At 49.3% G+C, this 69,926-nt stretch overlaps 2 protein-coding genes and 1 long non-coding RNA gene across 5 annotated transcripts in view; 1 reads left to right on the top strand and 2 right to left on the bottom strand.

Annotated features, from left to right (window-relative positions):
• Bahd1 (bromo adjacent homology domain containing 1) overlaps positions 1-21,030 on the bottom strand; it is a 22,704-nt gene extending 1,674 nt beyond the window's left edge. Inside the window, exons 1-7 of one of the 3 annotated variants that reach the window (XM_028767128.1) lie at positions 20,888-21,030; positions 5,560-6,981; positions 3,370-3,752; positions 2,417-2,576; positions 1,929-2,005; positions 1,098-1,198; positions 1-476 (exon numbers count right to left, since the gene is read on the bottom strand). The exon at positions 1-476 is cut by the window's left edge and continues 1,674 nt beyond it. In XM_028767128.1, the coding sequence (XP_028622961.1) occupies positions 287-476; positions 1,098-1,198; positions 1,929-2,005; positions 2,417-2,576; positions 3,370-3,752; positions 5,560-6,967 (2,319 nt within the window). In that variant the 5' untranslated portion in view covers positions 6,968-6,981; positions 20,888-21,030 and the 3' untranslated portion in view covers positions 1-286. The remainder of the gene's footprint in view (positions 477-1,097; positions 1,199-1,928; positions 2,006-2,416; positions 2,577-3,369; positions 3,753-5,559; positions 6,982-20,887) is intronic. The other 2 variants (XM_028767130.1, XM_028767129.1) reach the window with 2 other exon arrangements.
• Positions 21,031-41,937: 20,907 nt separating this feature from the next.
• Positions 41,938-63,044, bottom strand: Ivd (isovaleryl-CoA dehydrogenase). The gene is made up of 12 exons (XM_028766937.1): positions 62,885-63,044; positions 55,828-55,917; positions 55,578-55,629; positions 51,711-51,880; positions 50,332-50,425; positions 50,013-50,149; positions 48,423-48,519; positions 46,770-46,863; positions 46,172-46,253; positions 45,570-45,674; positions 45,391-45,463; positions 41,938-42,858 (listed from the first exon to the last, which is right to left on the bottom strand). The coding sequence occupies exons 1-12, from the start codon at positions 63,029-63,031 to the stop codon at positions 42,725-42,727; spliced, it is 1,275 nt and encodes a 424-aa protein (XP_028622770.1). The 5' UTR covers positions 63,032-63,044; the 3' UTR covers positions 41,938-42,724.
• A 280-nt stretch (positions 63,045-63,324) lies between these two features.
• LOC114620760 lies at positions 63,325-66,151 on the top strand. The gene is made up of 3 exons (XR_003711352.1): positions 63,325-63,411; positions 65,748-65,880; positions 66,083-66,151. It is a non-coding gene; the product is annotated as an uncharacterized LOC114620760 (long non-coding RNA).
• The last annotated feature ends 3,775 nt before the right edge of the window (positions 66,152-69,926 follow it).

Genomic DNA, 69,926 nt, shown 5'->3' with positions numbered 1-69,926 from the left:
CAGGTGTGGCCCAACCTCAGGGAAGACTGAATCTTCGGGAGTCTCCACCCTGGGGTGCACAGATGGGCACCCCAGGCCAAGTTGAGGGTTTAGATACCTTGCTCATATCCTGGCCTCCCTTTCTCCCAAGGGGCCCAGAATCCATAGGGCCCCTGCCCTCCCTCCCCCCAAAGAGAACCACAGGCCAGCAACCCATGATCCCTTAACCAAGTGCTGTGCTTCAAACAGTGGCCCCTGCCCCAGGCCCCATTCTCCCGAAGGCAGCCCCACTGTGAGCATGAAGAGGCTACTGGGGGTTCTTGAGGATGCGGCCATGGCGGAAGTCATAGACATGGCGGCAAAGGAACACCAGCTCAGGGTCCGTGTCCTCCGGCACTGTGCGGTGTGGTGGGGTGGAGTAGTCTGCGGATGGGGGCACCAGTGCTGTCTTCCGGCTGGGAAGGCCCTCGCCCCGGCGCTTGGCCATGGCACAGAATCTGCAGTGACACATCATAACTGCCTTTAGCACAGTCTCTTTGTCAGGAAAACCAATTCCTTCCCCACCCTAACCCAGCGTGGGAACTAAGAGGTGATGTGCTTCTACTCTCATCCCAAGGCTGTGTGCACTCTGCCATTCCAGTTGACTTCAGCCCCTGGACACATAGACCTTCCAGGGCTTTCTCTCTTAAATACTTCCTATTTTCCTAGATTTCTCTCAGAACAGTAGTGGACCACAACTTGATCATGAAGGCTGGGTTAAATTGTGTTCTCTAATTACCTCAGTAGGGGATAGTTCTGCTAATTAAAAAAAAAAAAAAAAAAAAAATCCTAGCCAGGTGTTGGTGACACACGCCTTTTATCTTAGCACTCCGAAGGCAGAGGTAGAAGGATAGCTCTGAGTTCAAAGCCAACCTCATCTATAGAGTAAGTTTCAGGACAGCCAGGACTACGTGTCTCAAGCAAACTAAACCACAACAATTTAAAGGTTTTAGAGAAGAACACCCTAAGACTCTGGGCCTAGAGCATAGTTATTTCCTTGAAACTCCATCCAGTTCCCCCAAATCACCCTAGCTGAGTCTGAGGGAACAGGCCAGGTATTGGTGCAGGGTACTACCTACCTGCAGTACTCAGCAAAGGTTAGCACATAGCACTTCTCTTCAATGCAGGCCACACTGTTCTGGTCCTGATGTCTTGATGCAAAAACTTCATTCTGCAAAGGCTCAAGGAGAGACAGGAGCAGCTTAGTCGGTTATGGGAGCTAGAGAGAGGCACCTAACTCTAGGAACGTGCTGGCCTTAGCCACCTTCAGCAAGCGAGGGAGTCAGTGTAGTCTAACTCTTGACCCGACTACCAACCCCATCCCTAAGAGGAAAAGAGACCGGTCCCTATCTCCTCCATGAAATGAAAGGTCCCACTGATGGGACAGTGTGCTGGGGTATGCCTTTAATCCTAGCAGTTGTATCTCTGTGAGTTCAAGGCCAACTTGGTCTACCCACACATATCAAGTTTCAGACTAGCCAGAGCTATATGATGGGACCCTGTCTCAAAAACAAAAAGCAAAGCAAAACAAACAAACAAAAGAAAGAAAAAAAGAAAAAGAAAAAAGTCCTTGCAAAAGGGAAGGAAATAAAAGGTGTGCTTGGCCTACCCTTGGCCTAGAGGCCCTCAGTCCAGAGGTTCTGTGTGCTGCAGATACTAAAGTGGCTTAGTAGGCAGTGTTAGCTCACCATCCCATAGTTAGAATTGAACTGCTCACTCTTCATTTTCAAAGAGAGTTGAAAACCATTGGCCCTCAATGGTCATAATTCCCATTTGGAACATAAGTTGGGACAGGGTTTGGGAGAGGATAAACCCCAGGGGACTTGGCTGTGTCCTAGCTGCCCCCTCCCTATGCTGTGTTTTAATGCTACCACCTCTTGCTCTGGCCCCTCCCATGCCAGGCAGCTCACCTCATGCATGCTGGGGCTGCGGCCTCCCTGTAAGTGCTCAGGCCTGTAATACCACAGGAGGCTCATCATCAGTTCTCCTAGGGGGACAACAGAAGAGGTCATGGCTGGAGCTGGCAACCCTGCTGGCCACCTGCCCTAGAGGTCTGTCCAACCCCAGCTACTGGCCCAATCCTGCAGGCTCCGGCCACCTGTGTCCTCTGAGCAAGGCCAAGCATTCAGCAGCCTGGAATGCTGTTAGACATGGAGACACGGGAGGAAGGCTCTGACGGGTGAGGTATGGGGCAAGTGCTCAGGCTCTGGTGGCTAACAGAGTGAGTGCACAGTGTCAACTCAAGTCACAAGGTTGCTACAGCCTCCGCAGGAGACAGACCCCAGATGAGGGGTAGGCAGACTCTGCCAAGAACGATGGTCTTGTGCCAGGCCAAACTGTAGGCAGGGGCCAACTGAGGGCAGCTGTTCCTTTGGTTCCCAGTCTGAGGAACATGTACCTGACTCAGGGTTCTCCCAGAGGGCAGAGATCTTGGCCACATAAGGTGTAGATGTCTTTCTTGGGCCTGACTTGAGGAGGACAGTGTCTCGGACTCGGATGGTCTCTCCATGCCGCTCGACTGCCTGGTAACTCTTTCGGATGGCAGGTTCCGGCTCATCCTGGGCAACAAACCAATGACACAAATAAGTTTTCAAAGTTTTCAGAGCCACAATCAGAGCGAGAATGGAGGGAAGCAGGAATCAATATCCACTCTCCTTCATCAAGGCAGTCAACACACTAAGCATAGCTGCAGGCTGGGTCCTCCTCTCCAAGCCTGGCTTTTGGGGAGAGGATTGAGGCTGGGGAATACCTATGATTGGAAAAAAGTGACTCTGGCGGGGAAGTGGCTGGCTCTCTAAGCATCTGCACTATTGGCACAGTCTGAATCTGAACCTTTAAATAATCATTTTAAGTAGCAAAGCCTTGGTCAAGTTATCTAAGCCTGTTTCCTTCTCTCTGCAGAGACCGTGGAGGAGCCTACTACATATGGTGGTGTGAGGATCACAGAGCCCACAGCATGCAGAGCGCTCAGCTTCGATCAAACGTCAATTTCAGAAGTGCTCAATCCATTTGGGTTGATACTGCTTCCACCGCCCAGTGTTCTATCACTTAACTTTCTGTGCCCACCCAAACTCTTCCTACACATTCTCTCCAGAAGACCCCCATTTTAGTGTAGGGTGGAAGGTAGATTGAATAGGGGTAAGAAGCTGAAGACTTAGGTCATTGAGAATAAGTGATAAACAGTAACCACCAGGACATGTGATCCAGAACTTGGGGAGGGGGCAGAGGGGGGTGCTGGGAACAACAACACGATTGGTTCCTGAAGTGAACCGAGTAGCCAGACCCATCTTATTACATGTCCTGTGCCCTATGGCCCCCACCTGTTCCCATCAGCTAAGAGCTAACACTCACCAGGACATACACTGCCTTCTCACAGGCAGCACCTACAGGTACCCAGCCATTAGTGCGGCGGCGCCGGCGGCGGCGAGGACGTGGGCGCTGGGCACGAGGCTGCTTGGGGTGGCTGGGCCTGCGGGCAGCCTTGCTTCTCACAGTGTGCCGGCAGCTGGAGCCTGTGCGTAGACCTGACTTGGAGCCGCTCGGAGGCTTGGCACTCTGAGGGCACGCCCGGGCTACTGTCTGGGGCTCCGAGATGGGTGTTTGAAGATGGGGGATAGGCTCTGCTGCAGGTGGCACACTGGGTACAGGGCATCCCAGGAGGGGGTGAGCAGGTGAGGCTGGGTGGCCAGCTTCTGGGAGAGGAAATTCCAATTGGCCGAGCGACCTGCAGCCTTCTAGAAAAAGGAGAGTGAGTTAAGGCAGGTAGGATCAATGGTGACCCCTTGAGGATCTGCTTCCGGGTCTCAAGACTCACTTAGTTCTAAGGTGCAATTCAAGGGCCAGAGAGGTGGCAGATGGGACAGGGTCCTTTCTTCACCTTGGAAACTGGGCTGCAAACATTTATGTGTCCCCTTCTAACTGGACGGAGTGACAGCAAAAGCATTAGCTTTGACTTAAGCTTCTCTAGGGTTTTCACAGGACTGAGAAGCAGGGGGCTCTGGAGTCAGACAGACTGGAATATGAGTCCCACACCTACCACTTACCAGCCATGTGACCTCAGGAAGTCACTCTGGCCCCTCTGAGAAATGTTAAGTAGTGCTTTCAAGTATGACACAGAATTTCCTGACTGTTTTCCTTATTTACATATTAACTCATTTCACCTTACAACATCCCTGAGGTAGGTACTATTACTACCACTTTACAATGAAGGAAACAGAGCAGTCACTGGCTCATCCAATGGTCATGGGGATGGGGGGGGGGGGCACTTCAATCCAGGTAGTTTGGCTAGTCTGCATAATTACACACTTTGTGACCTGTGTGTCAAGCACTGAGAAGGGTTCTTGGCACACAGTGCTTACTGGTGGTCTTACTTATCAGGGTGAGGGTCTAAGAGGAAAAGCCAAGAACCAGCCTGCTCTTGTTTCTTACGACTCCAATTCATGCTAGAACCTGACATAACCAGTCTGGCCAGAGCCAAGTGGTCTATAAAGCTGTTTTATAGACCCCTACATGAAGGGGTGTGGGGAGAGGAAGGAAGAGCGTAGAGAAGGCCCAACCCTCACCACTCACACAGGGCAGACCTGCTGGTCAGGATGGCTTTAGTCACCTCATTTCTACCCAGAAGCTGGGGAAAGCAGCCTGGAGAGACAGGTGTGGACAGCCTTTCCAGTCCAGTGCTGTTTGTGCTGGGCACAAGCCATCCCAGTGTCTGAGTCCACTGTGACCACAGCGGAGAACGCTGCTAGTATGCCCACCTACCCTGGCTATAAACAATTATTCACACATGCCATGCTTGTGCACCTTGTCTTTTTCAAAGCCTGTACACTAAAGCAAAACTCCCACTACTCCTAGCATAATGTCCTGAGCCCATAACCTTCCTATGAATGCTAAACTCAGCCAGCATGTAGATAGTCTCCTGGAACATGAAGAATGGCAGCTCTCCGAGGGAAGAGGGAGAGTCCAGGACAGAAGAAGGCACATGGAAATGGCTTGGTAAGACCCTAGTTTGATTCTTTCTCCCCCAGGATTGAGAAATAAATCCCATGCATACATATTAAGTCAACATTCCGATCGTGGCTAAGCCCAGGCCTTTTTCTATTTTTGTTAGAGACAGGGTCTCTTTCTGTAACCCTAGCTGGCCTTGAAGCATGACTCAGCCTTCAGTGTAGCTGAGCTTATAGACTTGTACCTCAGGGCTTACAGAAGGCCCTAACTCCTGTACCTAAGAGTCTAAGGGGAATCCAATGTGGGAGGAAAGACCTTGTCCAGTTCTATGGCAATGTTAATTACTTCCAAGCTGTAAAATCTCACTGACAGTCTAAGCAAAGCATGCCCTAAGAGCTAACCATGGGACACTTTCCTGGGACTGTTCCTAGGCTGACAACATTGCCTAAATGAGTAGAGACCTCCCTTCTCAAAGTTCCCAGCCTCCCAGGTAGTACATAGTCCCAACAGAGCCCTTGTCCAGAGCTACATCCCAGCCTCCTGGGATGCCATGTCTCAAACCCCGGCTAGCACACCACGTGTCCCCACAAAGCTTACCTGCGGTAAAAGGCATTTTGTAGGGGCAGCCACCACAGGTAGTGCCAATGTGTGTGAGAGACAGAGGCAACACTCCACAGACACTGTAGCCATTCGCTCCAGTGTCCTCACCGGAGCAGTAGCGAGATACACTCCAAGGAGGGTGCTGGAAAGGGGCAGTGGAGGGCACTGAGCTTGGGGCCATGAGCAGCCCCTCATTGGGGGCTGCCACCGGAGACAGCTTGCCTTCTGGGAGCATGGGGCAAGGGGAGTAACCCCCACATTGCAGCCCATCTTGGCCACAGTACAGGTAGAAGCTGCCCAGTGCAGTGAGCTCAGGCCCTCCACATGGACCACTATAGTCGGCTGGGTTGCCTGGCATCGGCAGCGGAGACAGCTGAGGTGCAGGGAAGGAGGGCTGATGTAGTTCCTGCTTGGGGGCAGGTGACTCCTCGCCTGGACGACCAGGCTCTGGCTTCAGGGCTGCCTGCCCACCCATCAGCAGAGGCAGGTTGGGGCGCAAGGGGTTCTCCAAAGCCTTGCCTGGGGCCTGGTGAGATGGCTGGATGGGTGGCCCACAAGGAGGAGCAGATGGCCAACGCTCATCAGGCTGCTCTTGCCAGTTGGGGGGCCCTGTAGCCTCCCCAGAGCCAGCCCCTTGCCGAGCCTTGGGACAGTTCTTGCCATTGACTTTTGGCCGCAGGGTCTTGGGTGCCAGGGGCTCAGTGGAGCGCCCATCTGCTTCTGCTTGGGCACGGGAAGGTCGAAGAGGTAGCTCCCGCTCCTGGCTGAGTTTTAAGAAGGCAGCAGCGTTTAGGCTAGCCAGTCTCTTGGGAGCTGGGTCTCCATCTCGACGGGCACCTTCATCTGGGGCTAGCTCTGGGGACAGGTCCCTACTTCCTTCTCCAAGATCTCCCAGCCGAGGTCGCTTCTTAGAGAAAGACCAGGACCCTGTGGCCCGGTCCCGGCTACGGTGAGGGTCCACACCTCTGCTTCGGCGGGCACCTGCCAGGCTGCTGGTGTCCTCCCTCTCCAGCAGCAGATTATTAAGGGCCTCTGCATTCAGGGAGGCAAGGCGCCGCTTGCGGGGCTGCATAAGACCAGCATCCTCACTGGATGGGGTTGGACTAGGGGCCTTGGGCAGGTCGGGGGGCAGCTCATCGGCCTCATCTGCACTCCGTGGACCAGCCACATTCTCCAGGCGAGTCAGCAGCACTTTGCAGGCTTTGGGCTTCTCTGGGACCAGTGAACGTTTGCGCAATGGGTAGTTCTTGCGGCGTCCTGTAAGGTGCCCAGGGCTTGCAGGCATGCCTGGCTCCACGTCTTCAGCCCCCTGCTCCATATTGCTGTCTTCCATCTGCAGGGGCTCCCCTCGGCCTGTAGGGCCGGAACTCAGCATAGGAAGGGACTTCCTCCGAGTGTGTGTCATGGAATCCCTCCAAGCTGCAGGACAGAAGGAAGGCAATGAGAAGACCTGGTCACTGCCCCCTTTTCCTCCACTGCAGCCCACCTACCCTCACCCTAAGCGACTCTGGCTCACTCCTGCTCTTGTCCTCCAGCTCGTAATTTCCTAGGACCAGCCTTCCAGATGCACGCAGTCAGACTCTCAGTAGCTGTCCAAGGACTGGCTCCCCTTCTCTCCTTCTAGCACTGAGTTGCCATGAATGAAGTCTGGCGAGTCTGAGGAGTGCTTCGGATAACAGCACCAAAGCACAGGAGGAGCGAAAGCAACAATCACACCTCTTCTTTTCTCCTCACTAGACACTCGAGAAGAGGGGCTCTGAGAACTCAGCCAGAATGGGACTAGGTGGTAGGAGAAGGTCAGGAACATGACCGAAGCACTACCGACTCCTCCCTCAAACCTGGGCTTCCGAGACTGGCCACAGGAGGAAAAAGAGATGGGCAGAGGTGTTGAGTCGGAGAGCCTGCCTGCTGGGCAGGGGAAGGGCAAATTCATTCTATCATGATACTTTACAGGACACATTAAGCAAGAGGGCCATAACTGAATCTTTCCAGAAAAGCCCTAATAAGAAAGATGAGGCCTTAGTGTGCCCTAGGAAGCAGCCCCCAATAACTTGGTTCAGATTCTAGGGAAAGGCAGCTCAGAGAACCACTATCGGTAAAGGATAATAGGCTATGGTTAAAGCTAGTAAGGAGACAAAGCAGTGGTCCTTCTAAGTTCTGTCCTGTCCCTCAATTTTCCTTGTTAGCCAAGGTGTTAGGTAGTGGGCAGAAAGGGTGAGGGAGACTGCCTCAGGAAGCCTGAGGATACCCGTGACAGGCATGATCCCCTATCTTCGGCTTCGTAGATGTCCCCTGTACACATGTGGGGCAGCCTGATCCTATGTTCTAAGTGACAATGGCCAGACAGAGCTGTCTGAGCTGTGCACTGCACACTTGTACATGAAGACAATGCACAACTGCAGGGGTGAGGGAGGGTGGCCAGACTATAGAGCCTTTCACTTCCAATCTAGTCTCCAAAGCATAAAGGCTGCCAAGCGAGGTGCCAGACAGTGCACGCTCCTCCTCAGGCACCTCAGGAGCCTTCCCCATCACCCGCAGGCCAAGCTTTTCAGCTTAAGTTTCCCCACCGTTGTTATTCATTCTGGGAGAAGTCCTTGATCGGCTGAGACAGCCCCGAGGAAACCCAAGCACGAGGATTTCCAGGCTTTGCCAAGTTTCCCCAGTTAGTTCTGTGGTCTTAGGCTAGTGGTGGGGCTCACTGGGTGCCTTCTCTGTACAGACACACTGCACTAGCATAACAAGGATGTTGAGAAAACTCAGCTGACAGGGCAATGTAGACAACCCTCAAGGAGAAAGGACTGGGATACCTACAAAAGGGAAGACACAATGGCCATTCATGGGGACCTGCCACTGTCCAAACCCAGGCCCCAGGCACATCGGAGTCACAGGAAGCAAATCCATCCATTCCTACATGGCAGGACTCTGTGAAGTTCTCTTTTCTGCTTTGAATCAGTGACCACTGTCCTGGCCGCTCAGCAAACTCAGCAGCATGCCCCTTTCACTTTCAAAAGCACCCAAGTGCAGACAACCCACAGACCCTTTTCTCCAGCCAGGGTGCCCTGTGTGATCAGCCAAGAGCAAGCACCACCACCCACCACAGCCATATCTGTATTTCCGGCCAAAACTAAGTCCTACTTCCCCATCCCCAAGAAGCTTAGAGATGAAGGATGAGTGATCAGACAATACAGCTAAACATGGGCTGAAGCCCCTCAACAGGCCGCAAGTTGCCAGAGCAGCTAGGCCTGGGAATGGCTGGGGGCCAAGGGTGAGGTCACCTGGTCCTGTGGCCTTTGAACACATGGATCCCAAGTACAGAGCGAAGGGGGTGGGAAAGGGCGCAGGACTGAGCAGCAGGGCTAGAGGAAGGGCTGTGGGCGGGGAGGAGACTGGCTGCCTGCTGCACGCTGGTTACACGGGTGAGCTGACTGTCCTTGGATGTCTTTCCCTCTTAGCACCCTAAAGGTTCCAAGCAGAGTGGTGGGAAGAAAGGGCAGTGGCCACTTTCAGGAGACTTCCCTAGACTGTGTGTTCCCCGTCGAGATGGCTTCGCTTTTAACCTCCCATTCAGTACTCAGGGAGCCTCTGCTCCCCCTTTGCCCCCCAGGGCTGGACATCAGGGAGCAAGCCCTGTTTCCAAGCCAAGCACAGGAGCCTCCTGCTAGCCTCCTCTGCATCTGCCAAACCTCCTGTCACTGGCTAAAGACTGCCAGGGCCATCAAAGCACATTGTGCAATAACCTCCAGCTTTCATGTGGTGCCTCAGTGGCTGTCTTGAGGAAAGGCTAGGGTCTCTGCAGCCAGCTCCTGCTGCACTTGGATATGGGAGAGCCTGTGAGTCATGCTCTGAAGCACCTGTGAGAACCTCAGCAGCAGCTTTTCCCTGGGGTGGGGCTGGGTGGAGGGGCTTGTAGCTTGGGGGAGGGGGGGAGAAGGCTCCAACCTGAGGGAAGGAAATCCTAGGCAGGCAGTAGGCCTGGCCCCCATTCCAGGAGAGACGTCCTGGAGGCCCTCTCATTTACACTAATTCAACCAGAAACTTTCTATTGCTGATAAGTGGTGAGGATGGGGGTATTTTGGCACTGTTCTTCTGCTCTCTGGAACAGCCTACTCCTGCATATCCATGCTGGCCCCTTGAGAGCCAGGCCGGAGAAGGAAGCCCCAGGGCAATTACCTTTTACTGAGCTGGTATCAAGCAAGCTCCCACTGGGGAAAACCAGTCTGACTGTCATCAGCTCTGAACAGCTGCCCTGAAGGACAGTGGCTGGCCAGAGGGCTTCTAGGTCAAAGACCCCACAAGTTGAATCCAAAATACCCATGAGCATACACCAAAGCTGGCAAACCAGAGATTTCCACTCTAGGTACATCAAAGGCTCCACACGGGGGTGGGGGTGTGGGGGGGATCTGAAGTGTAAGGGTGAGTGAGTGGGACTTCAGTGTGACTCAGATCTGCCTGGGGCTAGCAGAAGCCATCCCCCCTAGAAGCAGAAAATAGAGGTAGTGCACATGCAAAGTGCTACGTGTCCAGCTGAAGGCTCCAGCAAGAAAGGTCATAATATGAATTACTCCCATAAACTAAATCTGCCCCTGGGTAAGAAGAGATCCTTAGAACTGACTCTCGTTCCTCTTACTACAGTGCCCCAAGTCTCAGTCTTAGGGCCAGAGCTGCTCTACCCCTAAAAAGGAGTAACTTTTGTCAGAAACACTGGCTTTCTTGAATCTTCTTACTGGAAAAAAAGAGTAGTAACTGAGTTTCCTTCCATGCACACATGTGATGGCACTGGGGAAAACAGACACCTCTGTTGGACTACTATGGTAAAGCCAGGCAAAGGTACTATACTGCTCGAAACTCTGGTGAAAAACAGACCTAAGTGCCTACGGAAGGTAGACCTGACTCTGAGACTGGGATGCAGCTCCATGGTAGAAGGCTTGTCTAATCACGTATGAGGTCCTGGGTTCTACTTTCAACTTTTGCGGGGGGGGGGGGGGGGGGTTTGACCAAAAAGCTGGTTCTGTCCCGAATGCATACCTCACCTAAATCTATCTGAACTGGAGGAGGTTCCTTGTCTGAAATGGACGTACCAAATTAAACCTTACTTCCTAGTGTTGACAAGAATGGCAAGACACTGTGTGAGAACAGAAGTTTTCCTCTCCCTCCCAGACAAAGGAGAAGAGGCAGCAATTATTAGTTCTCTATAGCAGGAGCCAAGAGCAGCCTGGATTGAGCGCCCGAGCATCCAGCCTGCACTCTCACTCTGCTCTGTTACTATTCTGCCAAGGACACTCAAATGTCCACCCCGAGGAAAGATGGGGCAAACACAGGATGAGGTCAGAGAAGGTCAGAGGGCAGGTGTTCTGCCTATAGTATCTGACTGTGGATCCACTGAAGGTACCCCTAAAACCCTGCTAAGCATCACCTGCTAAGAGAGCAGTGGCTCTGGCTGCCAGCCCTGCCAATCTGGCCTCACTTGCTCCAGGTACTCAGGTCACGATGCAACTGAGCTTAACTACAGAAACACATAGGCAGGAAGGACAGCACAGTGAACAACCAAAGGGAACAGGTCCCACCCATCTGGGCACTGGCATGCTTTTGAATGTTCTTAGGTCTGGCATCCATCTGAGGAGTCACACCTGCCATCCAGAGGCATCAATACCGTCCAGGTCCTGTAAGAGCACACCTGCTCCTCGCAGGTCACAGTGTGGCCTTTGGGACTCCAGAGACACAGAGTGAATACCACAGCAAAGGTTCATGCCCACTCCCTGTAGGCAGGATCTGGTTATGCCAGCTCAGCTCAACCTCAAAGCCAGGTCTGACTTTTATCAATTCTGATGACCCCAGCATGAGAACCCATAGGCCAAAGCCAGCCAGCCCCCTTCCAGTAACTGTAAAGGCACACAGATCTACTGTGGAGTGGGGAGGTGAGGGGCACTACAGACTCCCATGTCTGTTAGAGATCAAAGCTTTGGGCAGTAACAACAGAAATGGTAAGCTCTTGATGGTCAGAAACTGCCAACGCCTCAGTGCTGAGGCAAAGGCCCAACAGGCAGGGAGGAGTTGAAGAAGGGAGAAAAGACAGCAAGCACCTTTCCTATCTACAGATCCCTAAACAAGGAGAGTGGGCAAAGAGCATTATGCTTTAATAATGTCTGTGTCCTGCTCCACGAAACTGACAAACTAGAAGGTAACCACATGTAATACCAACTAGTCTTCAGGGGCTTTTTTAAAACATTTTTTTTTTTGGTGTGTGCATATATGTATGAGTGCATATGCCAATAGAACATGTGGGGGTCAGAGAACACCTTGTGGGGGAGTTAGTGCTCTCCTTTTGCTATGAGGGTTCTGAACATTGAACTTAAGACTTATCAAGCCTGGCAGCAAATGCCTTCACCCACTGAGCCACACTGTTGGCTCTAGGGGATTTGTTTAAAGATCCAAGCCTCTACCTTAGCCACTTTACCCTCCCCGAGCTCTTCCTGGTGCTCCTGTGAGCACTTAGAGCACCCACTGCTCATACCCAAGCACCTCTTACAACCTTTGCCACGACTGCCTGCCCCACACTGCAGAGCTGAGACCTGACCAAGACTGGAAAGGTGTCTGAATTCCATGCCCTGCTCGGTTTACTTTTCAAAGCAATACTTTGGTTTTAGGAGTAAGAACATGTATCAAGTATACACCAGGCACTTAATACAAGCCCATTCTCTTTTTTAAAAGTTACCTTTTGTGTACTGAGTGTTTTGACTGCATATGTGTATCATCTGTGTTTCTGGTACCCACCAAAGTCAGAACAGGGCGTCAGATCCTCTGAGATGGGAGTTACAAACAGCTGTGAGTCACAATGTGGGTGGTGGGAATCAAACCTGGGTCTGAGCCACCTCTCCAGCCCTAGCCCATCCCCCCACCCCACCCCCAATAAGTATCAGGCTAAGGGATGAGAATAAAAGTGCAAGAGACAGAAACTGGAGCGTCAAAACGCAGGAGGAGCTGGGGGAAGGGAGGGCCAGCAGGAGAAGGCTGTGATGGGGAGCCCCGGAGCTGGCTGAGAGATTTGCAGAGGGCACTTCTGATTCATCAACTGAGGGCCTAAGACACACCAGGTGTGGTGTAAGAACAAAAGCCCAGCAGGGAAGGCAGTGCTAGCCATCCCCCAAGTACCAGGATGCAAGAAGACAACAGGCAGAATAAACTTTCCCTAGATTCTGTCTGGTGGGGGTTCCACAAGGATTCCAACTTGGGGGTGCAGGATCTCCAGACCAGGCTCCCTCAAACCCCACTACTCTAGAGCTACACTGCCCAGGCTGGGTTAACAGAAGCACACTCATGCTTGGGGCACAGGCTCCCTCAAACCCCACTCCTATATGCCATGCTGCCCAGACTGGGTTAGCAGAAGCACACTCATGCTTAGGGCACAGCCCACTGCTCTAAGCAGCTGTCTAGTGACAGGAATAGGACAGCGCTTCCCATATCTCAATAATGGACTTATAGCAACTAAGGAGAAAACCTTGTATTACTGATTCAGCATTCCTTAGTAAGAGTCCACAGCTTACCAACCTGTTCTTCGAGCCTGTTCAGGAGTGGGAAAGAATGAGTACTGGTTCTGAACAGAAGTGACCCACCAAGTCAGGAGGAGAGGTCCGTCCAGACCTTCCCAACAAGGAACCTCCTGAACAAGGGCACCACAAAACAAGTCCCAAGGCCAAGCCTTCCAAACATTCCATCAAGGGAGGGAGTCACAAGGCAGGCTGCAATGCTACCTCAACAGGTTGCAAGCCTGGGGGAGGGTTAGGTAGGATCTGACTTCCCCACTACTAAATTCCAGCCACAAGGCTTACCTGGCTGCTGGCTCACTGGCTTGACTCACAAAGGTTGAAAACCCCTTATTCAAAATGCTTGGCTGGGTTAAGTATTTTAGATTTCTGGGTGTTTTTTCCCAGTCCATTTTGGAAAACACACATACATATACTTTACCAGGTACACATCTGAAATCCAAAAATAAAAAAAAGGTATGCTTCCAAACAAACAGCTTTTGAAGCAATCCAAGGACTTCACATGCCTACATTAGGGATCCCTCTGGCCTTCAACTTTCCCCCTCATTCCTGAGAGAGTCCACTGAGCCTATTCAAATTCTCATTCATAAATTAATTTGTATTTACTCAACTCTTTCATGACTATCCCTTTTTTCCTCTCCCAATTTGTCCTAGCTATCTCAAGGAAAAGACTCTCCTTTTTACTTCCCACCAACCACCAACCATTAATGATTAAGCGTACACACATTTATGACAAAGAATACCCGAGATAGTCTGGGGATAAAGCTTGCCCAATGCTGACAGTAAAGGGTTTGATCACCAGCACTGTATAAAACCAGGCAGGATGATGCACAGCTTTATCCCAGCATTCTCGAGGTGGAAGCAGGAAGATCAGAAGTTCAAAGTCATCCTCGGCTACACAGTAAATGTGAGGCCTGCCTGGGTTACATGAGAGACCCTGTCTCTCAAAACAAAATAAGCAATAAATCCAGAAACAGGAAGGTGGAATCAGCAGCAAAGAGCCAGAGCAAAGACTCTCTCCAAGATTTCTAAGGGGGCAGAGAACTTGATTCACCAGAGCCTCTTACTCTATCAGGAATGCTATTTTGTATTCTGGGTACCCAGTGCCACCTAGCACATCACTGGATCTATCCTCACAACAGGTCTGGGAAAAAGCTGTTACTGTCACATCTTCAGCAGATAGAAACAGATACAAAAAGTTCACTAAAAAAGAAGAGTAGGAGGAGGATGTATGAACAGGTTGGGGGAGGGCTGTGCAGGTAAAGGCACATACTGCTGCCAAGGTTGATGATCTGAGTACACAGACACCCAGACACACAGACAGACACACAGACAGACACACACACACAGTCCATTCTCCCACCTCACCTTCTAGTACTATTATAAATCCAGGAGCATCTCAGAGCCCATACTTTTTTGATATAGGATGGCTGCTGGGTCACAGCAGAATATAAAAGTTTTTCTTGGATTTTCAGCTTAAAGGACTGTTCATACAGACAGATTTACCCATCTGTAATCCTAGCACTCAAGGTGAAGCAGAAGGATGGAGAGTTCCAGGTAGACTGGGCTATACAAGATCCTGTCTCAATACAAACAATAGAAAAGTTGGCTCAAGATTCCAAAGAAACTCATAAGCATTTTTGAAACAAACCCATTTTATTACCTAGAAAGTGGTGAGTGTTCCAGAGATCGAATTTTACAGTAAATCCAGAAAAAGAGCTTTTCCCAGCACTGATGCCAGTCTATAGGCCTGAAGGAAATCCCTTTCCCCTGGCTTAGACTGCAGTGGAGACTGAGGGTGGCCTATGGTGGTGTAGACACCCACCTTATAGAGACAGAATAGCTGCTCCTGGCTTCCTTTCTTCAGAGCAGACAATCTCTAGTACTTTGGATTTTCTCTAAAGATCATTTCCTTTCCATATGATTCTTTTGCCTACATTCAGTGGAAACTATTGAGTACCTATAGGTGCAAAGTAAGGGACATCAGGTCTGGGAAGCCCCCAACTGACCCTGATGGCAACGGTACTGCGGTTCTGTGCTTCTCGAAGACTTTTCAGGATTTCAGGGCATCAAGTGGCAGGCACCCAGATAATAACTATCCTAAGAATACATTTCTAAACCACCTGGCCACACAGAAAGATGATAAACAAATTGTGTTATCCCCAAACATTCTGAACAAGTGACTACATTTGAAGGGCCATTCCTCTCTCCTACAGCAGGAAATGGAAAAAGTTGTATTGGTAGAGGCAGAAACTAGATATGTTCCTATTCTCCAGGCTAGGGAATCGACATATCTGTCCTTCCCAAATCTCACAGAGAAGGAACAAAGGCAAGAGAAAATAATTAGACCCAAGTAAGTCCTTAGCTAGTACCAATATCATTAACTTATTGAAAGCCACCTGTCTTTTCATTCAAGTAACTTACTTATGGCTGGGTGGTGGTGGCGCACGCCTTTAATCCCAGCACTTGGGAGGCAGAGGCAGGCGGATTTCTGAGTTCAAGAGTTTGAGGCCAGCCTGGTCTACAGAGTGAGTTCCAGGACAGCCACAGAGAAACCCTGTCTCGAAAAACCAAAAAAAAAATAAAAAAAAAAATAATAAAAAAATAACTTAGTTATGGTACTTTGGAAGTTACCAACTCATAAAGCCAGACTTAGAGACAAACTCTCATTCTTCCCTGGCAGATCAAGTCTGAAGAGGACCCTCCACACTGAGTCACACAAATAACCATTCTTGCTGGTATTACCCGCTGTGCAAAGAGAAATGTAGTAACACTACCCCAGGACAGTGACTACACTCTGGGTCCTGTTCTCCAAACCCAGTGGCCTTTCACCCCCAGCTTTCTAACTTAGATGCCTGGGATAGATACCCATACCCGTACAGGGACCCCAGGACTTGGCAGCCCTGAGCAGCATGTTTGAAGTCCATTGCTTCTTCTACCTCTTTTAGCCATCTTATACCTCATTAGCAGCAAAACCAGGAGAGGGGCTGGAGAAACATAGAGGAGTTGACATGCAACCAGGCCACTTTATTCTAGTGATGTGCCTCCCATACAAGATAGGCAGGCTCTCATCATCTAAGAGCTCCCAGGCCTAACATGGAAGATTTAAGCAGCCCAAGGGGTCAGGAGCTGCAGAATTTCAGATCACTAGGTGTCAGGAAGGAGCCTTTGCTACTAATTTTCATAAGCTCTGGACTGCACATGGTATTTCTCGTCTTTTGAGTGCTAACAGACACAGTGTTGGCCCATCAAGACGAGGCTAACAAGCCCGCAAAGCTAGAGAACACTGAGGCTGCATCAGAACCAAAGTCCCTCCAAAGTCACAAAGGCACAAAGGAAACAAGCCTTGCCAGACAAGTTAGCAAACTCCCATAAATACTTGGGCTGGGGTAGTGGTGGTTATGTGAAATGCTTCCCCATTGAGAGATGCTGCTTTATTTACATTCTTCACAACCCATTCATAAAAAGGAGGCCCTTTAATGTTGGGACTGTTCATATAATGCTCCATAAACTCGGCAGCTTTGGCTGGCAGCGTTAGTTCAACACAGGCTACTTTCAGCTCTGGGGATTTTTTACCCCCTTTGGATTTTTCCTCCTCCTTAATGACTCACCTTGCGACAGGGCACTAAGGCCAGATGTTGCCTGAGAAAGGCCAAGAGGAACAAAAGTAGATAAAATGAAATCATCTTAGATGCTGCGATGGGGAGGTGGGGAGAAAGGAAAATAATCAGCCAATTTTCACTGAACTCCAATTTCAGGTAGATATGCTAGGTTGAATTTCTTTCAGGTCTACTGAAATTTCCTTCTTGACTGCTACCCAATTCATGCCTCTAAACACTGAAGCGTAAGGAGGCACTTCCTCTATCTCTACACAAGAGAGAAGAGCTCTTTCTGGATTGTAATTTGCATCATAGATGAATAAATTAAAAGGTTGTTTCCTCTTCTGATGGTTCTAGAGCTGCTGGCTCCAAGAGGGGCAATTTGCTCAAGGTGAAGAAACTCAGGCAATGTCCCTGAAGAGGGAAAAGACTGTGTTTCAGGATGCACGCTACTGACAGTGCAGGCAGAGGAGAGTGCTCAGGAGAGGCTTTCTGAGGTGGTTTTTCTGTTACAGTAAGAGAGAAGTAGGATTTTTTTTCTTAATTGAAGGGGGAGAGGTCTACATTGCCATGGCAACTGTAAGGGTGGCCTTCCTGATTGGAAGGTAAATGCTGGTTCATTAATCATCAAACTGGGGCACAATTGAAAGGTTTGGGGGAAAGAGGATGGGTGCAGGAGGTATGTCTCTTCACCACCTCACACCAAACCAGTCATCAGTCTTTTTTCCTATGTCCCCCATGGTCTAGGCTTGATCGTCAATACACCAACTTCTAAGACAGTTGAGAATGATGGCATTTCTTCCCCGAAAGCTCCACCTTGGGACAGACATAGCCCCTAAAGTCAGTAAAAACACTTATAAAAGGAACCCTACAGATCCCATCCACAGGACTGACCCAGGTTTAGTTTTCTTCTCTGTTCGCTGAATCATGTTTTCTCCCTCATTGACACCCAGATGAGAAGAAGTAAAGCATATGGATTCATGTAATATGGACAAGTAAATTGCAAACACACAGCAAAGCTGGGTACAGAAAAAGAATGGTCCAGTGGGGACAGGAGGAGAACAGGATCACAGCCCCTTTCCAACTCATGTCTGCGTGGTGTTATGTGAACCATCTATAGGGCTGACTCTTCAGCAGCAGATGGATCAGGAACAGCAGTTAACATGCCCATGGCCAGAGCCTCACAAACATGCCCTATCTATACACCTTTCACAGAAAAGGTCAGATCTCCAAGGACTGAATCCATACTGAGCATTCCTAGAAGAGCCAAAGGCTCCCCTCCATCCCCACTGAATTCCACATCATACAACACTGAGAGGAAGATTAGACTACACACAGACACACACGTTTAACTCATTACTCCAATCCATAAGAACCTACCAATCCACATTTGAGAAGGTACCATGTTAGATAATCCATTTTCACAAGCTCACTGGCCAGAATGATGGCAAGACGATGGATGAGTGGGAGAGTAAGAAGGGCAGGAGCTGAGAGCAAAGGGCACAAAAGTGCTCAGCAGGAGAGCAAAGAGCCTTAGGGACACACTGTCTGGGGTCAGACTGCAGGAAAAAGAAGCCAGCAGAACGTAGTGAGTAAGAAACTGACTTGTAGAAGGAGTGCTTTGGGAGAAAGATCTGGTAGCTGTGTACAGACTAGATTAGAAGAGCCAGAGGAGGCAGGAGGAAAATGACATGGGAACATAGCAACAGAAAGGGAGGGAAGAGGGAGACACCAAAAAGAACAAACTAACACCAGCAATGGTAGTGCACACCAGGAGGTAGGTTTTCAAGTCCCAGGCTAGCCTCGGTTCTAGAGTGATAAGAGATACAGGAGAGAAACAAGGGAGGACAGGGACAGAAAGAAATGGAGAGTGAAGACATATCTCATGAATGGCTCAACTCCCCAGGGTCAGCTGTCCCAAACACTGATCTGACAGACAAGCATCTCCTGCCAGGTTAAACCCCTGCCACAGAGGGAAATGTTATTTTGGCAATTCCCACCTTCCAGCAGCCAAACCAGGTCACCCTTCTGACTGCCACCAAAAGAAATCACATACAGGGGAGCCCCAGCAAAAGAAGAGATTCTCCAGCCTTCTCTGGATTTTAGACATACAATTAAACTCTCTGAAACAAACTTCAGTCTCTTCTGTGAAGTAATAACCCCCCCTTTCCCTACAAGCCTCAACTCCACCCAAGCTGTGGTCCAGACTCTTCCGGGGAGAGAGATGGGGTGCTAAGAATGAACTCCACACCCTGCTGTTCCTGCTCCTCTGGCAGACAGCAGCTTTCTCAAGGTGGGCTTAGAGCCAAACAGCCGAGTACTGCTCTTGACCAGTCCCACTGGTGTGCCACTCCAACCCAGATTTTTCTCAGCGAAAGGCCATGTTCTCAGCTGTTATCAGCCTGAGTCTCCTCTCTTCCTGTTCCCAACCTAATCACATGAGGAGGGGCACGGGAGCTGAGTGAATTTTCTCAACCGGGTAAACAGCATACAGCCTAGAGCTGCTCACCGCTGGGGTTAGCAGTACACTGGGAGCTTAAACCAGAGATTCCAAAGTGTCCGAGGACAGTGGTGTCTCCGAGACATGTGGTCCCTATGACGCTCTTTCCTTTTTGGTAGAAAATTATGGAGGTGTAGAAGATGGGGAGAAATGTGTCAGGTGGTACAAAAGAAAGCTGGAAACCTTAGTTTATGTCATCATCAAATTTCTGCCTCGATTTTATGGACTCAGCTCATCATGTCCCTATGTGGGTACCTTCTTGCCCAAGGAAAACTGCTGCAGCAATAGTGAAGGCATCGCCAAGCACAGTGGGTGTGTATGTGTTGGGGGGTGGGGTCCCTTAGTCCCAATCCAAGTAGCCGTCTGTGCTCTTAAAACTGCCGACAATGGGCCACTAGGAGACATCCCAGGTGGAGTTAAACCTCTACCGATAGGCAGACTTGCTGAAAGCCTCTCACTGCTAGCAGGCTCCGCTCGCCTCTGTGAGTCCACCAGTCCATTTGCCACCGGCCAGGGCACTCGGTGCGCACACCCCCCAACCCTGCCCCTCCGCCTTGGCTAAGTCGACCCCACTCTTCCCGGAGCTGCGAGGATATCTGCGGCTACAGCCCAGAGCCAGTGCCGCAGCTCCTCCCGGTGGACGCCCCGGCCCCCGCAGTCCCCAGGGCAGAGTCCGGCCCCGTGCCCGCCCCTTGGGGTGGGTGCCCCGGACTCGCTCCCCTCCCCGATACCACTACCTGCGCCCGCTCGGGCGCCGCCTTTGTCCGGCTCTTCACCGCCGAGCGGGCCCCTTGGGCCCGACCTGACCCGGCCCCCGGCCCCAGAGGAGAGGCGGCGGGACTGGCAGGGCACAACCAGGCCGGGCCTGGAGCACCGGGTCCTGCTGTCACTTGGAGGCGGTCTGACAACTTCGATTGCCCCCGCCCCACCTCGGACTCGGCCGCCGCCCCGCACGGTCCCCACAGGGCCTCCCGCGGCCCACACTCGCTGTTCGAACCGGTCCCCTTCCGTCTTCGGCGCCTCCCTTCCTTCAGCCCGACCCGATCGGGTCCACACTACCCCTTGCCCTGATGCGGCCCCCATCCCCACCCCCCCTCCGGCAATTGTCGGTCAGCTCCCAACCCCGGAGGGCGCCCCCCACCCCGAGAGGGCGCTCCCGCGGCGACGCCCCCAGCCGCGGCCCCTAGCCTCGGGGACCACGATGGGGGAGGGGGCTTGGCGGGGGCCTTGCCGCCCGCGCACTCGGAGGCGAGCCGGCTCCGCCGCGGCGAGGAAGCACCCCGCGTCCTCCCGCCCTCCGTAGCCCGGGACGCCCGCGCCGCCGCCGCCCGGCCAAGCTGCCACCCTGCGGCCGCCACCCACCCCGCCCCCGGCCTGCGAGGCGGGCGCCCCCCGGGGGCTGTCACCTCGAGGCGCGCAGTGCTCCCCGATGGCGGGACCGCAGCGCCGGACCCGGGGGAGGGAGGAGGCGCGCGCGGGCGGGCAAGCAGCCGCACCTGCTTCTTGTCGTCCGTCCGTCCCTTCCCGGGGCCGGCGGGGGCGGCGGCGCGGCGCGCTCGGCGGGGCGCGCTGACGGGCGGCCGGTCCTCTCCCTTTTGCTAGTCCGCCTACCTAGCTCGCTCGCTCGCTCGCTCTCGCTCGTTCGCCCTCCCCTTCCCCCTCCTGGATCCCGGCTCCTAGCTCACCGGGACGAACGGCGCGGACGGCGCGGCTTTGGGCGCCCGCAGGCCCTGGCCGGGCTGGAATCCGGCGGCTGGAACCCCCCGGGGGCGCTCAATTCCCGGGCTCCACGCTGCTGCGTCAGCGCCTCCTCCTGGGGGCCGGGGCCGGGCGGGCGGAGCGGGGGCCGCGGTCGGGCGGGGCCGTCGGGGGGGGGGGGCGGGCGCGCCTGGCCGGGGCGGGCAGACGACTAGGGCCGGACGGGCGGGGCAGGCGGCCGGACGGGCGAGCAGCGGGGGCCGGGCTCCGGGATCCGCTACGCCGCTCGCGGTTCCCCCACAAACTCCCCGAGAGCGGAGCCTCCGCCGCCCTCCTTCCTGCTTCCTCGTCCCCAGCCAATCAGCGGCGCGCCCCTCGGCAAGCTCCGCCAATCAGCCGCCCCGCCCTGCGCTGGCCCCGCCAGCCAATCCGGCCCTCGGCTCCCCCTCCCGGTCTCCGACCAATCAGAATCGTGGGTCGGTCGTCCCGACGCAGGGGGCAGCACGAGGCGGCCGGGGGAGGCGGTGCGGGGAGTGGTGGGGCCTGGGGGGAGGGGTACGGTGCCAAGGGTGGTGGCGGGGGATGAATTTCTTTGCCGGCTTCTTGTATTTTCTCCTGGTCTTTGGAGACTGAGCCAGTATCCCATGGTGACCTGACCCTGAAGCCCCAGCACCTCACTGCAGACCCCCACCCTGAAAAATCTTAGCGCGCCCCCGCCCTGACCATCACCCTTCTACATCCCTCTTCCCTCGTAACCTCTCCAGCACCCGCTACAGTAAACTGAGGGCCGAGAGGACACCCCACCCTCCTCAGGCTGCTGCCCCCATGGCAAAGCTTCGGGAAGACCAACCGAAAAATTCAAGCAAGAACAACACCCCCTTTCCTCCTGAAAGGGCCCCAGACTCGCGCGAAAGGGCCCCGACTGCTGAGAAGCCCCTCCCGCCCTTGCCTCATCTTTCCGACTTCCCTGCTTGCCACGTCTCCTTTCCTTCCTAGCAAGGTCGGTCCTGACTCGGTAACCCCTCACCCGCATCTCTTTTTCCTCTTTTTGCCCTTCACCTACCGCCCCCCACCCCAGATCCCAATTCGCCCTCTTTCAGAAGCCAAGTGTGGAACCCTCATCCATTTCTAGCTGACAGCAGAGCCTGGTCTGTGAGTCCTTGACACCCACACACCCTCTTCCACCACCGCGGGGAACATCAGAGCTCTCTGGGGGAGAGGGAAAGGGGCGGGCAGCCCAACAAGCGCGGCTGGACACACTCCTTCGCGTCCCCAAGCCAGGGTAGAACCAGTGCAGACACTTACCTAGCTTCCCCATAGTCACCTTATGCTGTGGCTCTGTCTCTCACACCCACAGACGTGCTTTTCCAAGCCTGAGCACGCTCTCGGGGTCAGCTGGGTGGGTGGGCACAGCAGGCTGAGGTCATACGAAGGGGTGGGAAGTCCCTGGGAGGTGCGGGAAGGGGCTGTGTCCTGGACACCTTGTAGCGCCAGAGCCAGCCCAGGACTTCACTTCAAGGAGCCGTAATGTGCACACAGTAGGTTCTTGAGAAATACCGAGTCCACCCCTGAACAAAGCCTCATTCCCAATTCAGGCGGGGGAGGGGCGCTTTGGGAGGTAAAGGAGCAGGAGCAGAAAGGGTAGTGTCAAGTCACCCGAGCCTGGGAGCAGCCGGGGAGGGGCTGGGCCCTGGAACGCCTAGGGCAGAGAAGCGCCCAGAGTGCTGAGGAAGCCTGGTTAGTAAGCAGGAAAAACCGAGCCTTGGAGAGTGGCTTAGGGGCGCCTCCTGCACTCTATGCAGTTCCCCACCTTTCCTAGACCGTGCTACTGACGCACTGACCCGGGCAGCTTTTAAGGTAACTAGGGCTGCCAGCCTCTGTGGCTGGGCAATAGCCTTCCCTCGGGGAGGCGGGGGTGGTGGTGGTGGTGGTGAGAGAGATAGAGAGACAGAGACAGAGAGAGAGAGAGAGAGACAGGGGGTGGAATGGGACAAGTCATTTGCCTCCAGAACTGTCCCGGGGTCTCCCAGACTACCTAGCTAGTCTACAGGACGTGGTTTACCAAGGCCGTGCTAAAATCGTGGCTCACCAACTTCTCAAGGGACCAAATTCTCTTAGTACCTCTGTCCTTCTACTTTCCATCCTTAGGGCAGGCAAAATCCCAAACATCAGAAAGTAGGACACTGAAGGACTTCTCCCTTCACTGAGCCTCCAAAGGCAAAGGTACTCTGCGGTGCTCCCCAACACACACAGGCCAGCTATACTTTGCATCTCACAAAATTAGCTCCTCTCCTCAGCCAAGCCCATTACCGTGCCTCACAGTGGACCCCAGTCCATATCAAATTGGGAGTAGAGGGTACTTCTGGCCCCTTAAGTGAATAAGGTAGGGGAGCAGACACTCTGGTGATGGGGGGCGGGAGGAGGGTGAGAATGTGAGGATCAAGAAAAAAACAACTGGTCACAGGGAAAGAAACTCAAGTGGCAGCCCACCTTTAGCCTGGGAACTGATAGAGCAAGATTGCTGGGATGGGCTTCTCCCTGGCACCTTCAGGTAAAACCCCTGTGGTCCTGCTACCAGACGAAGTTGACTTATTTGGGACTCAGGTGGAAGGGAAGAGAGAATCCTGATGGTGGAGGACCCAGGAACTACTTAGATTGCCCAGCCTGCTCAATAGCCAAAGGAACTCTGTCCTCAGAGCTTCCCCTGTGGGTGGCTGGCTCATTTGCCCCAGAAGGCTCTGGCTTATAGCTGGGGGTGGGGTCTGGAGGGAGGAGTACAGGCTTTCTAAAGGCACTCGATGTTCCTCCTTTAGCAGCCCAGTGATCTCCTGGGTCCCCCCTCTCTTGCTTTTTAATGCTGGTCCACAAGCCACCCAAGAGGAGGCCAGGGTTTTAGACAGGCTGCTTGTACCCCAAAGGGAGTTTTTGGCCTCCTGTCCTCTTTCACTCCATTTTCAGGAACCCCTGCATCTGGACCATCCTCCTTCCCAATCCAGACACTTTCCTGTTGTAGAAATATTTAATCTCAATTCGGAGTCTCTACCCCGCCTTTGACCATTAAATTCCGGGATAAAAGACCCCCCTTCCCCCACCGTCTCTCTCTCTCTCTCTCTCTCTCTCTCTCTCTCTCTCTCTCTCTCTCTCTCACACACACACACACACACACACACACACAACCTTTATCTTTATAATAAGGCTTAATCAGCACATCTGGAAAAGGCTCCCATAGTGTCTTCCTCAGTGCATGCAGCTCCCATCCCACTCCACCAGAACAGCTGTGCCAGTGCCTGGGGGCTGTCACCTTTCCTCTCTCTCGCCAAAAAAGGGTTTGTCACTTGATCTAGAAATGGATGGGTTTATCAGGTCTCCACGACTATCCCCTTCAGCAGAAGCTTGCTCTCTTTACCTAGGCACCTCCAGTAAGGGTTAGCTCCCTCAGAGCAGGAGAGCCGAGAAAAGGAGATAGATGCCAGGAGGAGAACATCCAGGGCCAGAGAGAACATGCTGCACACCCTTCCCCCACCACGTACAACCAGACTGACAGCAGGGACAGACTCGCTGCTCTGTCATCCCCAGTTCAGCCGAGAGGCACCTCCTCCCACTGCTGCAGCAGCCCCAGCCTGCCCTGAGATCCAGCCACTGGCACGGGGCAGGGCACCCAAGCCTGCAACACAGCATCTGTGAAGGTGGCACCAACCACTTTCACCTGCCTCGATGTCATGCCCAGGTGTCTCCTTTCTGGGTGTAAACAGGCAGACCTCCCCTGTCTCACATCAGACCGTCCAAATTCCAGGTCCCAGAACACTGAGTAGCCTGGCCCCTAAGCCCCACTGGACGAGATGAAGGAATGAATGGCTCTCTTCTGGAGGGACTCCTTGTCATAGATTAAATTCATCGCCAATACTTGCCCCCTCCCCCATCAAAGGAAGCCCCCGGGGTGGGGAAATAAAGTTAGACTTTTATAGTCCTTTTGCTGGGACCTTGCTCACTCTTAAAGGGATCAGAACACCCCCCTCCTTAAAGGGACCTCCGGAAATTATTTGCCCCCAGGCAAAGCCAAGTGTAGAAGTCTGTTTTTTTTTGTTTTTTTTTTTAACCTACTGTGGCCTCTTTCCCTAGGGATGGGAAGGTCAGAAGTGCTTTCTTTGTAACTAAGCCGAAAGGATTGGGCTCCCTCCTGCCACCAAGGAGCCACTTGATGAGTACCCATCAAAGAGGAGGATCGGCTCTCTTCCCTAAAAGCCACAGGATGGGTCTGAGGGATCAGGGTGATGTAGGGGTCTGTGTGGAACCAGTCTTCACACAAGCCGCCAGCGCTTAGACTTTGGGGATCGCATTCCATGATGCTATGTCCCAACCCCCCATCTGTCCAGCGCTACCCTCCACTTTGCTAGCCCAGGGAAGTCTTTGCAGGCTGCCCCTCCCAGCGAAGCCGTTTCTGTATTCTCCTTCCCTTTGACACAAGACTTCGCCTCGTTGGGTCCCTTGTCCTTCCCCTTAAGAAGCATTCTCTACCCCACACGCGAGTTGCCTCCCTGCAGTGCCAACAACTGCTGCTTATACCTATTTCAGGCTCCTTCCTGCCCTAGTCGGCGTCCCTGGGGTCCGCCTGCACCCCCACCCGTCAAAAGGCTGGGGGATGGGCACACCTCCGCTCCCTAGAGCACAGCAAAGCAGCATCTTCTCTCCGCTGCTTACTAGGCACATAGGTTCATTCAGGCCTTAGGACTAGAAGGTTGGGGGGGGGGCATAAATGGCGGAGAGGGGCCCGAGGGCGCTTCAGCCGGAGAGGAATAGTCACAAGTCGCACTCACTAAAGCCACCTCGTCTGTATTCTCCCTTCGCCGGTGGAGGGTCGACACTGCTGGGAGAAGACTTTCCTGTCGCTTGGGAACCCGCCAAGGCCGCCCACCCTTGCCACTCTCAGGAGGAGACTCCCCCCAAGGGCTGGAGCAGTGAGCCCCCTCCCCCTCCCCCGTAGCCGCAGCAGCCTCCGGCTAAGGTCAGGCTCCACCTCCTTTCTCCGGATGGAGAGCGCAGAGGGTTGTTTGTTGTTGGGGTGTGTGAGGGAGAAGGTTCGAGATCACCTGGCTGGGTGGGCACACCTTTGGGAGTCGGAGCTGAGCCGGGTGGGCTGGGTTAGGCTGGAGCCTGCCCTAGAGGGCGAAGTACTAACCTCCCCCGCCCCCCGGCCCCCATCCCAAGGTTCGGGCTCGGCTGCCCCGGCTGCCGCAGCTTGGGTTCTGCAGCCATCCACGTCCCCCATCCCCCTCTGCGCTCCATCCCTTAGGGAGTGATCTGAATGTCCCAAGGCAGAGGCCAGTAGGAGAGTGACTTCCTACTTTCAAGATGCTTCCAGTCCGGCACCCGGATGGGTTGTGGGTAGAGGGAGGAGGAGACTGAAAACTAACTTTCTGAGAACGTCGTGTAATGGCTGCTGGGGAGGGGCAGGTGCCAGGGTCTGTTCCCGGGTGTAGGGTTGGGAAAGGTGCGGGTGTTCTGACAAGAGTCCACGACGCGAGCTTACTTTGCAGAGGAGTCGGCATTTTTTTTTTTTAAAGGCCGACCTTCAGGAATTGGAAAGATGAGTACACCCTTTTAGTATAGACAGGGAACTGTGAGACCGGCTGAGAGTAGGACCCGAGGCTGGAGAGCCATTGGGGCTACTCGAGTTTTCTAAGACGCGTCACGTCCTGTCCCAAAGTTGTTGGGGGCACTCTAGATCATTTAAGGAAAAGAAAATCCTGTCCTGAAATCCAAAATGCAAACTGATCGAACCACATGATCCCTTCCTGCAGGGCTAGTCGGGTTGCCCTTCGATTTCCTGATAGTTTAACTTTGGGGTCTCACCTTCTCTCCCAGGTAAGAATTGGGTGGAAATGGTTCCTTCTAGGGTACAGTGCCCTTAATGATGCTGCACCTCTTACAGCTCTTACTACTGCTCACCATTTCCGGGGAAAGTCGAGGAAGGCAAAAGCTGTTATTCTCGCCACCAAGGCAGCCAGCCTTGCCAGCCCCCAACCCTTGTTTACTGGAGCAACTACTGAAAAAGATGCCAACGTGGAGACAGAAAGTGCTTCCTCCTACCCTGCTCCTTTTGAGATTAGAACTCTCAGCCTATAAAAAATGTAGAGACCAGCATGGTGACAACTATAAGCCCCTAATCCCATCCCTTGGTAGGCAAAGGCAGGTGAATCTCATCAAAGCCACCCTGGTTTACATAGTTCCAGACTAAGCTGGGATGGGGTTAGGGGATAGGGGATACTTAGTGGGACCCTGTATTGGATGGGGGGTTCGTATGTAAATGGAGAATAGTGAAGAATTAGTTTCTCATTCTTACCACAATCCCACTTGGGATGTAGTTTCTGTGGATGACTCACAGATGAGGAAACCCATGATTAAAGCAGTAAGTGCCTATTCCTAGTTACAGAAAGGAACTTACATGTCTCTTGACCTCATAAGTCAGCGCTCAGCATCTACCTGGAGGTCCCCAGCCCACAGCACTGCCACCTTCCAACTTGAAGGGCATGTAGGGCCTTGCTTTGGGGATCTCCTACCCACCCCCAGCTGGCTTCATCTCATTCTGGAATTTAACCATGTGACAGTATGTTGGTATCAAGGAAGCCCCATGCTATACCACTGCCTTTTCCCTATAGATTTTAACCTGCAAACAACTTCTCTGGGCACAGGTCATACCTACTCATCTGTTCATTTGATGAGAATAGATCTCACTAGATAGCCCAGGCAGGCTTCAAACTTTCTTTATAGTTGAGGCTATGCTCAGATTCACCTTTCTGCTGCCCCTGGCTCCAGAACTCTCAGGTTGCACACTGCTGGTGCCATGTTACTCCGCTTCAGTTTACTCACCTTCCATTCTGGAGCTCTAGAATTCCTGCCTCTGGAATTGCTATCTCAGAGTCAATCCTGACTTTCTGGAAAGATCTTCTAAAGCTCAGAGTTCCAGGAAGTCTACACAGCTCCTTGCCTCTGCCTTCCAGGCCATCTTTTGCTTTATCTGGGTCTCTATGATGAGTCTTAGGAACACCTGAAGGGCAGGTCTATGGCCTCTACATCCTCTTTTGTGATTTCTTGTGGGTCCAGTGCAGTTCTGGCTCCAGGGAAACATGGCCATTCATACCCCTTAGCTTTTGCCCCTGGATACAGTCCTCAAATCCACTTAGGGTAAATTAGTCTTCAAGAACAACCCAACAAACAAGTATTGCTGGTTTTCACAGGACTTTCAGAAAAGACTAAAATTAGAAGCCAATGCTGATTTTTTTTTTTTGAGATTTAAAGTAAGCTCCAATTTCTCTTTAAAAATCAAAAGATTTGCTACTGTGGGCTCACATTCTATTTGCAGTGGTAGGAAGTAGTAAGTGCCTCTTTATGGGGTAGGCATGCTCTAGTTTGCCCACAGTCCCTGTTTTCCTACTTGGGATACTTTTGAGATGTCTTAACCCCTGCAGGTTTCAGGTTTATGATTCATGGCTGTGGAACATCTACCTCCTTTGGACCTTCTCCCTTCTGCGCCTTGGCACCCATCTCTAGAAGCACCTTCACTGTTGCCCCAGGAGCAGAAGTTTACTAAGCATACTCTGTCCAATACCCACACATCAGGCTGCTGATGAAAAGGGAAACGAAATAGAATTTGTGGGTTCCTCCAGGTGGTTGATTACTCCTAAGAACATGGCATAATATCTAGGAAATTGTAGGTGCCAAGTTGTCATCTGTAGAAGGAACAGTAAATGATTGGCAAGGAGCGTCTGCACGGGAGAGAGAAGACCATTCCAAGAAGAGTGAAAAGCCTGTGTGAACTATATGCCGCTGCTTGCAGCCTCTATCTTCTTGGGTCAGCGCTTCACTCTCAGCACACACCTTGTCTGTTCAGATATCACAATAAGTGTGTTAAATGAGACTTTTTTTTTTTTTCCGAAGTGCCTTCACAGAGGCTGTGGAATAAAACAAACAAACAAAAAACAGGGTGCATACCCTGTGACCTGTGGTCCCTGGAGAGAGGGAGGCAATCCGGTCTGGAATGGACGTTCTCTTGAGAGCCTCCAAAAGCAGTGGCATTGCAGGAGGCAATGAACAAGCATTCAGTGAGCTTCTTTATCTAACCCTCGGCAATCCTGATGGGTAACTGTTATGCTCAAATTTACAAATGAGCAAGAAAACAGAAATTTAAACAGTCTGAGTAATGGCTGAGACCACATGGGTTTGGGGTGGTTCTAAAACAGTTGATTTTGTTGTTACCGTTTGTTTGTTTTTGATATGTCATTTAACATGAAGGGTAAGCTGAGGTCAAATCCTTTATAGAGCTAAGACCTTTATTCATGCCTGTATTTCACAATGTAGTCATTAAGAATACAGGCGCTGAAGACAGAGTTCCTAGTAGATGTCCTAGCTCTTTGTCTTCTTAAGACATTTAAGTGTTTTGAACAGTGGCTGACCCTAGCCAAGCGCCCCCAAAGCATTAGCAATTGTGAATCTGTTTATCCTGTCCTCATCCAGCCATGCCTACAGCCTCCTCTGCTTCCGCCGAGTCCAGACCTACATCCTCTGTCTCTACCTTATCTGGATCTCCAGCTACATGGTACTTGTGGCTGTCCTCTGTCCATCCAGATGCAACATGGCCCCTTTTGGACTCCGTCAGGCTGAGTGGCTTCCTTTGCTGAGTCTCCATGGCTTCTCTATGGCTTCCTTCCTCCACCATCCGACACCAAGACTGGGTTCATGGCCTCAGATACTGTCCCCTGCATTTGGGGGATTCTAAATGTCAACCCTAATCTCATTCCTCAGAGGAGGTGATTCTTCCTCTAGGTTTTCCCACCAATCTCTCCAGTCTTCCAAAGCCCAGAGCAGAGGGAGAATCACTCAGGGGTCTTTTGCCATTCTCTCTTGCCTTCGATGGGCTTTGCAGTAAGAGCCAGGATCAGTTCCTGCCAGTAGAGAAGAGCCTGGGCCACAAATACTGTGCTAACCAATGGACCACTTGTGCTCAACACTGGCTGGGCACTCTGCTCCCAGCCTATCACTTTTTCCTAAATGAGTTTGCCCAACAGTTCCCCATTCTTTTATTTTCCAAAGGTCTATTAGCAACTTACTTGAATTTTACATGTGAAGTTGCCGTGAGCAACCTTCCTTTCACTATGAGATTGGGACAAAATGTTGCAAGTGGTTTGCCCTATTTCTTTATCAAAAGAATATTCCTTTGGCAAAACCTCATCAAAAGTACTCTCTCCCCACCCTCTGCACTCACTTTGACACTGAAACAACAATGGGGCTTTGAGGAGCTCTGATACACTAATCCAACTTCCTACTGCAGGACCACTTCGCTCCTGCAGTTACAAAGGAAAACCAAGGACTCTCTTGGGCACTTCCCTCTTCCTCATTAGACATTGCCCGTCTGTCCACTAGGACTCTGATCATCATAGCTTATCATCCATCTCTATGAATCAACCTCTCCTTCCTTCCAGCCCCAGTGACACAAAGCCCTGACCTCTGACTGCTCTCCCCAAGCCAGATCGATCTCAGTTAGTGGGATCTTCCCAAAGCACACCACCTTGCCTCCATGGCCTGCCTAAACCCTTCTGTGTTTCACACTCACCCTATGATCCAAATCTGGAGTTTCCTTTGTGGCTCACCAGCTGGGGGCTCTCCAGTCTTATCCCTGGGCTCAGTCTCAGTCCTAAACCTGTGATGCTTGTTGTGGTTCCTCAGGGCCACGGGTCTTCTACCAGGTATTCATGTCTGCTCCCCTGGGTTACAGGGCACCTGTGCATGATGCCTGTCAGTAGACAGTTAGTTACTCCGTGGCTAACTGAGCCTGACCCCAAAGCTGCACTGTCTGGTCTGACAGTGCTTGTCCAGGTAAGTGTAGCTCTGGATTTCCTTATCAACACAGAAGCTAGCTGGTACAGCCACGTGGTATCAGACTCTACCAGCTATCCTAGGCTTGCTCCTCCTGACCTGATCAATAACTTCGATCATTTTCTAGAGTGATAGCAATGTTATTATGGCTTCTGAATTGCCTTTTGTATTTTTATCTCAAGATTGGCACATAGTTTTTGCTTATAAAATTAACTGAGTGCATCCACTCAACAACTGGATTACAAAGTCTGACACAGTAAAGGCAGTCTTGTTGAGCCTGAACACCCAAAAGTTACAGTTTGGGATTGAGGGTATAGTTCAATGATAAAGCGTGTGTGTAGCTGTTCAAAGCCCTGGATTCCATCCTCAGAACCAAAAAAGAGTTATGATTCTGGCTCTGCTTCTCCCAAGAAGGTAGGTGCTGTGAACAGAACCTACTTTTTTAGCAACTACTAAAAGACTAAAAAGGGAGAATTTAGTTCAAGGCGAAGCCTTGAGCACTCCCTCATGTACCCTCTCTTTTCCTCCGCTCTCCAAGGCTGCCCTTGATGTTGTGGCTCAGTCTGATTTCATTTAGATAAGCTGGCTGGAGGGCCTTGGGTAGAGAGACGCTCCTGCCCAGGTCTGCAGCAACCACCACATCTATTACGCAAGTATTTATTGCAAAGGTGGGCATGCCTGGAATTCTAGTGCTCTGAGGCAGGAGAATCAAGAGTTCTAGGTTGGTCTATGCTGTATAGAGAGACTTCGAATCAAAATTAAATACATTAAATAGATCATGGGTTTTTTTTTTTTGTTTTTTTGTTTTTGGTTTTCCGAGACAGGGTTTCTCTGTGTAGCCCTGGCTGTCCTGGAACTCACTCTGTAAACCAGGCTAGCCTCGAACTCTCAAACTCAGAAATCCGCCTGCCTCTGCCTCCCAAGTGCTGGGATTAAAGGCATGCGCCACCACCGCCTGGCTAGATCATGTTTTTAATTACATGTAAGCATATGTGTCTGTGCACATGAGTCCATGTGCTTGTGGGACCAGAGAACTCATATACTCTGTAGCTGGTGGTAGGTAGCTGTGAAGCTAACTGACCTTGGTGCTAAGAATCCAATCCTGGCTACTCTGCAAGAACGGTAAGCACTCTTAACCAATGAAGTTTTTTGGTTTGGTTTGGTTTGGTTTGGTTTGGTTTGGTTTGGTTTGGTTTTGTCAAGGCAGGGTTTCATTGTATAATAGCCCTGGCTATCCTGGAACTGACTTTGTAGATCAGGGTGGCCTTGAACTCACAGAGATCTGTCTATCTCTGCCTCCTGTGTGCTGATATTAAAGGTGTGATCCATCAGAATAGGCAGGCACTCTCTTTATACTGTCTTTCATTCTCAGCCCAATAACTTCAATTTAAAAAAATAGATTGCACCCTGGTGCTGGTTGTGCATGCCTTTAATCCCAGCACTTGGGAGGCAGAAGTCTCTGAGTTTGAGTCCAGCCTGGTCTACAGAGTGAGTTTCAGGACAGCCAAAGCTACACAGAGAAACTCTGAATTGGAAAAACAAACAAACAAACAAACAAACATAAAACAATGGATTGTGTGGGCAACTTCGTTAAGCCAGGAATAGGTGCTGGAGAGGTGATATCAAGCACACAGGTAGGGTTGGAGTAGTGTTCATGCCAAGTCAGGAAGTACAATATTAAAATGGATGGAGGGGTTGGTGATATGATTCAGTGAGAGTTTGAGCAGTGGTCTGGGCTCAGTTCTTATCATAGCAATCCTAAAGCATAGGGGCATATGGCTGCAATGCCAGCACTCAGGAAGCTGAGGCTGGAAAATCGCCATGAGTTTCATGCTAGGCTGGGCTACAGAGCAGGCCAGCTACAGTTACATAGCAAGATCTTGTAACAACAACAAAACTGGTAAAGGTGAATGAAATAAGAAATTACCTTTAGGGCTGGAGAGATGGCTCAGTGGTTAAGAGCACTGACTGCTCTGCCAGAGGTCCTGAGTTCAGTTCCCAGCAACCACATGATGGCTCACAACCATCTGTAATGTGATTCGATGCACTCTTCTAGTGTGTGTCTGAAGACACCTGCAGTGTACTCATATAAATAAAGAAATAAATAAATCTTTAAAAAAAGGAAATAAGCGCCGGGCAGTGGTGGTGCACACCTTTAATCCCAGCACTTGGGAGGCAGAGGCAGACGGATTTCTGAGTTCGAGGCCAGCCTGGTCTACAGAGTGAGTTCCAGGACAGCCAGGACTACACAGAGAAACCCTGTCTCGAAAAACCAAAAAAAAAAAAAAAAAAAAAAAAAAAAGGAAATAATCTTTAAAAATTTATTATTATTTTTATTTAAATATCTCTCTTGCCCTGCCTTTTAAACTCTGTCTGCTTTATAACTAATACCTATCTTTGCCCCTGGCAACTCCTACACACAGTGGCAACGGGGCAAATGGTGGTTGATCTTAAACTGAGCGGTGGATTGGTGGAGGTCAGGCAGGTCACTTAAGTGGACCAAGGGCAGAGCACCTGGGAGAAGAGACAAGAAAATGCCTTCCCGAGCAGGGTGGTGGGAAGACGCAGCAGGCATAGGAGACCTGGGCACATTCTTTGAGGTGCAGAGCGATGGTGTCCCTATGGACAGCACAGAGATGAACTTAATGTCTGCTCTGCATGCCAGTGGGCTCCTCAGAGGACAACTGAAAAGGAGGCGTAGGAGTAGGATGGCCAGTGGAGTGCTGAGGGGTTACAGTGGAGTTTCTTAGCTTGGGGGGGAAGGGATAAAGTGGAAGAAGATTGTGAAAACTAAGAAGTACCCTCCAATGAGGGAGCTACAGTTGGGATTCATAGAGTAACTGCTCTGATGGCTCAGGCAGATGCCCCTGGCAGGGCAGAGACTGTTCCCTGGGGAGACCTAACACCCTCGTCCACAGAAAGCAGTCTTGTCACTTCTTGGTGACAGTCCTCACATTCTACAGAACATCTAGAACTCTTGCCTCATACCCATGGCCTCTCCCTAGACTCAGGAGTCCAGAAGACGTGTGCTGCGCCTGTGAGTGACTAGGTATCAAGAGCAGAAAGCCACGGCGAATGGGACGCAGACATGTGTGTACCTTGGGCATCCAGGCTGCATGACAGGCCTCAGTTGCTTTCCAGTTAGGGCTTCTCCTTTTTCCTCTCTGGGGCCAGGCAAACCCAAGAGAAAGGAGGGTACTGGGTGCTATGGAGCCCCTAAAAACCAGACTGTTTTTCATCCTTCTCCAGCCTCAATGGACCATAGTCTAAGTTCTGTCCAAAGGCGCTGGAGAGGGGATTTGGGGAGGGAGAGGGTGCTGAGGCAGGCAAGGATTTGCTGAGTCTTACTATCTAAGTGACAATTCTTTAGCCTGAACTAGCCAGCTCAGGGCCTTGCAAACAGTCAGGATCGGGGAGTAGACCTTGGCAACCCTAAAAACTAGAGTTATATAAAACTGACTTATGTCTTGTCTCAGGGAGCAACCTTGCAATGCCCCCAACCTCTACCCTTCCACTCGTGGCCAGGAAGCTGCAGGCTGACTCTGGAGTGTAGTGTCCTCTCTGTTCTGGCTTCTTGCCCGCTCAGATTCTTCCATTTTAAAATTCCTTTCACTCCTCTCCCTCCCCTTTCTCACTTATTTTCTCTTATTTCATTTTATTTTTTGCAGAGCCAGGGATCAACTGAACCCAGGGCCTCAAGCAGGTGAGGCAGGCATTTTATCACTGAATTACACTCCCAGCCCAGAACCTCATAGCAAATTTCATTAAACTTTTCTTCGACAACTAACAGAACCCATTGAATACCTGATCCTGTTTAGGCTGCCAGCATCAGCCACAACCCAAGTAGGACTGAGAGAATTTGCTACTCCATTCCTGTAAATAGAACAAGCCCTTGAGGGTGGGGGAAGGTGCCCAGGCTGTTCTGAAACACTGCACTTTGCAGAGGCTGCCCCTGGGGAGCTCAGGCAGATGCATAAGGTGGCTTGCCAGGCAGGCTGGGCAGGCGCATTCCCCCCCCCCCCCCCCCCGCTTATCTCCCACTGGCAGCTGCGTGTTCACGCTCGTTGCTTCTGCTCCTGCAGCGTGTCTGACAGACTCTCCGTGTGTGTAGCGGTATGCATGTCCATGTGCGTGCTCACCCATGTCTGCTCCAGACAGGCACAAGGTGTGCTTGGATGGATCTGTGTTGTGCCCTTCTCTGTCAACAGGAGTGTAGAGACCAGGTCCTCTGCAGTCCTGCATGTCACTATACTTGCAGCCTGAGGAGGGAGCATGCTCCTTCCTGAGCCTGGAATAGCTTTCTTCTTTTCAAGAAAATCCCCGCTACTCATCAAGCCCTTCTCTCTCCCAGGATAAGCTGAGGGCTGACTGGCAGAGTACATGGAAACATCACTGTCCTTCCAAGGTTGGTCTGGGGTGACTGTCATTATCTCTATATCCGTAGCCCAGGGCGTGGCTCTTAGTAGCCTGTCCAGAAAGCTTTGCTGAATGCATGGGTTACAGACTTGACCAGGGATGGAGCAATGCACGTTCATAAGTACATAGAGTCGGCCATGGTCTGGCATGCTTGTCACCTCCCATGAGTCATTTCCCATGGTGGTGTTCTAAGAAAATTATAGACATACCACTATTTTCCTTTAAATTTTTAAATTACATCTTCATTCTGTACTTGTGCTGTATAGTTTGTGGGCGCGCATGCTCTACTGTGTGTATGTGGAGGTCGGTGGAAAACTTTCAGGTGTTGACGTCCTCTACCATGTGGGTCTCAGGGATTGAACTTAGGTTGTTGGGAAAGGCGGACACCAGTTGGGCCATCTCACCAGACCCCAGACCACTACTGTGGAGAAAAAGCTCTGAATTCCCTTTTCAGGTTGGTGATTTGCATACCCTACAACAAAGAAATTCCATCCCTGAGGATGTACCTAGAGGACCCGAGGAGGAACATCCGGCAGCAATCGAAAACCAGAAATACCCAAATGCCCATGGGGTAGACTGGACATTCAATTGCACAATTTCCACATGAGGGAGCACTAGACAAGGAAAAGTTGAACAGGTTATAGTTCTGCTCATTAGTCTGGAAGGAAAACCAGCAGTGCAATACAGTGATGAACCATGGAAGCAATGCTCACATGCATACACACAAGCACACGTGTGTATACACACACACACACACACACACACACACACACACACTCTTTGAGTTCAGTTATAAAAAGTTAAAAACCTAGCATGTTGGATAGAATGTTGTGTAGACATATACAGACAGATAAGAAGCCACCTTAAAAAAAAAAAAAAAAAGTACACCCATGGGAGGCTCAAGCAAGAGCCCAGCCTGAGCCTGGAGTTCAAGGACAACCCAAGCAACATAGTGAGACTGTCTCAAAAGCAACAAATAAGCAAACAAAACTATAATTATTGGGAGCTGGTGGTGTAGCTTGGTGGCAGAACCCTTGCCTAGTATGATCTAGGCCCTGGATTTACCATAAAATAAATTAATAAAATAATAAAATAAAATAGACAGGGACTTCAAATGAGCCATTTGGACTCATTTACAAAACAAAGTAAAACAAAACAAAAATCATGGTCTTGTTATGTAGCCCAGGCTGGCCTGGAACTGGCAGTCCTGCTTCAGCCTTGCAAATGATGGGACCGCAGGTTTAATCCATGACACCTGTTTCTGTCTCTTATTTTTGACACTGCGTATATGTGCTTTCTTATGTACACATTTCACTGTGGGAAGAAAGAGCAGTGTGTGGTCCTCCTCTGCCCTCCTTTTCTCTCTACCCCCCATTCTGTCTCCAGCCGGCAGAGGAGGGGCCAAGGTTCCTTATAAGAGCTTCTTTCTTTATTTCTGAGTGGGTCAGAGGAATATGGGGATGAGGGCCTCCCTCTGCAGCTGGGGCCTGGCTACTCCAGGGAGGGAAGGGATGGGGAGAGCAGGGTCAGGCGAAGCCGGCTGCCTCGGCTGTTTGTGCCAACTCTGGATTAGGCCAGGGCTCCGGCCCACCTGTTGTTTCCCTCATCCTGTATGAACGTAGTGTCTGAGTACCTACTGCAAGCACTGGGTGCTGCTGAACATTCAGAGAACTGGGAGGGTTTTGTTGTTGTTGTAGTTTTCTTTGGTGTTTTGTTTTGTTTGTTCTATCTCTCCACAATGCCCTGGCTGGCCCCAAACACAAAATCCTCCTGCCTCTACCTCCTGAGTGCTGGGACTATGGACACATGCCATCAATGAGGTCTGGCAGGAGATGATTTTTGACCTCTAAAATCTAACAGTATTACTAAGGTGACCATAGCACAAGTAACTTATGCTATCAGTAAAATACAGGCCAGGCATCACATGACTGCCCACCAGAAACCGCTGGGGATGCTCCCACACAGACAAGTATAATCACCGATCTAGTCCTCAAGTTTACAGCCTATAAAGGCAGAGAAGCGGATACTTCAAATAATAAAACTCACTGTACAGGGGGAGGGGGGCTGCCTCCTGCTGAGTGCTCTGGTTAATCTAACAGCAACCAAGATCCAAGAAATACTTGAGAGAAATGAGGCTAGCCCGCCTCTCTGAGAGTGGGCATGTGTACTCTAGAACTGTCGGAACAGTTCTAGAATTCTAGACCAGCAAAAGCTGTAGTCTGGAACGTTCCCTTAGCAGAGGAAGCAGGTGGCAGGCATGAAGAGGAGAGTCCCCACCTTGTGCTTGAAAGTGTTGAAGTGGATGCGCATGCGCCAAGGCAGGAGGAAGGTCAGTGGGGTCTGGGTGAAGTAAGGAGAGAGGAGTAAAGACAGACTGGAGAACTCTTCTGAAAGGGCCCTGCGGTGAGGCTTTAGGAATGGGAAAGAGCACAGTGCAGGGCTGGAAGGAGTTCCTGGATGAAGAAACCAGCTGGGCCAAAGGCCCAGGCTAGAATAAGTCAAGGGGGACTTCTCAGGACCACGTTGCTGCTGAGCTCAGCAATGGAGAGGTGAGTTGCAGAAAGTGTCACGATGGATCCAAATGGTGTGCTTTTGCAAATCCTTAGGTCCTCCCCCTCCCCCAAGACAAGGTCTCAACAGCCTTGTGTGACCTGGAAGTTTTTAAGCTGGCCTCTGAACTCACAGCCCGCCTTGCTTCCCAAGAGCTGAGATTAAAGGTGTGCAGCACCGTGCTTCCTTTTTAACACTGGGTCTAGTGTGTTGTTCAGGTAGCCTCAGGTTCCTGAGCTAAGTGATCCTCCTGCTTCTGTCCCCAAAGCATCCGGGACAAAAGTGCTCTATTGAGACTTTTAGGTCTTTATTTTGGGGAATTTTCCAGACAGTTTAATTTATGTAGTCCAGGCTTGCCTTGAACTGGATATGTAGCCAGTTCAGGCTGGCCGCAAACTCACAGTAATCCTTTACTTCAAGCTCCTGAGTGCTTGGGAACACAAGATGCCCACTATGCCCAGTGTAACCTTTGACCTTAAATGTGTTGGGATGCATGGAAGGCTCTAGAGGAGGCTCCATTGTTCTTTCTGGCTCAGGGTGGCTCAGGGTTCAGGGACGTGGCCTGAAGAAGGGAGGCCAGTTGGATTGTTGTGGAGAAGTTGAATTCCAGAATGGCTCCTGGTTAGAGGAAATAGGTGAAGCACAGCAGGGGAGAGCCGCCCCCTCCCTCTTGCATAGTGTGGCTCTGAGCTCCTGCACTGTGGGGTGGAATATAGTCAGAAGCAGAGGCTGGTATGTACCCCTGTATACCCCCTAACCCCCAATTTATCCAGGGGCTTGTCTAAATGCCTGTTGCTGGACAGGACTCACATGGATAGTGAAAAAATATGAGCATGTAACAAGACTGTCATAAATGACAGTTATGCACATTAAAGCACTATCCTTAGGAGGAGCTACAATTCAGTCAGTCAGTCAATCAGTCAGTCAATCAATCAATAGAGCACTTAGAAGCATGAATAGCCAAAAAGAAACTCCTTACAGATTCAAAAGTGGTTTTGTCCTAGGGGAATGGTACAGGAGGAAGGAGGGGACAGGCTTTTCTTTTCAATAAACTTTCAAAAACTTTTATTGTTTTGGAGGTTGGGGAGATGGCTGCCAGGTTAGGGGTACTTGCTCATTGAGAGACCCTTAACTGGGTTTCCTGCTACCCACTCACACACAGTTCCAGGGAATCCAGCTCCTCTTCTGGTCTCTGCGGGTATTAGGCACACAAGCAGAACACATACACACACGCAGGCATGGGAACGTGTGTGTGTGTGTGTGTGTGTGTGTGTGTGTGTGTGTGTGTGTGTATAGGAAGTGTTAAGTGTGGCCAGGTCTTGCTCTTTATAGGAATCTAGTGACAAATACCTGGGTCCCCTGGAGAGTGACACTGGGCTAAGGCAGTGACACAGGGGTTTTTTTGCTGTTGTTTTATTTTGGTTTTGGTTTTGGCTGGTTGGTTGGGTTGGGTTGGATTGGTTTGGTTTGGTTTGGTTTGGGGGATGACCCTGACCCTGCTCTACCCATCCCTTCACTCCCTGGAGTAGCCAGGCCCCAGCTGCAGAGGGAGGCCCTCATCCCCAAATACTCATACACATAAAATAAGTTTTAGAAAAAAATTAAATTACAGTTTTTTTTTTTTAAAAAACTGTGACCATAATTTAAAATTAATAACAACACTCATCTTTGCTGTTTATGGTCTCGCTGTTTTTGTTCGGCCTTCTTGTATGAGATGGTGGTGATAGAGGACAGTGCTCTTTCAATGTTCTCATTTAGTAAAATACAAATTCACTGGGAAATTTCAGTCTTGGAAACCGCGAATCCAAAGCACGCCCCCAGACCGGGAAAGTGGAGCGTCCAGAAAGTCCGCGCGCCTACGACTCCGCGGATGACCGGTAGGGGTCAGGCGAGCTCCACGCAGCGCCGACTGAGGGCGTCCCGGGAGTCCTCTCGGCGATCCGCTGCCCGCAGAGCTTTTAGGCAGGAGTCGAAAACAGAACACTTTAAGATCTGCTGTAAGCAGATAACCGGTTGATAGCCATCCGGGTTCGAGGGTTTCAGCTTCCATCAGTGCACACAGTGTGTAAGGAGCTCCTTCCAATCTGCGTGCTGTTGCTTTACTCGGGTTCCAGCCCCACCCAGCCTCACCAGCGTCAGTGTATGGCTGGCTCACCCGTCGTTCCTAGCTAGGTTTGAGCAACTCACCTTGCAGGGATATGCATGGGGTCCTTAAGCAATTTTGCCTCGAGCACTTAATTGGTTGCAAAGGTCAGGGAAGGAGTGGGTGTGTGAAGTGAAGCAATATTACAAACGTTAGGGACTACCACTGAGATATGCGGCAAAGATTCAGGTCCCTTAGGAGAAACTTCCTCCAGGCCCAAGTTGGATTGTGAGCGGGGGTGGGGGAATGGGGGTGGGGTGGGGGGCAAAACCAAATCAAACCAAACCAAACCAATCCAACCCAACCCAACCAACCAGCCAAAACCAAAACCAAAACCAAAACCAAAACCAAAACCAAAACCAAAACCAAACAACAGCAAAAAAACCCCTGTGTCACTGCCTTAGCCCAGTGTCACTCTCCAGGGGACCCAGGTATTTGTCATTAGATTCCTATAAAGAGCAAGACCTGGCCACACTTAACACTTCCTATTAGTGGACCGCCCCTATACACACACACACACACACACACACACACACATTCCCATCCACTTTTCAGACATAGTTTTTTAAAACATTTGTGTGCGTCACATAAAAAAATCAGGAAAACAATCACATTCTTCCTTTTTATGGCTATAGTTGGATCCACACAGATTGGGTAATTATAGAAAATTAGCTCTTGGTTCCAGAAGCTGACTATCAAAAGCATGGCACTCCCATCTCCAGCAGGCACACTAGTTTAAGATTCCCTTTTATAAAGCCACTAAAGTCATGAGAGTCTTACTACCCAAACCACACTACAAATGGCTGGGCTTAAGGTTTTTAACAGGTGAACTTCTGGGGCATGCACTCAAGTTGGTAGGGCACCTATGGGCATGGCTGGGTGACATGTTGCATTCTGTTAACTTATGGATGTCAGAGGACAACTCTCCATCCACAAGGGTTCAGGTTGTCTGGCTTGGTGACAATATTGCAGGCTTGCAGGTCCCCTGCCTCATTCAAGGGATCTTCCCCAGTTGATCACCATATCTACTGCATTCATGAATAGAGCAGTACCCAGACCGGGAAAGTTAAGGGGCAACCTCAAGCTCTGGAATTTCCTCTTCCGATGGGTCTGGATTGGGGTTGGTAAGGTGCTAACTCCACCTGTCTCAGACTTCAGCACCCAGCCTGGGCTAAGCAATGTTGGTCTGGGAGCCAGGAAAACAGTTTATATTTTTGGGAACTCAGATGAGTGTGGTAATCCACTGCCAGGGCTATCTATGGTGGCCTGGCCCGTGGTTGGGACATTTTTGCTGTTAGCTCATTTGGATCCTAGCTTCAATTCTGACCCTGAAAAAGTCAAGTATTAAAAAACAAAACAAAAAAACCCTGAAGAATTTGGGCTGGGCATGGTGGCTGCATATTCCTTTAATCTCAGAACTCAGGAGGCAGAGACAGAAGGATCTTTTGAGTCCAAGGCCAGCCTGGGCTATATAGTGAGACAAATGAAACAAAACTCAGAGATGTGCCTTTTGGCACATCAGGAAGCAGAGGCAGGAGGATTCTGAGTTACAGGTTAGACCCTGAATCAAAAACCAAAACCAAAGCAAAAAAAAAAAAACCTCCCCCAAACCCAAAAAACTCTCAAGGAGGGCCTCCAGAAACGTAAGACTCTCCTCCTGTCTTCCCCCCACTTGATCCCCCCCTTCTTTTAAGAAAAAGCCCAGGGTGGTGCATGTGGCTCCTGCCTGTGATCCCAGCACTCAGGAGAGGGGCAGATCTACTGTTCAGAGTCTTAGTTCAAAGCTGGTCTTGGCTACAGGGAGACTAAAATAAAACCATGGAGAAGTTGGTAGGAATAAGGAGCTGGCTCAGTGGTACAGGGTTTGCCTAGCACAGCCTAGGTACAATTTCGAATACAAGAAAAAGAAAAGTCACTGGGAGATTCGGGTCTGAGACTTCCCATTCTGGCCTCCTGTCTCATTCCCAAAGGGCAGACTGGAGGGCAGGACTCTCAAGGACACTCTCAGGACGCAGACAGGGCCATGGCAAGTGACTTGCTTCTCCTCCAGAACACTGCTTTTGGCACAGAAGGGTTTACTTTGCAGTATGTTTAATACAAAATGGCAACAGACTTTGTGCAGTTGTAACAAAATTAGCCACAAGGTGTCTAGAGAAATATACAGAGGCAGAAAGGTTGGAGATGAGCCAGGCAACCCAGGCTGGGCCACAGGGTCTGTGCCTGCTGCTCAGTCAGCTGCAGAAGGTCACACGAGCAGACCCAGTGCTAGCCTGTGACAGAGTGATGGAGACAGACTCAGGTACACCAGGAAGCCAATCTTCTATGTTGTCTTGGCTAGACTGTGGACTCTGCAGTTCATGGGTCTGCCACATAGGCATTCTGGAGCTGTCTAGCTCTTGGGAAAACAGCTAAGAAGAACATGGGTTTTGTCTTTTCCTCAAGAAAAGAGATCACAAATATCTGACAACTGAAAGAGGCAATGCCTCTGTTATGCTTGAACGGAAAGGGCTCCCTGCCAGAGGCTTGCCCAAGAAAAGGAGTTGGGTACCTGTCATATGCTACCCCAGAAGGTGAGGCTAGGACATTCAGAAGTAGAGAGTGATGGCACAGATACTGTCACCCTCCCTACAAACCCCAGAAAAGCCAAAGTCCCATTAGCAGTCAGTTTAGGCTTTCCTGATGGACTGGCTGCCATGGCTGGAGAATCCAACTCCACACAGGGCAGAGGGCCGGCATGAGGACAGCTGAGTGGCAGAGCTTCCTTAGACAGGTCAGAGGGCTGCCATGTCTCTGCTTCCGAAGAAAGGCCTCTTGGTGCTGGGACCAGGGGTGCTGGGCTTCGGGGCTAGCGGAAGTCGGCATTGAACGCTCTGCCGATGATCAACCGCCTCACCTCACTGGTCCCTGCTCCAATCTCGTACAGTTTGGCATCTCGAAGAAAGCGGCCCATGGGGAAGTCATTGATGTAGCCATTTCCACCTGTGAGGCAGATGTGGGGGGAGAGGACAGCACTGAAGGCAGGGAGTGAATGAGGACTCAAACAGAACCTCCAGGACCACCCAGGATTCCCATATAACTTACGTGCAGTCTTGAGACGCCCTCTCCTCTCTCCCTCCCAGTCTCTCTCTGCCAGGGACTGAGCATGGACCTCACACACTAGGCAAATGCTCTACCACTTAGTCATAATCCCAGCTCATATTTTTAATATCTCTAGGTTACTTTTACATCTAATGCAACACAAGTACCATTTAAATGGTTGTTAGGTTAGAATGTTTAGGGAATCGGGACAAGGGGTCTATGTGCAGTTCAGGTACAGTAATTCTTTTACATTTACGTGTGTGCATGCACATGTGCCCTGGCACACATGTAGAGGTCAGAGGACAATGTGTGTGACATGTGTCAGTCTTCTCTTTTCACCATGTGGGTCCTGAGGACCAAACTCAGCTGCCAGGTTTGGTAGCCAGCTCCTCAACCCAAGGATCCATCTCGCTGGTCCGTCGATTCAGTGCTGGCAAAATCCCAAGCTACTGATGTAATTTTCTTTTCTGAACATTTCCTTCCTTCCTCCCTCCCTCCTTCCCTCCCTCCCTCCTTCCTTCTTTCCTTCTTTCTTTCCTTCCTTCCTTCCTCCCTCCCTCCCTCCCTCCTTCCTTCTTTCCTTCCTTCCTTCCTCCTTTCCTTCCTTCTTCCCTCCCTCCTTCCCTTCCCCCTTCCCTCCCTTCCTTCTGTTTACTTTTTGAGACAGGGCCTGTCATATCCTAGGTTGGCCTATAGCTCACAATATAGCCAAAGATGACCTGAACATCTGACCCTCTAACTTGCTGAGTTCTGGGATTAACTTGTAATCTGGTTAATACAGAGCTGGGTGTGGGCTTTTTGGGTACTCAGGGACACCACACTGAGCTACTGTCCAGGTTGGCCAAGAAGTTACTATGTATCCCAGGCTGGTCTCGAGCTTACTGCAATCCTCCTGCTTCAGTTTTCCAAGTGCTGGGATATAGGTATGCACTACCATGCCTAGCCTTTTCTATATCTTTGGTCTGATTGAACTAATATATACCCCAGGATATACAGGCTGTGTCAGAGGTCTTGATCTAAACAAAAGCAAAGGTTTTAAGGGAACTTTGTTGGGATCAGGCAGGCATGGTAGGGCTGGTCTAGAAAGATTTCCAGACGCCGAGGATCCAGACAAAGAAAGGGTACTATCCGGGGCTGGGGCTGGGAAGTGTCTACCTAGCACACCCCAAGTTCTGGATGCAATCCCCTGGATTCAAAGCATTGTTCTATAAGCAGGCGATAGAGCATGCCTACAGTCCTAGTTCTCAGGGGTGGAGGCAGAGGATCGCAAGTTCTAAGTCATCCTCAGCTACTCCACACCCTCACATATGTGAGACTCTGCTTTAAAAATAAATGCAGGGGGAAAAAAAGACCAGGGAGTGGTGGCCCATACCTTTAATCCCAGCACTCCGGGAGACAGAGGCAGTCAAATTTCTGTGAGTTCAAGGCCAGCCAGGTCTACAGAGTGAGTTCCTTAGGACAGCCAGGGCTACACAGAGAGCCCTGTGCAACACTCCCTGCCCTCTCAATTGCAGACTCAGTGGCTGACATCAGCAAGAGAGGTGAGATTCAAACCTATGCCTGTACCTTTCACCACCAACAATGAACATGGCTGCCACCTGAGGGTTCTCTTTCCTGGTGACCTTATACCAGGCAAGGAAGATAAGGACCGCTTGTAGCCCCTGCCCCTTTTTTTTGAGATAGAGTTTCTCTGTGTAGCCCTGGAACTCACTTTGTAGACCAGGCTGGCCTCAAACTCAGAGATGCATCTGCCTCTGCCTCCCTAGTGCTAGGATTAAAGGCATGCAAAGGTATGAGTCACTATTGCCTGGCTATTTTTGTCTTTTTTTTTTTTTTCCTGTTTGTTTGTTTTCGAGACAGGGTTTCTTTCTCTGTGTAGCCCTGGCTGTCCTGGAACTTGGTAGACCAGGCTGGCCTCGAACTCAGAAATCCGCCTGCCTCTGCCTCCCAAGTGCTGGGATTAAAGGCGTGCACTACCACCGCCCGGCTATTTTTGTCTTTCAAATATATATATATATATATATATATATATATATATATATATATATAGATTTTTCATATATGGATATATGGCTGTTTTGCCAGCATGTTTATCTGTGCACCACATGTATGCCTGGTGCTCTCAGAGGACACGAGAGGGTGTTGGTTCCTATAGAACTTCAGTGACAGATGGTTGTGAGCTGCCGGGTGGGTGCTGGGAATAGAACCTGGGTCCTCTAGAAGAGCAACCAGTGTTCTTAACCACTGAGCTGTGTCTCCAGGCCCCACCCTAACTCCCCTTTAACATCCATTTATTTACTGACTGCCATTACAAAAACATCTTTCTTTTTCACTGTGGGCAATTGAGCCTAAAGGTGGTAGTGTGGGTGTGGCAGGCTTAAGCAGAGTGAGGAGTAGAGAGGGACCCCAGAAGTGGAGTTGGGGGCCACTCACCTAAACACTGAATGCCGTCCAGGGCTACCTGTGTGGCACACTCGGCTGCATACAGAATCACACCGGCACAGTCCTGTGGAAGGAAGCTCTCCTCAGCAGGGTCCTGACAAGCACCCAGATGCCCATCCCAGTAGATAACCCACTGCCCCATCTCTTCTTCCTGCAGAGTCTGCCCTCACCTTGGCAGTGATGTGGCCCTCATCGCAGGCCTTGGCAACATTGTAGACATACTGTCGACAAGCCATGAGGCGGGTGTACATGTCAGCCATCTTCCCCTGCATCAGCTGGGCACAAAAGGAGCCAAAGGGTCAGCATGCTGGGACACTCTAATTACCAAAAGCAGGTGGATGGCAAGGACAACCTGACAGCCAGGGATGAGGAGCCAGGTTACAAAGAAGAGGTGAGACCTGCTTAGGAAAATGGAGATGGAAACAGCTCTAGATGAGACCAAAGAGCTGCCTCTTGTGGCTAGCTTCGAGCAGCCTCTTCAAGCCGATTAGAGAGACAGCTCCTGCTCTCCTAAACCCCAGTACTCTGCATGCTTTACCTTCCAGCCTTGCAGTGTCTGGTTCATTCATCTCCAATAGGAACGGGCAGAACACTGTGATGACCCTCCCTCCAAAGCCAGGCTGAATGGGAAAGTAGCTGTGTTCTCTGAGCACAGGCTCACTTTGTAAGAGGAGGACAACAATCATCCTCCAGTGCTTGGCAACCTCCTCATCCCAACAGAAAACCTGCTTAATCCAGCAGAAGAAGACATTTCAGCAACTATTTCACTTACCTGGAATTGGCCAATCTTCTGGCCAAAGGCTTCCCTCACATGCAAATAGGGAATGGTGTGGTCCAGGACAGCCTGCATGATCCTGTCAGAGAGGAGGAAGCCCATGGAGTGGGCTTGTCAAGTGGGGCTTGGGGAGAAGTATGTCAGAGGATCAGGCCTGAGGGTCGAGGTAGGAGGGTAAGCAACTGAAATCCCAGAGAAGAGGTAAAGGAACCTGAGAAACACCTTGCTTGGCCACAGCACACCTGCTCAGCTCCCAAGTACCTTTCTCTGAGATCAAGAAGGTGTGGCGGGCAGCAGGCAGCTGTCAGAGTCTGGGCCTCTGGTTTCACAACCACAGTGACTAAACAGAGCTGCTCCTCAGGCTTTACCTGCCATCTGTCACCTAATGCCATTTCCCTTCTGGGTGAAGAAATTAAATGTAGCAGGAGATTCTCTAGGACAGAGGACAGACCATAAAGTACCTTTCCTGTGCCTTCAATGGATACCAGGATGAAGCTGCTAACCTAACAAGGGCCGGAGATCTCAGGTACCCCCCAGCCTCATGCTGGTGAAGCTTTGTGCTTACCCAGGAGGCCTCCAGCCCCCTTACACTTACCCAAGGGGCCCACCTGCCAGCACCAGGCGTTCTAGGTCCAGCCCACTCATCAATACGTAGACACCCTTACTCTCTTGGCTCAGGATGTTAGCAGCTGCAGGGATAAATGCAAGTCAGAGAAGGCTGTTCATAGCCTCTTTACTTTGATAAAAGGTTGTATGACACACAGGCACAAAAGTGAGTCACTCAACCTTCAACTAGGGTTTCAAGGGACAGGAAAAGATGAACTTTGCCACTTCCAGCCAGAAGTGGAGCTTTAGGACCCCACCCCCCCATATATACACACACAACATCCACAACACTACAGAGCCCTAAGCTGTTAGATCTTTCCTTTCTCGCTCTGGACCCATAGGATGAGAAAGAAGAAAAACTAATTGGTTTAGAAGTCACCCTGCCCCTCTTAGCTTCTTTCTACACCTGATGTCTACTAACACAGAAATCAGAGTACTCAGTGCCCGAGGTTGTCTGCAGGGTCACCTCTCAACAATGCTCACGAAAGCTCCTTGTCTATGAGCTAGGTTGCTAGTGACAGAAGCTACTGAGCATCCCCCATCCCCCATAAAGACTTGGGAGGTGTGGGCAGAACATTGGGTATAGAAACCTGACAGCCCAACTGTTTTTAAGGCTGGTGGATGGGTTTTTTTTTCCTTTACAAAGATGAGTCTGCATGGTCTCCCTTCCTAGAGACTCCTGTCCACAGCTTACTATTTCAGGACAGTTTATGGCTGATGCACAAAGCAGTCCTGATTGATGACCAGATCCCCCGCCCTCAGCTCTCTCCCAGTGCTCCATGGTGTCACGTTTACAGATATAGCACAGGGAGAAACTATTCCTGCAAAATCAAATTATCTTTCCTTCATCGAGTCTGGCTTCTGTCAATTTATTCTGACAGGCTTTTAGCATCATTACTGAGTGTAATTCAGAGTGGTGTGGCTTGGACAGGAAATGCCCCGCTCTAGGCTAGTGTGTGCAGGAGGCCTGGCTCTTGGTGCAGCAGTGTTCCAAGGTGGGGTTTGGGACGTGACTGGATTTTGAACACTGACCTACTCAATGGATTAACCTGATGATGGATTCATAAGTTGATGGCATTAACGGAGACAACAGAAACTTTCAGAGGAAGAACCTCCAGGGAAAACTGGCCACTAGAGTGTGTCCTTGAGAGTCTAAAGGGACTCGTCCTCTTCTATCACTGCTACTTGACTTCCATAAGATAAACCCAAGCCCCTTTTCCCTCATTCTCTGCCTCACCATAGGTACAGAAGCAATGGAGCCAAAGAACCATAGGCTTGACACCTGAAACCACGAGTCAAAGTAAGTTCTCTTTCTTTAGCCAGTTTTTTTCTGGTTATTTATGACAAAGAGTCGGACTAGCACATAGGCTGTACAGTCAGTGCACAGTCAGAAGGATGCCAGCAGATGAGGCTAGGCAAGCTGTGGTACCCACAGAAGAAACCCCATCCTTTACCTAGGCAGGCAAGCAAACAGCAGCAGGGTCTGTGGCCAGGACAGACAGCTGTCTGGCAGCTCCAGGCCCACAGTCCAACTGCGTATCATGGTGCAGATGACGCCAGTGAACCTCTGTAATGGTGTGATGGGTTCTTCCAACTTGCAAAGGAGTCAGGGTAGGGACTCCCTTATTCCCTGGACACTTACCAGGAACCTTGCAGTCTTCAAAGACTAGCTCACAGGTGTTGGAGCCCCTCATGCCCAGTTTGTCCAGCTTCTTGGAGGTACTAAAACCAGGCATACCCTTTACAGGAAACCAAAGGAGGCCCTGGTTAGACTTGCCCCACGGGGGCCTAAGAAAGGGAAAGTTCACTTTATCTACAGGTTTTGCTACCTGCCCAGCATGCCAGCATCTTACTCCCAAGTTCTCACTCTGGATGTAAAACTTCAGTCTTCACACCAAATCAACCTTGTCCCCAATTCCTCTGCTGCCAGCCTCCTTCTCCCCGGTTCTCAGGGGAGTAGTTTTCTCAATGAAACATTCAGTCCCCAGCTGTCCTCTCCCCCAGGGATAGCACTCTGAAGATACTCCCACAGCCCAGGCCAATCCGCACCTCGTTCTTTCGCCACCTGTCTCTAAAGGAACTCCAGCTCCAACCACCTACACGCTTTGACCCAGGTGACTCAGACACACTATTGCCAAGTGCGCCCGGGAGGCATGGACATACTGCTCCCTGTTACCTGCAGGCCTTTCCAGTCCCAATCTTAGTTAGCTACTCTCCCCTCCCCTCATGGAGTGTGGTGTCAACCTCTGCACGGTGTACTTAAACTCTCTGGCATCCCCCTGCAGCTGGGTTCCCAAGCCTCAGTGGCACCTGCTTTCTTTCTTCACCCTCGTTAGGCAGATGGCGTGAGGCCGACACCTGCTCCCTAAACTTATCTATCTTAAACTTTTTCCAGGGTGGGGCACACACCTTTAATCCCAGCACTTGGGAGGCAGGGGTAGATGGACCTCTGTTACTTCAGGGGAAGCCTGGTCTATATAACAAGTTCTAGGCCAGCCAGAGCTACACAATGAGACCCCATCTTAAAATTGAAAAACAACAACAACAACAAAATCTTTCTGATTTTCTTTTCTCTATACTAAAAACTTTGCTGTTTCTTGTTTTTATTTTTTGAGACAGAGTCTTGCTAGATAGCCCTGGGACTTACTACAAAGACCGGGCGAGCCTCAGACTTCATGCCCTGCCTGGCTGTGAAGTGCTGCTCAGATCACAAACACATGTCACCTTGTGTGTCTCGATTTGTTTACAACAAAACTAAACCCGAAATGGAACCACTGAGTTTTAATCTAACTTCGAATATATCTTATCTTTGTCCTATCAGAGGTATAGTCTCCAAATTACCATTTGTACTCTCACCCCATGCCTCAGCCTCCTCCACAGTTCCTGCTCAGCTCAGAAAAATTTCTCATGGCTTCTTTTCCATTTTTCTCTTCCTCAACTCTGTGGACAGTTTTACTGTCTTCAAACATGACCCAGTCTCTCTGTTTTTTTTTTTTTTTTTTTTTCTTGTAGTGCTGAAAATTGAACCCAGGGTCTGCTGTACCACTGAGCCACCCTGCCAGCAGCAGACTTGACTTTAAGGCTACCTTCTTCAGTCTCTGCTTACCCAACAGCTGTTGAGAGCAGAACACAGAACACGGATCTTAATCTTGACCAGCTGGAAGGGGTGAGTTAGTTACCTGTCACTTTGGTTACAGGTGGAGGCTCTCTAGGCCACACCCACCACCCTCACCTTCTCCACAAGGAAGGCTGTGATGCCCCGAGAAGCTGGCACCGCAGTCAGATCTGTCTTGGCATAGACAACTAGGACATCAGCATCAGGGCCATTGGTGATCCAGAACTTGTTGCCATTCAGAACGTAGTGATCTCCTAAGGGCAGGGCAGGAATCAGCTGTTTGCTGAAGTCTCTTGTCCTGGCTCAGTCCACAGAAGTACTGCTACCCTGCTGAGAACCAGTACAGGAACCCAGCAGAGGCCACTCCTAGCTGCTACTCCCTTACTCTGAGATTGTTTTTTGCCTTTTCCAGATGCCTCGTGGCAAGTGGCCTTACCTTTCTTTTCTGCTTTTAGCTTCATGGAGACAACATCAGAGCCAGCATTGGGCTCACTCATGGCCAGGGCTCCGATGAACTCACCACTGATGAGCTACAAGGAAAACCGAACCGGTCTTGTTAGAACTGGGAAGTACCCTGCAGCAGCTCCCAGGGACCGCCTCTTCCTGCCTACCGTCAAACTGCCCCCATAGCAAAGTGAGTATCTACAAAGCCTCTCTTCTGCTCCTGCCACTTTTAGGCAGTGATGGGTAGGGATTGGCTCCAGGATCTCATACGTGCTAAGCAAGGAATTTACCGGAGAGCCCTCCCCTTACCCTTCGGTCTTTATATTTTAAATATATTTGTTCTCTGTGTGTATGTGTGCACATAGGCTACTATGTGTGCATGTGTGTGTGCGTGCGTGTGTGCCTGTGTGTGTGTGCGTGTATCTATCAGAGGACAATTTGTAGGAGTTGGCTCTTTTTCTATCATGTGTATCAGACTCAGTTCATCCAGCTTGGTGAGGCAGGCCCATTTATTTACCCATTAAGCCATCTCTCTGGCTCCTATCTGTTTTTTGAGACAGGGTCTTGACAAATCCTCCAGCTTCTGCCTCCAAAGCAGCTGAAACTCTACATATGTCACAAGTTACCACATCACTGGCTGAAGGTTTCTTTCTTTGTTTTTGATTTCCCAGACATGGTTTCTTCTGTGTAGCCCTGGCTATCCTAGAATTCACTCTGTAGACCAAGCTGGTGTCAAACTCAGAGATCCACCTGCTTCTGACTCCTGAGTGCTGGGATTAAAGGTGTGCATCTTTAATTTTTTAAAGACCTTGTCAAATGTCAATCATCCAACCCACAAGTTAAGTTCTGTTCTTGCTTGCTTTTTTTCTTTCTTCTTCATCTTTTTTTTTTGGTATGTTGTATATTATGTGCACGTGTGTCTAAGTGGGAGGCACACAGGCAGATATGCACTCAGGCATGTGGAGACGAGGAGTCAATATTGATTATCTTCCTCTATTGCTTTCCATCTTATTTATTTCACCTGTATGTACGTCTGTGCACCAGATGTACGCAGTGCTTAAAGTGGCCAGAAGAGGGGATAGGATCACTGGGGGACGCAGTCATGGATGATTGTATGTGCTGGGCATTGAACTTGGGTCCTCTGGGAAGAGCAACCAATGTTCTTACCCAGTGAGCCATCACTCCGGCCCTTCGTGTATTCAGATTTTTTGACTTCGGTATTTTAAAGCGGTATCAGTCCCTTTTCTAGTTCTCTTTAGCTTATGGCAGCAAGCCAAGAATGAGCATCTGCTTGGTCCCCACCAAGGGGAGAACTTGTCATACAGTGGTCGTGCTGAGTCCATGTGAGTTTCTCCATCCCTGTCTCCTCACCTTGGGAAGGTATTTCTCTTTCTGTGCCTCATTCCCATTGCGAACAATCTGGTTGACGCAGAGGTTGGAGTGAGCGCCGTAGCTGAGCCCCACTGCTCCTGAAACCCGGGATATCTCCTCCATCACCAGCACGTGTTCTAGGTAGCCCAGGCCAGAGCCACCATACTGAACTGGGAGTGGGACAGTGTGGGAAGCAGAAAGGCAGCCAGGTTACATTGGGACACAGACGGGAATCTTATATTAATTGGCAGAAAGGAAACACCCAGGAAGCTACTGCGAGTTCCCCCAGCAAGGGTGGAAGGCTGTTGCCACAGACTCTGTTTAGGTCACACAGCTGGTTCTGCTTGCTGCCAGTGGGCAAACTACAGCTCAGAAGACCATCATCTCCAACACTGGCTCTATCCCTGGCATCTTCAGTGAGGACAAGCAAAAACCTGAGCACCCACTCTTCTAGAAGTCACAGAAGGCAAAAGCAGATGGATGAAGGAAGAAGGCAAGGGAACACAGAGGGGTGGGTGGGTGGGAAGGGGGCTACGTTCAGAGCACCAAAAAATCAGTTACAGACTGTGCATGTGCAGAGGCCTCAAGAAGACTTTTAAAAAGACTAATCTGTATTTTTTACTTACCTGTGTGTGTATTTATGCCAAGAGTATGGCTGCCCTCAGAGACCTGAAGAGAACCAACCCTCTTGGAGGCCCTAGAGCAGTGGTTCTCAACCTGTGGGTCATGACCCCTTGGCAAACCTCTATCTGGAAAAATATCTACATTACAATTCATAACAGTAGCAAAACTGCAATTATGAAGTAGCAACGAAGATAATTTTATGGTTGGGGGTTACCACAGCATGAGGAACTGTATTTCAGGGTTGCAGCATTAGGAAGGTTGAGAAGCACCAGCCTAGAGGTAAAATTATAGTGGCTGTGATCCACCCAAGGTGAATAGCAAGGACTGAACTTGGGTCCTCTGGAAGACCAGGAAGCACTCTTAATGACTAAGCCATCTCTCTGGCCCAAAGGTGAGATTTTATAGCATAGCTTCGGGAACAAAGTGGAAGTTATTCATATAGATTAGCATACGTACACGGGCATGCACACACGTATGCATGCACACACATGTGTGTGCACACAGAGACACATACATAAAAATCAAAAGCAAAAAACATATCTTTAAAAGAAAAGAAAAAGGTTTTCAGGGCAGGCGCAAGACCACACACCTGTGATCCCGGACTTTGGAAGGTGGGGGTGGGAGGATCATGAGTTCAGTGGTATCTCTGACTATATAGTAAACTCAGTGCTGGCCTGGGCTATCTGAGGCCCTATCTCAAAAATTAAGAAGGAAAGGGAAACGTAAAGAAAAGCAAGTGAAAAAGAGAAAGTATGCTTTCTTTGACAGCTGTTCCAAGAACATCAAAGGATCTGGCCCTGGTCCCGAGCTCAGCTGCCTGTGGAAAGGGCATGTGAGCGAGCCCCTCTGCCCAGTGCTCCAGGCCAGGGAAGCACAGCTCCCGCTCCTACAAGGAAAGCTCCTATCTGGCCTTCAAAACTTGTCCTTCAGGTGGGGCCATCAAGTCTTTCCTGGCTACAGGGTGACTTCAAGGCCAGCTAGGGCAACTTAGTGAGGCCCAGTCTCAAGATAAAATAGGAAAAGGGTGGGGGCATAGGGTGATATAGTTCAGAGTTAGGGCTAGTCTGGCATAGGCAAGGACTTAGGTTCAATCCCCAGTACAAACAGCAAAAGCCCTGGCTTTCTTTTCTTCCTCCCTCTCTGCCTCTCCTTTTCTTTCTTTCTTTCTTTCTTTCTTTCTTTCTTTCTTTCTTTCTTTCTTTCTTTCTTTCTTCCTTCCTTCCTTCCTTCCTTCCTTCCTTCCTTCCTTCCTTCCTTCCTTTCTTTCTTTAAATATATTCTAAATCAGAAACACATTATGTTGGATGGGATCATAAACCCTCAAAGCAAAAAGAAAATAGTTTGGGGGTTCCCAATAGGCCCTTCCCCAGTGTCCCTCACACTGACATGGTTTAAATGCATCATTATGTCACTATATATGTAACTCCCCAAGGCCAACTCAAACCCCAGGACTTATGTACTCCAGGAAGATACAAAGTGAAATATACAGACACCAATCAAACCATCACCTGCGTCTCTGGTTTCCAGACCCATCCCAGATACCAAATCCAGTCATATCTTACATAAAATGGCAATATAATTTATACACACCTGCCTACATCCTCTAAAGCCCCTATATATCATTCATTATTATAAACAGTACATGTTTTATACAAATAGTTGTTAGCTAATTTTCCCTTAACAGTTTTAAGATTTATTTTACTTTGTGCGCATGAGTGCTTGCCTGCCTGTAGGTATGTGTGAGCCTAGTGCCCTTGCTTGTCAGGTCTCCTGGACATGGAGTAAGTGGATGGCTGTGAACCACTGTGTGGGTGCTGGGAACTGAAGGTGGGTCCTCTGCAAGAGTAGCAAGTGCCCTTCACCCACTGAGCCATCATCTCTCCAGCCACACTGCCACTGCCACAGCCACTTTTTTGAGCCATGGTATTAGCTTGATTGTCTAAGTTGGCTTTTGGTCCCCAGTCTCCCTGCCTTACCCTTCTAAGTATGGGATTAGAAGCAATTGTTCTTCATTGTTGAGGGAATAATAAAAGGACAAAAAAGTGAATTGTTTTGCTCTCATTTCCAAGAGTGTGGCTGGATGAGGAGGCCAGCAGCTCCTGCACTGGTATGGCAACCCAGGCAGGGTCATTTTTTCTAGAAGGCACAGAACTAGAACATACCAGATCCCTGCCTTTCCCCACCTCAAACAAGTCATAGCACTCACAGAGGATACTGAGCAGGCCTAAGAGCTTATTAAAACACGTCATGTGACCACATATCCGAGGAGCAAACATCCTTCTTAGTCCCACTTCTGAACCCAAATGAGCCATGGGGACAAGCTATAAGCAGAGGACTTAGGCCATCTCTCAGGGATGTACTTTTCCTAGTGATCCCTGTTTACAGGCCACGAGTGCGGCAGAGCTTAGGAACCACTGAGAGAGAACTGATCTACTAGGCCAGCTGTTTGACTTAGAATTTTCTAAATTCCCCCAAGACATCTAGAGGAGTCTGGAGAGCATGCAGATCCCATAGGAAGCAGACAGTCTGAGAGACCCTGCCTTTGGCCATCACTAATGATGTAAGGATGTCTGCTCTGGTCTCACAGTCACCTGCTGCCTCAGGTTCGAGGGTGAGGAAGCTCTTTGGGAATGATTTTTCCCTTCTCTTCCTGTTTGATTCCTGTATGTGTGTGTGTATTATATATATATATATAACTGTATGTATGTGTGTGTGTATGATGTATGTGCACATGTGTATCTGAATGCAAACACCTGTGTGCAGATGGAGGCCGGGGAAAGATACTGGGCATCTTCTCAGTCTCTCCCTTGTTCTTTTTGAGGTAGGGTCTCTCACTGAACCTGGAACTTGTGTTTTCTTTTTTTTGGCTAGACTAGTAGCCAATGAGCCCTAGCAAGCACCAGTCCCAGCCCCCTTAGTAGGGTTATAGCTGTCGGTGGGACAGGCCTGGCTTTTCCATAGTGCTGAGATCTGAGCTCTAGCCTCATGGTTACCCAGCATGCTCAGCTTGAGCCTTCCCTCCGGGTCCTTGTTTTTGTTCTTCTGAATCAAGATCTCACTTTGTGGCCTAGGCTGGCCTGGAACTTACTGTATAGCACAGGCTGGCCTTGAACTCAGTGCAGTCCTCCTGTGTCAGCCCCCTGAGTGTTGCTGGGATTACAGAAATGTGCCACCATGCCCGCTTCCCTTCCTGCGTATTTTGACCACAGGAGAGTTCTCTTTAGGGAAAGAAGCCAAACTCACCAGGGGCTGTGATGCCCAGTACTCCCAGGCTCCCCAGCTGTTTCCAGAACTCCTGCCAACAGAACAGTGGGGTGGGTTACGAGAAGGCAGTTAGTCACTTGTGGCCAGAACAAGACCATTCAGAGAAAGGGGCCATACTCTTATTAGTGAGTCCCCTGTCACCAGGAGACAGTAGCTATCTCTCTAGGCAAAAGTGCAGGCAGCCATGTTCCCAGAGACCTTCACTCCCACCCGCACCCTTGCAACTCACTCTCAGGTTCTTGAAGTCATTGCTTTGATCAATCTCTTGGGCCTTGGGGGCCAGGTTCTCTTGAAGGAACTTAGATACAGTATGACGAAGCTAGAGGGAGAGAGATAGGCACTACTGAAACCAAAACATGATTGCCACTGAGAGCAATGCCCCTGGGGTTGAAACGGCATATTCTGGGAGCTAGGCCACAGGTAATCTCACCACACAGGATCAGGTTGAGGCTTAGGGGCCCCACTAAATTGAGCTTCCTTCGAGGTGATTGCACAGGCAAGTGTTATGTCAACTCGATACAAGCTAGCGTCATCAGACAGGAGGGAGCCTCAACGTGAAAATACTTCTGTAAGATGGGGTTGCAGACAAGACTGTAGGGAATTTTCTTAACTAGCGATCGATGGGGGAGGGCCCAGTATATTGTGGGTGGGACTAGCCCAGGGTGGAGAGTAGTCATGGGTTCTATAGAAAAGCAGACTGAGCAAGCCACGAGGAGCAAACCAGTAAGCAGCATCGCTCCATGGCCTCTGCATCAGCTCCTCCAAGTTCCTGCCCTGACTTTGTCAAGATGGAACTGTATGCCAAATAAGCCCTTTCTTCCCCTCCTTGCGTTTGGTCATGGTGTTCATCGTAGCACGAGTAACCCTGACCAGGGCAATGATTGTCTCCTCCTTCTTAAGATTCTTGGCTTAGACATCTTGGAAATGATTATGACATTATCAATCTTAAGATTATGTTTTGCTGAAGCCAAACTTGAACTCATCCATCCCAATCCCTCAGTATTAAAGATGATTTTTAAAATAAAATTACTCCATGCCTTCCCGAGGTACCCAGAACAACACGCAAGCCCCTAAGCCAACCCGCCTGGACTATCCTCCAGCTTTCCCTGTGTCTTTCTAGCACCCACTCACTGCTCTCCAAGGCTCTCCCCTTCAATTCTGGACTCTTGTCAATCTCTTGAGACTTTGGCTAAAAGAGATTCTCAATGGGATTAGACGTTCTCCTGGCAGGGACATTAGATATCTAGGCCCGAGCATTTGAGTCTCAGGTCTGAAGCCGTGAGGGCTCCAACGCAGCCCTCCCGCCAACCATAGAGCCCTCCCGCCAACCATAGAGCCATGGGGTCTGGAGTTTCTTTTGTTGTTGTTAATTTTAAAAATCATATTTCTGTACTTTTTGTGTGTGCATGGGGAGCTGCCACCGAGCATGTATGGAGGCCACCTTTCGGGAGTCGGCTGGTTCTCTCTTGCTACAATACGAGTCCTAGAATCAAAGTCAGGTCAGCAGATGTACTGGCAAGTACCTTTTGCCACTGGTTCATTCATCTTGCCAGTCTCCTTTGAAGAGGTTTAACAATATGATGAGGCTACAGGAGAATTTCAGTCCCCATCACTTCATGCAGCCTTTAAGTGACAGGAGCTCCTTCCTGCAGCCAGACCCCCGAGTCAGCTTAACCATACCCTTCCTTTTCCTTTTCCCACCTTTCCTTGGGTTACAAGAACACAATTTAATATTTAAGTTCTTCCCATTTGAAGCCAGGGTTGTCAAGCTATGTTATGAAGGCCTTTTTTGTTTTGTTTTATTTTGTTTTGTTTTTTGTTTTGTTTTTGTTTCGAGACAGGGTTTCTCTGTATAGCCCTGGCTGTCCTGAAACTTACTCTGTAGATCAGGCTGGCCTCGAACTCAGAAATCCGCCTGCCTCTGCCTCCCAAGTGCTGGGATTAAAGGCGTGCGCCACCACCGCCCGGCTATCAAGCCCTTCTTACTGAACTGCTATGTAAGAACATCACAGAAGGACTAGATGAGGTGGCTCAGCGGGTTAAGCGCTCACCTCTATAAGCCTGAAGACCTCAGTTTACTTCCCCCAGAACCCAGGTAAAGGTGGAAGGAGGAAACAGAGTCTACAATGTTGTCCTCTGACCTCCACTTAGAGACACAAATTCATACAACAATAATACAGTTCAAAAAAATTCTGTTAAAAAATGCTATAAAAGCTAGTTATTGTGGTATGCATTCAGGTGGATTATGTGGGTCCAGTCAGGTCTACATAGTGAGATACTGTCTCAGAGAAAGAGAGAGAGAGAGAGAGAGAGAGAGAGAGAGAGAGAGAGAGAGAGAGAGAGAGGAAGAAGAAGGAGGAGGAGGAGGAGGAGGAGAAGGAAGAAGAAAAGGAGGAGAAGGAAGAGGAGAAGGAGGAAGAAGAAGAGTAGGAGGAGGAAAAGGAGGCAGCAGACAGACACAGAGAACACATTATTGGAGGGAAATGTTCAAAGTACATGGAAAAGTCCATATGCAGCCTAACACCATGTACAATGAATATACACAAATGGTATATGTTTCAGGGGAGGGTACATTATAAAACTGGATTTAGGGGTTCATGTATGTAATCCCAGTATTCAAGAAGCTGGGCAAGAAGATTGCTAAAATTTCCAGCAACGTCCTGTCTCAAAACAAAGAACTGTATAAATACCTACTGTAAATGAAGGCAATCTTCCTTAAAGTACTCAGGTTAAAGCATTGAAGCAACATTGATTTAGAAGGGAAAGTGAGAGGGTGGACAAATGGTTCAGCGGGTAAGAGCATGTGCTAGCTAGTTTTACATCGATTTGATACAAGCTAGGGCATCAGAGCGGGAGCCTCAGTTGAGAAAATGCTTCCACAAGAGCCAGCTGTAACTTGTATTGTTCTTAATTGGTGATTTAATTAGGGCACTGTCTTTTTTTTTCCTATTTTTTTAAGATTCATTTATTTATTTTATGTATATGAGTATACTGTAGCTGTCTTCAGATACACTAGAAGAAGGCATTGGTTCCTATTACAGATGGTTGTGAGCCACCATGTGGTTGCTGGGAATTGAACTCATGACCACTGAAAGAGCAACCAGTGCTCTTAGCAGCTGAGCTGTTTCTCCAGCCTCTAGGGCACTTTCTTAATTACTGATGGATGGGTAGGGCACAGCCCATTGTGGGTGGGGCCATTCCTGGTCTAATGGGCCTGGCTTTTGTAAGAAAGTAGGCTGAGCAAGCCACGAGGAACAAGAAGTAGCACCTCCCCATGGCCTCTGCATCAGCTTCTGCCTACTGGTTCCTGCCCTGTTTCAATTCCTGTCCTGATTTCCTTCAGTGATGGATTAATGTGGAACTGTAAGCCAAATAAACTCTTTTCTCCTCATGTTACTTTTGGTCATGGTGTTTTATCAAAGTAATTATAATTCTAACTAGGGCTGGGCAGTGGTGGCACACGCCTTTAATCCCAGCACTTGGGAGGCAGAGGCAGGTGGATTTCTGAGTTCAAGGCCAGCCTGGTCTACAGAGTGAGTTCCAGGACAGCCAGGGCTACACAGAGAAACCCTGTCTTGAAAAACCTTAAAAAAAAAAAAAAGGGAAAAATAATTCTAACTAGGACAGAAATTGGTACCAGGATAGTGTGTGTGATAGACCTGACCATGCTGGTTTTTAGGAGGATTGTGGAAGGACTCTGGAACTCTGACCTAGAAGTCATTGAGTTTCCAAAGCTTGGTGAGCTGTTCTGAGGGAGCCTGGGAGATAAAACTCTTGAGAGAAATGCAGAGGATGGAGGCCTGGCTTATGAAGTTCTAGAAGGAAGTTTGAGAGTCACTTGAAGACTCTACTGGGGCCATTTCATATTTTGAGTTAAGAATCTGTGGTTCTGATTCCCTGGGGGTGAAAAATCGGCTGTGATTAACAAAAGTCCGGAACCCCTAAAGTGAAACCTTTGCTTTGCTAGCATAATTGATGCTGGAGCTGAGAAATTATTGTGAGGTTAGAGATCAACATCACTGAGGTGAAATCTTCTGGGAGGTGTTTCTTCAGTTAGCATGGCCAGGGTTGCAGCGTGCTGGCAGCTGAACTTGATCATGCGTAAGTCTCCCAGGTGCTGCTGGTTTTAAAGGTACGAACGGGTCATACGAGAGCGGCTGAAACTTGGCACTGTGAGAAGCCAAGAGAGGCTCTTGGTGAAGGGTCATGGATTACATTTAATACCCCAGGATTAAAGAGGTCATGCAGAAAAGCTGAGGTTTGGCACCATGAAGAGAGCTCAGAAGAGGCTACTGGTGGAAGTCCAGCTCAGTTGCAGCAGAGACCCCCAGCATTTTGGAGATACCAGTACCACGGGATGACCACCAAGAACAGCAGCAGCAGGAAGTGGAGCTTGCCAGAGCTTAGAAGACAAGCTGTGTGTGCTGCAGAGGGCAGAGCTGGAGAAGTGACCCAAGCCCCTTGGAGGAGCCCAGATGATCATGAGTAAATCCCAAATATTGGACATTGAGTTATTTACGCTGTTGGAGTGTGGTTTTGACTTGATTGTGCCTGTGCCCTGGTTCTTCGCTCTAGAAACAAGAAAGTGTTTAACTTATTGTGATTTTACAAGAGTCCACAGTTAAAAGACTTTAAATTTTTTTTACTTTGTCTGTTTTTTGTTTTTCAATACAGGATTTCTCTGTGTAGCCCTGGCTGTCTTGGAACTCACTCTGTAGACTAGACTGGCCTCAAACTCAGAGATCTGCCTAGATCAGAGGTGTGTGCCATCACTGCCCAGGGAGACTTTATAGACTTTTTAAAAGAAGCTATTTATTTATTTAGATTTAGATTTATTTATTTTATATATGTGACTACACTGTTGCTGTCTTCAGACACACCAGAAGAGGGTATTGGATTCCATTACAGATGGTTGTGAGCCACTATGTGGTTGCTGGGAATTGAACTCAGGTCCTCTGGAAGAGCTATATGTGCTTTTAACCACTGAGCCATCTCTCCAGGCTCAAAACTGGATATTTATAAAGAGGCAATTTTTAATGTGTTTGAATTTGTAAGACTGTGAGACTTTTTTTTTTTTTTTTGGTCTTTTCAAGACAGGGTTTCTCTGTGTAGCCCTGGCTGTCCTGAAACTCACATTGTAGACCAGGCTAGCCTCGAACTCTTGAACTCAAGAAATCCGCCTGCCTCTGCCTCCCAAGTGCTGGGATTAAAGGCGTGTGCCACCATTGCCTGGCGGCTGTGAGACTTTTTAAGTTTGTAAAATGTTGTATATTGTGATGTTTTTATTAATGGATGACCTTGAGGATAAAGGGAAGGGTGTGACTTAACAGTGATGTGTTTGTGTGTCAGATTGACAAGGGGTCAGTTGTGCTGGCTAGATTCATGTCAACTGGACAGGAGCTAGAGTCATCAGAGAGGAGGGAGCCTCAGTGAGAAAATGCCTCCATAAAACTGGCTGTAGACAAGTCTGTAGGGCATTTTCTTAATCAGTAATCGATGGGAAAGGACACAGCCCACGGTGGTTGGTGCTATCCCTGGGCTGGTAGACCTGGGTTCTAGAAGAGAGCAGGCAGAGCAAGCCATGAGAAGCAAGCTAGCAAAACAGCACTCCTCCATGGCCTCTGCCTCAGTTTCTGCCTCTAGGTTCCTGCCTTGTTTGAGTTCTTGGCCTGACTTCTTTAGTGTTGGACTAAGATGTGGATATGTAAGCCAAAGAAATCCTTTCCTCTCCAAGTTGCTTTTGGTCATGGTGTTTCATCACAGCAATGATAAGCCTACCTAAGATGTGCTGCTTTTGCTGATGAGAAGACCTTGGTTCAATTCCTAACCCCCACAGAGGCTCACAACCATCCCTAATACAATTCCAGGAGGTAAGATACCCTCTTCTAATCTCTGCAGGCACCAGGCCAGCATAGTGTACCCATAAATACACATACATTCTGGCAAAACATTCATATACATAAAATAAGTAAATCTTAAAAATAAGTTAAAAAGGTAAGTGAGTTAACCAAGCAAACATCCAATTCCTTTATTAATATAGGACGGTACAGGGCCAAAAATCATACTCCATATGAACACGAATGTTTCAGATGCTTAAAAACACCACTGTGGGAAAGTTACATCCTAAAAGGATATTCGCCCAAAGATCTGAATGTAACCCTTATTTCCCAGGACACTGACAACAGGCTAGTGGAATAACAAGCTGGAACCTTAGAATTCCAGAAGATTCTAAGACAGAAGATGCCTGGGGTTTCCACTCTCTTCCTCTACTAAGGTTAACATTCATAGCAATACTTGCCCTTGGTAGCATCTGACTCAGATAGGCTGTGTGTGAAGCCATCACTCCTTAGCAATTCCTTAGGCAATCTACAGCAGTAGTTTACTATATATTGGCAGGACCTGAGGCATCCCTGGAAATTGTTCATTGGCTTCAATTAGAGAAAATAGTTAAACCCAGCAATAAGAGTAGATAACTTGTGTTAACCAAGCTCTTTTCCAGCTTTGTGCGTTGAAAGTTATGGATCGCCAGGCGGTGGAAAGTTATGGATCGCCAGGCGGTGGTTGCGCACGCCTTTAATCCCAGCACTTGGGAGCAGAGGCAGGCGGATCTCTGAGTTTGAGGCCAGCCTGGTCTACAGAGTGAGTTCCAGGACAGCCAGGACTACACAGAGAAACCCTGTCTCGAAAAACAAAACAAAACAAAACAAAAGAAAACAAAGAAAGTTACGGATTATCCATAACTCCAACCATCAATTGAGAACCAAAGCTTAAAGCCAGGTGTGGTGGCCCATGCCTTTGATTCCATCACTCTTGAGGCAGAAGCACGAGTGTACTAGAGTTCAAGGAACTCTAGTAGACCAGGCTAGTCAAAGCTAGCTTGGTCTACAAGGCAAGGAAGGTCCAGGCCACCCAAAGCTATATATACTGAGAACCCAGGGAAGGGGATAGATACGTATAGAGAACAGTGGACTCAGACTCATGATAGCCACTAGAAGTAGGGCCACCCAATCTGCCCAACCAAACACCACCAGTCTTTCAGGTTTGATCTTTACTCTTTTATCTCCTTCTACCTGGAGTTCAAAGTCAGGGATCCCTCTGCCTTGCTGTCTGCCTCAAAACTTCCTTCGTTAGAGATAACAATGAAGTCAGAGGCAGGGGCTTTGAATATTAGTTGGGAGAGGGTGCACAGTTCCTCTCACTAGCTTGCCAGACGCTTGCAAGGCCCGGCAGGCACAAGTTACTTGGGTAAGACCTGGGACATAAGGTCCTGGGGCCGGTCTCCTTACCTGCTTCTGCTCCTCGTTTAGCCCGTTGATATCATCGTCCACAGGCAACATGGAGTGGGCCCGCTGCGGGACAGCGAGGGGCGACGGGGATGGCCGCAGTCTCCAACTGGAAACTCGCCGCCCCAGCAGCCGGATTGCAGTCGCCATCTCTGCCCTGCACCAGGAGCTTGGGCTGCTATAGCTTACGCTCCACCAATCCTAGCCTCACCATTTTGTCCAATCAGGGAGGGGGTGGGGCTTCAGTAGCCAATCGTGCTCGGAAGCCAGCCGAAGGCCTTGCTGCCCTTGCAGCCAGGCAAGCCAATCAGCCGAGGGGCGGCAGCCAGCCCTGGCTCCGGTGCTTGCTACCTCCTGCACTTGTTTCTTAAGTGTCTTTCTGGGGTAGAGGAGTCGATAATATAGTATCTCGTTGTGTTAAGATTGTAATCTTTAACCGCACAAGACTATCTTCGTGGTAAAGCAAGTACTCCAACAGAGATGCCTAATGTGGTGGAATAAACTGTCTAAACAGATCTGGACGTGCGAAGGTCTGTAAAGAATCTCTTGTTCTAGAGTCCCTACTGAGTTGAAACAGTAAGATTCACTTTGTTATTATGTAATACGTTTTGGTTCCTCCTTCAGCGAAAGAAGTTGCCCGGGATTCTCTGCCCTTAGATTCTGTAATAACTTTTTCTCGTTGGGGTGACGGGGCAGGAAGGGAAGAATGGTGTTTGGGGTTCCCTGAAAAAGCCTCCTGTGTGAAGATTCTGCAGACTAATTAGAACTTTCTGATTGTGGGTATTGGGCTGTTGCAGATTCACAGCCAAAATTATATTCGAGTATCTTTAGTGCCTTTAAGTAACTATTTATATACAGCCCATGTAACTGACCCCGTATTCTTGACCATCAGGTAAGAAAATTTATTTTTAATTAGTTCATTAATCAGAGACAGGATCTCTCTGTAGTCCTGGCTGTCCTGGAACTTTTTGGCTTTGAACTCAAATAGATATGCCTGCCTCGGGCTGGAGAGATGGCTTAGTGGTTAAGAGCACTGACTGCACTTCCAGAGGTCCTGAGTTCAAATCCCAGCAACCACATGGTGGCTCACAACCATCTGTAATGAGATCTGATGCCCTCTTCTGGTGTGTCTGAAGACAGCTACAGTGTATTCATATATAATAATAAATCTTTAAAAAAAAAAAAAAAGATCTGCCTGCCTCTCCCTTTTGAGTGCTTCCACTACAAGTGTATACCACCACACCCATCTGGAATGTATTCATTTGGCAGACCACTAACTTGTACCAAACCAAGAATCTAAGAATGTCATCACATAGCATCTGAAACCATGGCAGAGATTTCCCTGGTTTGCAGTAACTCACTTACAAAGTGCTGGCACCAAAGTCCTTGGTAAATACAGTGATTTATGACTCTGGTTTGTAACTAAGAACATATCCTGTAGCTATTTCACAGTGGAGTATGTCATTAAATTTTGCCCATGTCTCAGGACATGGTTATTCGCAATGGCTTAGAATAAACTCTTAGTGCCTTTGAGGTGAGAGCTGTCTTTTGTGTTCAGAAGAACAAAGGCTGACAGGAGCCAGGTGCTTATCCCTTAATCCTTTTTCCACTTCTGTTATAATATGTAGCACCCAAAGTCCAGGAAGGGGGCTTTGGACACATTGCTTGGATCCTTGCTGTGTCTTTTATCACCTGAAAATGAAAACAGTATTCCCCACCATGCGTCAGTGTCATCACTGGGTGAGAGTACAGCACAATGTGAAGCATCCACTTAGTACCCACGATGCTTTGGTTCAACCCCAGCAATCAAAATTAAAATAAAAACTATTGAATACTTAATTATGTAGCACAGCACTCAGTGCCACATCCTCACTTTTAGTCGTTCCTACCACATCTGACTCCTCCCCTACCTGTTCTCACATTCTAACTTAGCCCACCACCCCCACTGGAAAGAGCTGCATTCTGAGACCCTCCCTAACGAGAGGTCAAGAACCAACCACGGAGCAGTCTCTACACTTTTAATCTCGGCCTTTGGAAAACCAAGGCAGGAGAATCAATCGTCCAAAGTTATTTTCAGCTGTGTGTAGAGTTCAAGGCCAGCCTGGGCTACGTGAGACTAGTGAAAGCATAAAAATGAAAACACACAAAATCACATTCTTATTTCTAGTCTGGTTGAAATGACTTCCTTAAATATTTTGAGGTTGTCCTCGATCTCTTGAGAGGCAAGGAAATGGGTGTAATAAATGATTTTACAGCTAAGAGTGCTATGGCTTTCCTCAGCCTCCCCTCTACAGAATGAGGAAACCTTGAGTCTTTGCTACTGACCTCTGTGTAGAATGTAAAGCATTGCTTTGTAGGAAATAAGGATCAGAAGCTCAAAGATCAATAAAAATACCTGTAATAGATGAGGGTCTACAACCATCCCCCACCCATCTCTGTCCTGTTCCTTTTCTCTCTGAAGGTAATATTCTTATTGCTTTCTTTGAATTATTATTGTATGATATGTGTGAGTGCAGCTCCTGTAGAGTGTGTGTGATACTGTGCATGTGGCAGTCAGGAAAGCATTGTGGGTGGACTCTTTCCTGCTGATGAGAACACAGGGTAGTAACTGGGCAGGCAGCTTAAGCCCCCAAAACAGCTGTTTCTGAGACATCCTTGGTTCTCCTGGCAGGAATGTGAGAAGTGTGCACTGGGTTCTTGTCTCCTCCTGACTGAGCACCCAGCCTGGAAGCTGGAAGCGAGGGCTGGGACTAAAGCCCCATGCCCACTTCTGGTGAACTGCTTTGGGAATGGACCTTCTTACTTTCATGGCATAAATGGGTTATTTCTATTTGCCAACTTCTGCTCATCTCCTAAATGCTTTTAGGGTTCCATCATTAGAGGGAGGTAACCCAGAGCATCCGTAATCCAGTTCTTTCTGGTCAAGATGATTAAACCTCTGGCTTTTGTGGAGACCTAACATTCCAAGCTTCCTAAAACAGAAAAATTAATCCAGTCAGGTAAGCCAATCATCTGGCCAAGGAACCTCTCCCTCATCAGGAAGGTGGGTTCACCTTGAGCTGAGCTAAAGAGATAGGCCGAGTAGTTATTCCTTTAATGATTTACTGCACTTCTCCCTCCCAGAATTCCCTGCCCTAGAGCTATTTCCACAATCTGCTGTGAGGCCATTGGGTCTACTTTCATATATATTTTCTCTTTCAGATGCTGGTCAGAACCTATAGATACATTTTCTGGTACTCTGGATTTCCTTACATCCTCTCCAAAGCCCACATCCTCACCATATGGCTAATCGCCATACTATCTTAAGTGACATGGCTTTTCTTCTTTTCTCTCCTCCTCCTCTGGGCAGCTGCAGAGACTCACAGTTTACCTGTCTTGGGGGTTTTCTTTTCTAAACTCTAATAAAAATCATCCTGTTTAAATAAACTTTGGTATTGTATGGCTTTCAAACTTTTCCTGCCTCTTAATTCTTTAACTGATAAGAGAAAATTCACCTGTTCCTGCATCCTTAGACAGTAATGCTTCTACCTTTCTGTGGGCTCTGGGGAGCCACTCAGGTTATCAGGCTGGTTTAGCATGTGGCTTTATCTTTTGGGCCATCTCACTAGGCCTTTATTAGTTTCATGAATACTCCTGATGCAGACAAGTTCAGGGAATAGTTAAGTAAGCTGGGCTTGTGCTTGGCTTGGATACACCCTCCCCTCCTCTGCTAAGAAGCTTCCCTCCTTTGCCTCTCACTATTGCAAACAAATCTCTCTCCAAACAATGCAACCCTGGACCCCAACCTGCATCAGGCTATGGTATACTCCTCTGTGAACAAGTGGATGTTTTTTCCTTCCCTTGGCAGTCATCAAACTTAAGGCAGAGTCTATTAAATACATTCCCAATGTATCTAGTATTAAAGAATGGAAAGTCATATTTGGACTAGGCTGTTTTTTGGTACTTGCACGGTAAGACAAAACTGTGTATTAGGGAGAATCCTCTATTAACTACCTTAGACCTATGACATAATTTGATGTCCACACGATTAAAATCAGGTGCATCATGGGAAGGCACATGTGCAGTGAAATGATTACAGGATATAGTCTGTCAATCAAACAGAATCACTCTTGCTGTGTCCTTTAGTAACTAGACTCTTTAAACCCCATAAAAGGATGCTCCAAAGAATAATATGGGTGGGGCTGCAGAGATGACTTAGCAGTGAAAGGTACTGACTACTCTTCCAGAGGACCCAGGTTGTTGTTTTTTTTTTTCCAACACCCACAGGGCAGCTCACAATTGTCTGTATTTCCAGTCCCAGGGGATCTGCCACCTTCTTCTGGCCTCAGTGGGCATTGTATGCAGACACAGATGCATACAAAACACCCATACACATAAAAATAATAAGAACTTTAAAAAAAAAGTAAATTCAGAAAATAATTTAAATTTGTGTTAGGCATGGTGGTGCACGTTGTTAATCCCAACACTTGGGAGACAGAGTCAGGCTTCTTTGAATTTAAGATGAGCCTGGTCTACATAGTGAGGCCAGGCCAGCCAGGACTATGGAGAAAGACCCTGTCTCTAAAACAGCAACAGCAACAACAAACAATAGAATTTGAATTAGGAGGGTGGGATGGGAGATTTGCCAGTGAAGTCAAAGCACTTGCTGATGAGTCTGACAGTCTGAGCTGGATCACTGAAACACAGGAGAGAAACGCACCTGCCCCTCAAGTTTTCCTCTGACCTCCACATACACATTTGCACATTATGACTTAGCCTTTCACAAACACCCCTTTCGGTAGGGTCTATTTTTTTTTTTTTTGAGATAAAGTCTAACCATGTAGCCCTGGCTGTTCTAGAACTTGCTATGTAGACCCAGGCATCACACGGAGCCTTCCATGCTCAGTCCCTTCACTTTGATTTCTGCCGCATTTTTTCCTCATTTTTTAGATTCTTCTCATAGGCTTCTCACAGGTTTTGGATCCCAGCACAGCTACTTAATGCAGATCCATTTTGTATTCTCTCCCCTACTTTTTTATTCTGACTAATTCAGAGGCTACTGCAGAAGACCCCCATGTCTTTGGTCATTGTGATTGCCTCTCCCTTTTGTGAGTTCTTTTTGGTGAGGAGTGAGTGTCCCTGTGTTAATGAGCATTGTTGACATGAGCACAGCCATATTGAGAATGTCAGTTGCTTCAGACTCATGGGGCTGGCGAGGCCTTTCCCTGGTTTGAGTACAGATGTTGAAGAATGGTTTACCTTTAACTAAAAACAGTATGAGCAAAAAGTACCCACTACAGCTTCCTCCTCCTGAATGACTACATGATCAGAGCCCCTGAGCCCCTGAGCCCTACAGAGACCTCCCAGAGAGACCACCTAACCTGCCTTCTAGTTCATGCTGTATATAATAAACAGGCTGAGGATTGTGGCTGCTAGTGCATCTCCATCCAACCCCACTGCCAGACCAGTCCCGGCTTTACATTATTTGTGTCTATCTTCCTTAATCTCTCATGGCTCCTTGTTAGGTTTCCAGGACCAAGCTGCACAAGGCAGCGACAGGCGGACATCTCAGTATCATGACATTTCCCAGAATAGGCAAGTAACTTCTGTCACAAATCCCTTACAGTCTTATTCCCCATGTGTTACGTCAGAGACTCAAACCTGCCCACTGGTCCAATGGCCATTCTCTGATGAACCATACTCAACAAGGAGACATTCCTCATTAGATACAGAAGACAGCTTCACTGGGACTTCTCCCTACAGCTTCCTGGCTCTGATTCTTTCTATAGACAGAAAACTCAGCCTCAGTCGTATGTCCCACCACCCACAGCAGGGGCAGTGGGTCCCAAGGCTACTATACCATGGAAGCATGATGCCACTCTGTGACACACAAAATGATGGCCACTTTGGGATTCCTCCAGCTCAGAAACATGTTTCACCATCTGCATAAAAAACATCACATCAGAAACTCCCAGACTCCTCCTTGGTTTTGTCCCTACTTGGGCACCAAGTGTTGTCTGAGCCCTTTCCTGGGAAGATGTGAACAGAAGCCTCCTCCGGTAGGGTACCAACAGCAGACCAAAGTACAACTGCAGCAAAGCCCAGCCTGGTAAAACAGTGAGTTCACAAAGCTTGCATGCAGAGTGTGGGTGGGGGTTACTAACAGGAGAGTGGGTGACCCCAAAGCAGTTCATAATGTAAGTCTCCCCCAGCGTGGATGAAAGTGACCCCATAGCCACATACAGAGAAGAACCCTGCCTTAGTCTCCCACATGCTGTACATTGTAACCCCCCTAGACCATGAGACTCTGTGCACCCAGAGGAGAATTTCGTATAGTTACAGAAAGGAGGAGCTGAAATCTCAATAGAGAACTTATTGACCCTTCTCACCCCCCTTTTTAATGAAGCAACAGTTGGGAGGTAGAGGCAGGAGGATAAGAAGTTCAAGGTGATTGCTACAGAGTGAGTGGGGTCAGCCTAGGCTACAGGAAACCTCTGCTGAGGAGGACTCCAAGACTGCCAAGTTGATGACCAACTGACTGACCACTGCGGGTCATGGCCTGGTTGGCTGCAAGCTGAAAATCATGGAGGACACAGCGTGCCAGCTCAGTTATTCTTGAAGCATTGCTTATCTGCCTTTAGCAGTTGATGTTCCTCTAGCTCCTCAAATGAGACCAGCCTTGTCACACGCAGGTCCTCAGGCCACCTTTGTCCACCTTGGACAAACCTCTAATGCTCTGGAACATGCCTCCTCCACTGCCTTCCTCAAATCATAGTATTGTCATGGCTAGCTCTACAGAAGGGGGAGGATGAGAGAGAAGAGAAGGAGGGGAAGGACCAGGACCGAGTTATTTTATGAAGCCAGTATAGCAATGATACCAAAATCTGTTTACAGGAAGAAAATAATACAGGTCTGTATTTCTCACAGACAGACAAACATGCTAGTCACATATTAAAATATTGCATCCAATGTTATACAAAAGAGATGATAGAGTGAACCCTACTGAGGGTAAAATTCTGAGGTGTTCACATTTTCATTTCAAGGATCAGAGGGTAGAGGGAGGAGA

Source organism: Grammomys surdaster, unplaced genomic scaffold, assembly GCF_004785775.1.
Source record: "Grammomys surdaster isolate TR1022 unplaced genomic scaffold, NIH_TR_1.0 170, whole genome shotgun sequence".
NCBI classification, from domain to species: Eukaryota; Metazoa; Chordata; class Mammalia; order Rodentia; family Muridae; genus Grammomys; species Grammomys surdaster.
Note: the sequence above shows the minus strand (reverse complement) of the source record. Positions and strands in the feature narration are given on the sequence as shown.

What these genes read in the sequence shown, in the direction of transcription:
- Ivd (XM_028766937.1), bottom strand. Translation starts at nt 63,031, where the DNA reads ATGGCGACTGCAATCCGGCTGCTGGGGCGGCGAGTTTCCAGTTGGAGA. An exon ending in TAAACGAGGAGCAGAAGCAG is followed by an intron (nt 55,918 to 62,884) that starts GTAAGGAGACCG and finishes CTCTCCCTCTAG; the next exon opens with CTTCGTCATACTGTATCTAA. An exon ending in GCTAAAAGCAGAAAAGAAAG is followed by an intron (nt 50,150 to 50,331) that starts GTAAGGCCACTT and finishes CCCTGCCCTTAG; the next exon opens with GAGATCACTACGTTCTGAAT.